Raw genomic sequence first — 70,157 nt, 5'->3', positions numbered from 1 at the left:
GGCTGGGAACTGGGGGGAAGGAAAATCCCTCCCAGCACCGGCAGCTGTGGGAAAGCCTGGCGAGAGGGTGCCTCATGTTTTCTTTTTCCCCCAAAATTTAGTTCCTGGGAGAAGGAAACAGTTTGGAGAGCTGGGCTGCAGAGAGCAAGGGGCTTTCTGCAGGGCGGGCTGGCCATGGGAGCCCCCTGCCCTCTCTTAATTACTCACCTTACATCACTCTATTTTGTCCTCTGGATGATTTATTTAACCCTGCACCCCAGTGCTAATTGCAGACGTGGCACAAGTGAACTGTCCTCGTTGAGCATTCACTCTTCATGGGGGGTCAGTGAATTGGGGGAGGTGTCCATTTGCCCCCCTGTGCCAAACCAACAGCTCTCAGCAACCCCCCAGCCCTGGAAAATCTCCATCTTTCTGGGCAAATTGTTTCAAGGGTAATTAATCTGACAATTAACCCAGCAGCTAATTACACCATACATCCTTTGGAAAGAATTTGGGGTTATGTTTTGATGCGTGTCCAAATCAGGGTGCAGAGAAGGGTCCCCTCTGTCTGTACCCCATCCCTGTGGGGACATGAGGTGCGGGACAGCCCGGGGGTGTAGGGACTCAGGAAGGTTCCTCTGGGCTGGTTTTCAGGCTCCAGTGAGGGGTTCATCCTGCCTCCCCGCATCCTGGCTGTATCTGCAATTTGCAGCTTTCCTTTGGGATGCTGCAGATGTGGATAAAAACTATGGCAAGATGCTCATACTCCACTGTGGTGGGGGCAACGTCCCCCCCAAGGAAGAAAAGCCACTGAGGAAGCAGTGGGACATTTCTGTTCCCTGGTTTTATGGGATGGGGCGATGGGGAAAGTGGGGCTGAGCTGCCTCTGGCAATGCAAGCACAGGGTGACAAAGAAATCCAGGCATATAGCAGCAACAACAGCAAAAGCTCCCCCTAAATAAACTCGGAATTAAGGGTAGCAGATGTTCAATCAAGCTAAATATTTTAACTCTTTCCAATGAAGTCAATGCCACAACAGCAATTTCTAAATTGTGATAATTAATGAGCCTCCACAACACTCCTGTGCATGGGAAAGGTGGCATCTGGGAGCACAAAAATAACACCTGGCCCTGCAAATGTCCCTTGGGTTGGGCTGTAGCTGCCATTGCTGCCAGTGAGAAGGTGGCAAAGGGACAGGGGACATCACAGGCACTGCCCTGCACATCAGCTGGGTCTGTCCTCCTGCACCTGCAGCCCTAGCGACCCAACACAGCACCTAACAGCCAAGCATCTCTGCTTCTCCATCCCATCCCCATCCCACCCCATCCCATTCCCATCCCATCCACACAGGAGCCCGCGGCTATGCCCGGCAATGCCGTGGATCATGCCAGGAGATGGACATGGGGACCCCAAAGTGGAGGCACAGCCAAGGCTCCCCCATAGAGACCAGACTCAGGTTTTGCTGGGCTTAAACACCGGCTTTACAGCTCCAGTGACTGAGCCCCCCCAGCCTACCTTTGCCCTTCCAGTGGGCATGGGCAGCGAAGCCGATGTGACCCCCGTATTTGCGGTTGAACTCGGCCATCAGAGCCTTGTAGGGGTTGCGGATGAGCAGGATGGCGGCATCAAAGGATTCAATCTCCTTCTGGCCACTCTCATGGGTTTTGATGCAAATCGTCCTCCCGCTGCGCCAGTGGTCCCTCTCGCCCTTGAACCCTGCCGGGACACAGCAAGCGGGTGTCTGAGAACTGGCTGGTGCTGACGTTAATAAAAATAATAAAAGCAAGCTACAGCTGGGGCTTGTGGTAGAATTTGCATCCATCTCCCAGATGGAAATCATTTATTTGCCTGAGTTATGAGTCAATGAGAGGGTAGGTTGTGGGCATGGGGACTGAACAGGGGGTCAATGTTCCTCAGCTGCCCTGAGATGTCACTATTTTTATCTGCAGTTACTCAGGATCCACGTGGGGACATTTGTCCTTCAGGATACTGGTGTCACCAGCACTGTGTGCTCCCAAATACTGCACAAGTCCTCCTCACCACGCAGCTGTGACTTAATTTGCTTCTCACTTTATGCATCCCAGCATGAGAGTGCCCACAAACACCAGCTCCTGGGGAAATCTGATCAAAAAAACCCATCATCCTTTTTTGAGGGGCATAAAAGGCTTGCCAGGGTCAGAGATGCTCCGGCCCCTCCTCTAGAACATTCTAACCGCCATGGTGGGTTAAAAACCACCAGCATAATGGTGAAACCCCAGTTCTACCTCAAACTGGTCCTTGCCAAGGCTGGTGTGTAGCACAGGGAGGTTCTAGACAGGGCATATGCGATGTCACGTCCCTTTGATATCCTTTGGACCAGGACACATCCAGCCCAAACCATCCCAGGGAGCAGGATTGGTGGTACCCAGCACTGCTGTCCCCTCCTGCAAACCCAAGGGGTGACACCAGGACCTTCTCCCAGCTCTGGTGGGACTGGTGCATCCCCAGCGATGAACTCCCCTCTCACCTTTGTTGTAGAGAGACCCATCGAAGTAGTAGCTGCCGGTGTAGAAGCCGGTGGCCAGCTCGATGAGGTGGCGTGCCCAGGTGTTGCCGGCACCGGGGAAGCTGGCCAGGGCCACCAACTGCTTGGCCCGGCTGGGGAGGAACCTCCTGTCCATGCAGCGGTTGTCTGCGGGGAGAGCAGTCCCAGCACGTCAGGGTAACAGGGTTTTCCTAGAAATATCCTGCTTCCTACAGAGATATCCCACTTCCAACAGAGATATCCCAGTTCTGACAAGGCGGAGAGCAAACTGCTCTCTCCTGCGCTGGGCCAGGCAGTAATGAAAGCTGTTTGTGCAGGGGAGGATTGACTTCCCGGGAATTTAAATAAATTATAATTTTTAAGGAGAGTCAAATAGACGGTCCATCTCATGCTCGCTTTCTGCTGGTGTGCCCAGGCAGGAGCTGGAGCAGTCCCTACCCATCCCCTGCCCACAGCAGGCAGGGCCAGCCCGGCGCTGCCTCACCTTGAACTTGGGTCTGGTAGACGAGGAGATACTCGGCGGTGCCGCAGCTCTCGAACTCCTCACCAGCACATTTCTGGGCGCAGAGCTGCTCATCCTCACGCTCGTGCAGGGTGAAGAGCGTGGTGGGGAAGCCGCAGCGGCAGGAGGTCCCGGCCAGCGCCGACAGTGGGTACTCCTGCAGGGGACAGGGGAAGGGAGGGGGGGGGGGGGGCTGGTGGCACCAGGTCCAGTCCCCACTGCAGACCCTTCTTCTGCTCCCCGTACCCATTCTCACCCTCACAGCCCTGCTGTGCAGCGCAGGGTGGTTTGCAGCATCCTTCAAGCTATTACAGCACCCTTCAAGCTGGTTGCAGCATCCTTTGAACTCGTCGTGGCATCCTTCAAGCCAGCCATCCAAGCAGCCCATTGCAGAAACCCAAAACCCCCTGCACCCCGACTTTCCCATGGCGTGGCCAAGCCGCCTGCGGGGTTGGGCAGCAAAGCAGCCAGGCACTGGTGCTCCCGGGAGAGCTGCGGCATGTCATTTGTGAGTTTGTCACCCACACCGAGGTCACTGAGAGCCATCAGACAGCCCCATGGAGGACTTGCCGGCGTTTCAAAGCGCAGAGTTATGAGGCCTGTTCAGCGATTTACTGCCAGGCTGTGGCAGCACCAGGTTAATCGAGGGGCTCCGGTTATTTACACACCGAGCAATGGGAAAGCGGAGCCAGTGATGGAGCAGCTGCTTTTATTTAAGTGATGTGATGGTTTATTCCCCACTGTCCTCTGCCAGGGAGGCCATGAAGGGAGGACAGGACTGTCCCCACCTGCAGCTCTTTATTTTCCTCCAATAATTTACCTAATTTTAATTAATAAATACTCCAGCAATGCCCACTGCCAGCCTTTCCCCTGACTGATGACACAATCAATTTGAGCCTTTATAGTTTGGATACACAGAATTATTACACTAAATCAGACTGAAATTTGCCCAGTGTGACCCTTTCTGGTGACAATTTACATGATTGAGCTTTCAACCTGCACCCTCCAGCCCTCCGGTACCTTCTCGGTGCAGAAGTCCACGCATTTGTCCACCGACATGTTCAGCATGAGCCGGCTGACGGGCAGGGCGATGGAGACATTGTCTGGCTGGCGGAAGCACCCCCGAAATATCGCGCTGCCATCTGCGAGGGACAGAGGGGTCACAGGGGTGCTGCGAGCGATGCTGACCTAGCCCCAAGGGGCTGCACCCCAAAAATGATGCTGCTACACCCCGCCTACCCCAGGCTCGGGAGCGAGAGTCTCTGCATGTCCTCGCCCCCATTGATTCCTCAAACCACCCATCAGCACAGCAGCCACTTTTCTCTGGCTCTCGTCACCCTCTGGCATCGCTGGAGGGGTTAAACAAGCACAGAGATGAGGTTCTTAAGGACGGGGGTTTGTGCCACTGTTAGCTTACGATTGGCCTCGATGATCTTGAGGGGATTCCCATGGTTTGTAGGAGAAAAACCACCCCAGACAGAGACCTGAACCCCCCAAAGCCACCACCTGGCTCACGCAGCACGGGGACATTGGGACTCCCTCCCATTGGCGCCACGAGGAGTCCCCCCATTTCAGGGCTGAGTCAGGACATCAATGCCACCAACTTACACCTTCTGGCTGACTCCTGGGCCAGCTCCAGGCGGTAGATGGACAGGCGGTTGACCCCCCCACAAGTGTTGCTCCGCTCCCCCTTGCACTCCATGTTGCACTCGGACTCGCTGGCGTTCGACGCCTGGATCTTGTGCCCGCAGTAACACTCGGCGCCAAACTCCAGCCCCGCGTAGAGGTAACCCCTGGGGAGAGGGAGATGGGGTGGTCAGCACATCCCCGGGCACCCCCTGGCTCCAGGTGGGGTTTGCAGGAGCATCCCCAGTGCTGGGAACAGCACAGCACCCAAGGGTGCATTGCTGGACTAGGGGATCACTGTAGGTCCCCTCCAACTGAAAACACTGGGCGTTTCAAAAAGACAGACCCACTTTGAAATCACAGTATCTCTGCAACCACAAACCGCCCGTGAATGAAACTCTTACAGCCCAAACAGCAGGAGGAGGGAACAAAGAGCATTTACAAAAAGGTTACTAAAACCTGGTATCTCATTAAAGCGTTTGGAAATTTTTGTGTTGTTGTAATATGTTTGGTCCATCTTTTCAAAACACCCTCTGGTCTACTTTATTCTTCCCATCCTATTCCTACTCTCCAGCACTGAATCAGAGCCCTCACATCGCCCCATATGAGGATGGAGTCCATCATTATCCTCCCCAACCTTTTTCAGGGGGAGGAAAATGGGGCCCTGGTAAACACCAGTGAATTAAAAACCAAACAAACAATAAAAAAATTCAAAATGGCATAAATGTAAAGATAAGAAAGGAAGGGGAGGGTAGCAGCCGGGGCAGGGAACTGTGACAGCAGAGGAATGCTGATGTTGAGAGGGAATTGATGGAGATGTGGTGCAGGAATTGATGGAGACGTGGGAACTGATGGAGACACGGTGCTTGTCTCCCGCCCTACCGTTCGGCACAGTTGTCCTGGCAACGGAAGACTGTCATCTTCTTGTAGTCGAAGAAGGACACGCCGCGCAGCGTGCGCCGGCGAGTGTTGTCCACGTAGCAGCCGATATATCTCGCTGTGGGGAAGAGGAGAGGGGGTGAGAACCAGTTGGGGTGAGCACACTGAGTTCTCACCCCCTCTTCTGACTTTTCCCTAAATAGGGATGTGCAGCAATGTTTGTTCATTTGATTTAGAAGCTCATGTCTGGGTATAACGTGTCCCTGCAAATGCCACGAGCAAAGGCAGGCAAAGCCCAGAAACACCCTCTCTGGAGAGCAAGGATGCTGCTGCTCTGTACTGAGGCTTCTCCTCTTTATCCTCTTCCTTCCCACTGGCCTCAAAACTGAGCAAACAGCTCCAAAAAGAGACAAGTTATGTCCCCTTTACTCTGCACCATCAGGAACACAGCGGTGGGCAGGATGGAGATATACATTTTAAAACAAATTTTCTTCAGCCAGCAGCTCATTTTCCCCATCCCAGCCATGGAGGTGGGGGATATTTGCCAAGCACTAACACTTGGCAAAGTAAAGGCCGATTCTTGTGCAAATGAAGATGCCGGTAGACAGGGCATAGAGCTGAATAAATAGTTAGGGTGAAATCATCTATTTGACAAATGGAGCCTTTCTCAATAATCTGAAAACAAGCAGCCACCTCCTTGCCTGTGCATCCGTTGCGATGCTCTGTGTCGGCTGGGGGTCTTGTTTTCACCCTGTGTCTCCTTTCATCTCCATGTCTTCACCACACACCAAATTACCCCTCTAATAGCAAAGCATCCCCACATGCGCTACCCCAATACCAAACCCTGCCACGGGATAACACTTCTCACCTCCTGCTTGGATTTTGCATCTGTTGGGGGTCCCTGAACCCAGTGTTCTGCAGACCCCCCAGCCTGGTGTGCCCCACACACACACTCCCACCTTCCCCACCAGCACTGCAAAGTGGCTTCTCCAGCCAACCTGGAGGAAGAGGAAGATTGAAAGAAATAAATACACCTGATAACTTTAACCCCCAGAGTCATAACTCCTCGCTCCCAATTACTCGCAGCACGACGTGGTATTTCCACAGCACTGAGCAGGTTTCAGCAGGTCAGCTCGTTTGGGCCAGGACAGATCTAAGCAGCGTGACATGACTCCAGTTGTTTGCACAGAGCTGGTGACGGATGTGTGTCACCTTCAATCCATCACTCTCATCATCTGCGTGCTGCAACTTATTAGGGAGGCCACCAGAATAATTAGGGAGAGACGAGGACAAGTGAAGGAGGAGCGAGAGCAGGTACAGGGACATCTTCGGCTGTGTCCCTCTTTTTTCATGGTATCACTTGCTCATGTGACACGGTGGGGCCCCAACTGGCAACAGCTGGAGATGTCCAGCAAAGGACCAGAGACGGACGTGGCACTCACTGCTCCCCAAAATGCCCCCACATTTAAGGCAAGAGATGCACCTTTGCACGGGGATGTGGAGGAGATGAAGCCATTTCCCTGGGAGATGGGGCTGCCCTCGAGCTGTGCCTTGTAAAGCTGCAGCACTGGCCTGAAACTGGGGTTATCAGAGGATCAGGAGAGAGAAGAGGAGGAAGGCACATTGCCCCAGCAAGCCAAAGCCACACATCCTGCTAGCTAAACCAGAGCTGATTTTAGGAGCAGGATTCCCTGTGGAGTGATTTCACATGGCAGAGCCTCCACAGCCACCTTGTTAAGCCATTCCGTGCTTAATTACCACTATCATTAAAACTTGCCTGCTCCCTCCAGCCGGCCCAGGAGGAGCAGGGGAGCAAGGGGGATGTCAGCACCTGTCTCCAAGGCTCTGCCAGCCCCATGGGCACGCCAGCTCAGGGAATTGATCAGGCTGGAGAATTTCTCTGCACCATCCTGCTCGGGAGATGCAGAGATGCTCTGCCATTAACCGCTGCCCATATCAAGCCTTCCTACATGAGATTAAGATTAAAAAGGGGAAAGACAATATTCGCAGAGCACCTAGGAACAGCTAAAAGCACTGATGGCCAAGACCAGCATCCTGTCCCTTGCAGCCCCCACCAGGGCCAGGCACGGTGGCACCGGCAGAGGTTAATGATGGGGGACACGGGGCATATGGCCAGTGACACAAGCGACTGCTTGGGGTTAGTACGGTGAGCGACAGCTTGGGCTCGTCAGCCATCTGGTGAGGATTCACTAAATGTCAGTTCACATTAATGGAGCAACTCAGCCACATGCACCTCTGAAATGTTCCCAGAGAGCCCTCTGTCAGGGGGCACAACGGGAAAACTCCCTTTTAATCTCATTTTAGTATGAGAACATCCCATAAGCACCACAAGCCATTTTTCCTCACCAGTCCAACCCTGGATTGTGTGTCTTGCCCAGAGTGGTAGGCTGAGGGGACCAAGGCCTGGGGGACCAAGCCTGGCTCAGCATCATGACCCCCCTGAAACCTCCAGTTTGCCATGGGGTGGGGGTTTCCTGCTTCTCTCCAAGCCATGCACCCCCTGTTCCACCCAGGAGGATGTTCAGGGAACCACAGGAGCCGAGCCCTGTGGGCAGCTCCTAGAAAAGCCCGGCTTTGGGGCACAGGCTCAAGATCAGAGTCCAAATGTTAACCCACCCCTGGCAATAACTCATGTCCCTGAGAACCTCATCTCCACATCTGTCCAACCCTCCAGGGATGGTGACTCCAGCACTGCCCTGGGCAGCCTGTTCCAATGCCCCACAGCCCTTTGGGGAAGAAATTGTTACCCAGATCCAACCTCAACCTCCTTCACTGAGGGGCAGCAGAGCCAGCACAGGTGGGACACGGGGTGTGTTTGGGGGAGATCTGCTGGCACAGGGTGCTTGTGGGTGCCAGAGAGGGAGGCGATGAGCTGAGTAATGACTGGGATGATGCAAAAGCCCTGATGGGCAGCTCGCTCCCACCCAAATTCAGAGTAAGCGTGTGAGTATGTCTGCACACAGCTGCCTTCAGGATAAATAGATGACATTTTAAAAATCAATGAGAACGACTACATTCAGTTATCCTTGTTCATTAATAACAGTCCCACCTGACAACACACCGCACACCTCAGGCTGGGATCTCCCGGCTTGAAAAGTCAAACCCCAGCCCTGCCTGCACAGCAAACTCTGCCAGCTCCTGCCTGAACGTACCAGTAAATTAGAAAACAGGCCACAAATCTGGTTTTAAAGTTCATTGGGGCCAAAAGAATTAACACCGAATTTGGCCCATGGCACAGCCAAAGGGTGGGATGGAGATGGGGTGCAGCCTCTCCCCAGCTGGCACCCCCAAAAATGCCTGTCCCAGCAAGGTGTAACCCAGAGCGTGATGGTGCACAAGTGGGAAAGAGGGAAAATGGAAAAATAAAAGTGGATTATTGACAGTTGGGGAGAAAGGAGTGGAAGGAGGGAGAAGATTTTTCTGGGAACATCCTCTGGACCAGTAGTCCCCGAAGCAGGGTGCTGCACCCCAGGGGATGCCCAGGGCAGCATGGAGCACAGGAAGAAAATCTTGGCACTGGAGTAGCATATGCACGTGGTTCATAAATAAATAAATTCACATCTAATGGGAGCACGTGCTCAGAAACTTGTTCCTGGAAGGGATGCACAACCAAACCAGCTCAGAGACCACTGCCCCGGCACATGAGGCTTCCCCAGGAGCGGCCAAGAGGATGGATCCCCCCGGCCCCGTGTGTCCCCAGCCCTTACCTCTGTCCTCTTCCTTCTCGCGGCCGCTCCTGCCCCTGAGCGCCCAGCTCCGGCTGCTGCTGTGGTCTCCAGCTTTGCCCCTCTCCACAGGTTCCTTGGAGGTGCTTTTGAACCAGGGACCGTGTCGCCGTCCCCCCTCGGGCATTGTCGCTGCCGCCTTGAACCCGCGGCTCAGCTGCATCACCCCCAGGTAGGGCAGCCCCGGTCCCTCCCTGGGGACACGCTGGGTCCCTGTCACCGTGGACTCCCCGGCAAAGCCCGAGTGCAGGAAAACCAAACTGCCAGCCGCCAGGTACAGAGCCAGCAGCGTGAAGAAACGCACGGGTTTGCGCCGAAAATACCGCTGGAGTTTTACCAATAATTTGGCCATAGCGTCTTCATCCCTTCCGCGGCAGCCGGCGCCGCGGGGGAGCTGCTCTCCGGCCCCAGGGATGTTCCCAGGGAGTTTGCCCCCCCAGGCTGGAGGTGGCTCCCAGGGGAGCAGATGGGTGCCCCAAAAATCACAGTGAGGGCTGCAGAGTGAGGCTGTGCAAAGCTGTTGTCTGACCCTATTGAAGTCCAGGAGGGCTGGATAAGGCAGTGGGGGCGGATTTTGGGGTACCTCCCACTGTGCACGGGAGGTTTCTCCAGCGCTGGCAGTTGCCGCCGTCCCCGGTTTATTCTCCTCCTGGCAAAGCCCCCCGGCTGTGCCCCGGAGCCCGGGCTGCTGGAGGGATCATGTTAAGGAATGGGAGGGTTTGAAGGTGATTTGAAAGCCGATGAGCTGACGCAGCTCCCCTCGCTCGCTCCACGGCCCTGGCTCTCGCAGGCATCTCTCTAATGGCAACGACACCGGCCGCCTTTCAGACAAAGAATGAAAAGTCCCTGGACGCGTCTTGGAGCCTGAAATGCTGCCTGGGAGCCTTTGTTTGATGAAACCCCATTCATCTCACTCCCAGGGCAAGAAATCTCCACCTGTAAGTCAAAGAGAGAGGCACACTCAGGAAAGCATCCCGGGCTGCGGGGAGATTGTGGTCCAGTCCCCCTGCGTGGCCAGGGGGATGCCCGGACTCCCCATCACCTCCCAGCCCTGCGGAGGGGCCATTCTGTCTCCCCCCAGCACAAGGATGCAGGACAGGAGGGAGATGTCAATGTGGTGCTCAGGACAAAGCCACACCGGGTTGCGTGGTGAGCTCCACCTTCACAGTGGGAAATGTCACTGCCACCACACCTTGCCAGCATGCCAGAGGTGACAGGGACGGCCCCGTGCCCAGGGTGTGCTGGCTGTCACAGACCTGTCTTATTTCAGGAAAGGAGATGAAAATAAATGGAAAGACAAAGTGCCATTAGTTTAATGGCCTCTATGTTCCTGCCATCTGTCTTCAGTTGATTAAATAAAAAATATTGGTGGAACATATGGCATGAATTATACATAAATATTTTAATTTGGGTTCCCAGAGTGGTTATTCAAATACCTTTGGCTCTGCCAGGTGAACCTTTGTGGAGCTCAGGGCTGAGCACGGTGCGGGGGGCAGATCACTGGGGGGTCACGAGCCCCTCGAGTTCCCTCAAACCGTCCCCTCCCCAGCCACGCTTGGTGCCCATACAGCCGGAGCAACGACTGAGTAAACTCTGAGGAGCAGCTGAGCAAGGAGACTGCTTGCTCTTCGGGCTTCTGCATCTGCAAACACCTCCATGGCAGGATGAAGGTGACACAGCTCAGGGAATGGTCCAACCCCTAGAGGCTGAATATGGGGCAGTTTGTGACACTGCTGGGATGCAAACAGGATGGCTCCAGGGCTGTCCCTGGTCCCCAGTGTCCTCACTGCCACCCATGCTCCTCCCTGCCAGGGCTTAGTCCTGCCAGGCTACGGCAAGGAAGCGCAGCATATAAAGAAGAGGCTTAAATTACTATCATTAAGCCATCTGGAGCTCATCCTTCTCTATCATGAACTGCGGAGTCGCAGGTCAATTACTGCACATTTGCATATATTCCATTAATGCTTCTGCTAATTGTCTGGAGAAGATAATGTGCTCGGCTTACGGCTCCCTTGCCGGCTATGGTTTACAAACAGCGGGTGCAGCAAATAGAGCCAGCACCGATGTTCACCGTGTCGACAGTGGATGGGGACATCAGGGCTGATTGGGAGGGTTGACCGGGGGGTCCCACCCTGTTGGTGGCCATGCGGGATGGGGGATGCTGGCAGCACCCCACCACACTGCTCTGTGCACCCCCAGCCCTCCCCACATTGTGTGGATGAAGCCAACATCAGGTGGATGGACCAGCCACCTCAGCAGGACCCTGTGGGTTCCTGTCCCCACCGCAGCCTGCAACAGTGAGTGTCCCCCAGGGGTCGCATCGCACCGCATCGCTGCCTGCACCTCCCAACACTTGCACCCCTGGTGCAGCTCCTGTCAAGGGTTCAGGAGCAGAGCGGTGCCAGCCCAGCCCATGGCGTGGCTGGAGGACAGCAGTGACACACTTTACCAGCCAAATTAATGATGCCAACAGGGGCATTAACCAGCCAGTGCCGTGCAACAGGCAGTGGCGCAAAATCAGGCTTCCATGGGCTGCTGTGGGCAGCCGGGTACAAAGGCTGTCAGGAAAACTGCTGCCAGGCACTCTGCACTGTTACAAGCAGGCAGCCAGGATGGGGGGGGAAAGGGGGACTGGTTCCTTGCCTACCTCCATTGCCACGCTCCTGCCAAGAGCTGAAATCCTCGTCCTGGCAGCGGGATGCCTGCTGACCATCCCTCCACGCCTGGACCACCTCCCTCTGAACATAGCAGCACTGTGTCCGGCAGAAAGCAGGGGAGCTCTGGCCCATGCATTTGGGGCTCTACAACTACGGGGCCAAGGAAATCTTCATTAATTTGCAAGATTTATCTTCCCCCCCGAGCAGAGCCGTTGCACCGGGAGGTGGGCACAGGTACCGTGGGGGCTCCACCGTGCAGCGTGAGCATCTCTGTGACCGGGATGAACGAAGTGCCAATAAATTATACATTTGGGTCTTGTCTCCAAATTGCTCTGCAATTATTGAGCACCAAGGTTCAGCTGCCTTCAAGCACCACCTCACATCCAGCCATGGCAAAACACACTAAGGGGCTCACGTGGTTCCCTCAGCACAGGGGAACAATCAACCCATTAAAAACAGCAAATTAATGAGCACAAGAGTTCCATTAGGAGGAGAAGGCGACCAAACTATCCAATTTCATCACATCATTAGCATTTCTTATCAGAGGGACAGGGAAAGAATAGGCCTTTAAAATACAGCGGCATGGGATGGAGTCTAATGACCACAGCAGGGCAACGTGCCGGGACTGCTGTCCTGTGGGACAGGCACCCACCTCGGTCCTGCACCCTGCTGAGCACCCCTGGGTGCTCACCCACTCTCCTGGAAGCACAGCACAGCTTTCCCCAAAAACACTTCTGCTGAGACCTAGAAAAGCAGAGGTGTACAGGACACAGCGCCTGGTGTGCTCCCTGGACCTACTGTCACCCAAAAGCCACCTGCTCCGATGAGGGGACCATGTGCCTTCTCAGAAAGCCTCACATCCCTCCATCCCCACCCTTGGCTCTGGAGGGTGCTGGCAATGGGTGACTTCTGTCACTGCAGAGCACCTCCTGTGGCTTCACACCCTCGTGCCTCCCCAGCACAAGCACCAACCAGTGACACCAGCATAAACACCCAGGGATGCCAATGTTGGCACCTCCCAAACCTTTCATCCTCCATCCCCAGGAGTTCACCGCAGCAGGAGCTTGGTTTTGCTGCCCAGGCAGAATTTGGGCAACTTGAGGTCCCAGATCAACCCACCATCATCTTCTTTGGCCCCATGAAAATGGATTTTTGCCCTTTCTCACTCTTTAAAACAGAAGCAGCAAATGAAATGCATCACATTGAACTTAAATACCGTAACTGCTGGGAATGAAACAGAGCTAAAAATCAAGGTTTCCATTGCAGCAGGACGACCTGATGCATCACGTCTCCCCTTGAGCACCCAGCACCCACCACATATTTCTCCCAGAGCCAGCCAAGCACTCACCTGCCTTTAAATCAAAGCAAAGTTTATTTATTCAGCTGCTCCCTGCCTTAATTCTGCTGAGAAACATGTCTGTGCATCCCCTGCGCTGGGAGAGGTGCACAGGAAAGGTTCACGTGTGCCTAAAAACAGCCAACTCAGGAGATTCGGGGTGTCACAACTCACCCCAGGGTCGGTACCTCTTCCTCGGTGGTGAGATGTTCCTCAGGCATGTGCTTCCCTGGGGAGCTTTTAAATCCCTTCTGTAGGCCAAACCACCAAGATATGCAAAGGAAAAACCTCTTATTCAGGATTTATTGGCCCGATTTGTAAATCCAGAGCAGGACCTGCCCATCTGCTGACAGATTTCTGTGCAGGATTTCCAAGAGTGTTGGAGGGTTTGTAAATCTTCTTCCCTTGCTGGGAATCCATGGAAGGGTTTAAACTCGCTTATGGGCAAAACCTGATTTTTAAATATTCTGGAGAAGATTTACCAATGGTCTCAGCACTTGACCAGGGCAAGGAGAAGTCAAAGCTACAAGCCCAGCTGGGTATGAAGCACCGAGCTTGGGAGGTATCACAGATCCTTCCCTCTGGAGGGAAGAGTCTGCCCCAGATTAATTGATTAACGCCTGTAAAAGGCGAGATCCACAGAAACGAGGCCATGCTAATTGGACAGCCTCCTATTAGCGCTCCCTATACTCTCCAGACGATGAAAACCCACCATGCACCAGCACCATTTCTGCAAGGCCTGAGTTAGTTATAAATAAACCCTGGGGTAATGGGCTGGATCCTGCCCTGGGTTATTTCAATGCACCAAGAACAACCAACCAGTGCTATCCAGAGAAGGGCTATTTTATTTAACTAAGTTGATTTAAGCAACTTTAAACCAATTTTTAACTATTACAATATTTGCTGTTCAGCTGCCCAGGTCTGTGAATTCCCACGAACACCCCAGGCCCCCACCCAGGGGATGCTCATCCCTACCCTGACCCTGCAGCCATTGGCAGGATATGCTGTGGGGCAGGCAAGGGGATCCCCAAAAGAAATCCAAGCTGGGGTGCAGAAATGCAGTTGCCTTCGGACTGCTGATTTCCAGGTATTCCCACCCCTCCAGCATGCAGAAGTTTGTAGGGCTCTGCTTGCTTCCCCATGTATTTTGCTTTACAATGGCCCAATCGGAGCCAAAACAGGGGGTTTGTGCCTTGTACTCTGTTCCTCCGCATGCAATTACATCAAAGCCCATTCCAGTCTCTTGTAGGATGAATTCCCCAAGCAAATGTGAAAATGCCTCAAAAAAGAAAAATGATTTAAGCCATGAATCATTTAAAAAGCACACGCCACGATGCCGATGGCAGGGGAGAAAATAGCCATGTATTCCAGAGATTTAGGCAGGCGGAGGATGCTGGGGAACTGGGGAGATGATTTAACTGAGCCAGCACAGCAAAGATGCTGCAGCCCTTGCACCCAGTACCCCCATCCCAGCTGCTGACAAGCACCCTGTGTTCCTGCATTATAATTATTATTTTAATTACCCCACAATCCCCAGAACATGTGTTATCTGGCTCTCCCCATCAGCTTTATCCCATCTGCTGGCACCTGGGTTTCCTTTGCTGGCCCCCAGCCTCCCTCCCCGAGCATCCCTGCTGCCAGCATCAGCCCCATCCCCACCTGCAACGCTGAGAAGCCTCTATTTCCCCATTATTTCCACTTTTTTCCTTGCAAGGCCAGAATGAGAGCTCCATTGGGAGGTGGAGTGTCAGATTTGTGTCGGTGGTGACACACAGCGGTATTTGGGATAGGTCTTGGTGACACTGAGGGATGCTCCCCGGACCACTGCATGGTCTGCACTCCCTCTCCCCCTTTGTGCTATCCTCACCCGTGACACCCTTTCCACACTTAAACCCTGTGAAAAAGGTGATTTAACTTCATTCAGACAGCACTGAATGGGCTTAACCTAATGAGTTGTAATACATATTATGCTCTAGGTATTTCATGCCCAGTCTGCAAAATCCAGTTACGGTTTTCAATAAGACTTAGCGAGCTGAGACGCACACCGGAGGGGATGCACGCTCACACGGGGCCGCTCTGAACTGGGCAAGGAGGAGGATGGGAGGAAGGCAGGGGTGTCCCTAAGGAGGCACAGCTGGATCCCATCCAGCTACTGGCTCAGCAAAGCCTCCCCCAGCCCAAGCACTGCCGGGACCCTGCACATCGGGGACCTCAAAGCCGGGGTGGCATTTGGGCAGGAGTGAGCCATACCTGACCCAAGCCCATTTTCAAGAATAACTCGGCACAAATCCCTGGAGAAGGGAAGGTTGCGGCACTTGCAGGGTGGGAAGAAGCAGATGGGCCAGGGCCAGGCTGGGGAGGACACCCCGGGGCTGGGGGCTTGGTCCCCACTGCCAGACTCTGCTTCCCAGCTCCAAATTGCTGAGAAACTTTATTTAATCCTGCCTTCACAGAAGAAATAGTTTATAATGTTCAGCTCAAGGTAACCTTCATGCAGCTCTCCAACTGTCTCTGCTTTTCCTGCACACATTTCTTTTAACTTCATATTAAAATATTCCAATAAGTTGTCAGCATAGGTATCGAAAGAAGAAAACAAGTAGGGGAGGTGTATTTGGAAGGCTTAGCATCGCTCCCCATTTCTCTTGCCGAGGATGTTACTGCACAAAGTCTCGGGAGGAGGAGGAGGAAGAAGAGGAGGAGGAGGACGAGCTCTCTCCCTGCTCGTCTCCCGCTCCGAAGCACAAAACCTTTTCGCAAGCAGCAGAATAGAGCGAAAAATCCCTGCCCAGGCGAGAATCCCCAACAACTCCCGCCGAGCATCCTTAACCTCGAGCCGAGCTCTCCCCGCTCCTCCCCACCGAACGGACCCCCACCCTCTCTCGGTGCCGCCGCCGGGGTCCCCCCACCCGGCCTGGGCGCTCCCGCCGCCTCCACATGCGCTGTGTTGCGCTTTTTTTTTTTAATTCATTTCCCCCGTTTTTAACCGTCCCCAGCGCGGAAGCCCCTTCCCCACAACCCAACTTGGCGGCGGATTCCCCCGATCCCCCCGCCGCCAGCTCCTTACCCGCCCCGGCCGCTCTCCCAGGCCGGCCCGGCCGCCGCCGCTCCATGCGCCGGCCGCCCCCGGGAGCGGCGGGGCCGGGGGGGCCGCTCCGCGCGGCTCAGCCCCCGCCGGGTCCCCGCGGTGCCGCCGGAGCTCCGCTCATACCGGCCGGGCTGCGGAGAGCCCAGCCCGCCGGCTGCCGCTCGGTTCTGCCTGGAACCGCTGCCGGGCGCCGGTACTTAACGGCTCCATCCAGCTCCGCTGCGGCTCCGCTCCCTCCGCCGGCTGCAGCGCTGCCTTTAACCCCTTCGCTCCCGCCTCCCACCCCTCTCCCGCCTCTCTGCTTTATTTGTCTGCTTTTTTGCCTTTTTTTTTTTTCCCCCCCCTTGTTTGGTAACGAGGTTGGGGATGGAAAACGGCTCCCGGTCAGCCCCGGTCCCCCAGTGCGCTCAAGGGCAAGGGATTCTGAGAGTGCGGAGGAGGATGCTAGACCCCCCACCCCGGGGAGCTGCCCCCAGCCCCGGCACTCGCATCCAGCCAGAGATTTATCGAATGGGCCTAGCAAGAAAAAAATAATAGTGTGTATATGTATATTTTTGTGTCAGATCAATTAAAAATGAAATTCAGAATTTCCCGACTTTGGGAGTAGGAAAAATTACGATTATAAAGTGATTAAGGTGAGAGAGGATTTCTCAACTATCCCTCCTCCTTTTATTGGCAGCTTTAAGGGCTGGGGGGGCATTTTTAGGGTGTGCTGGTGGCAGCTGAAAGCCCCATCACCCATGGTGGCAGCAGCATGTCCGTCTGCCTCCCACTCCCCACCACACCAGGCCACAGCGCAGCCTGAGTCCCTGCAGGTCAGGAGATAATTTGAAAAGAATCTAGAAAAAATATCCGTGCATGAACGTGATTAAAGGAGCAACCTTCAGTAGTCATGGACCCTTCTCTCATAAGCATCTTTGCTGCAAGCAGGGCAACGGGCTCAGAAGGCAGCCCTGGGGGAGTGGGGGCGACCCCGAGGAATGTCCCCACAATGGGGACCGCTTGTGGCTGCGATGTGCTGAGGTTTGTGCATCCCAGCATCCCACGGAGCCAGCAGTGGGGAGGCCGGGAGTCTCGGGAGAGTAGCGGCTGAGTGGAGGGTTGGATCCTGCTGCAGTCCCCACCGAGGGAAACTGCAGCCTCAGCCGGGTCCATGTGGGATGCGAGAGCATCCATGTGCAAGGGATCCATCCAGATCTGCCCCAGGCGGGCGCAGGCAGGCGCACAGACTGTGGCAGCTCGTTTCCATAGGAAACCAGGCTGGCAAGTAGAGCCTCAGCTCCAGGCTGGGGGCTGAAAAGCAATTTGTACTATTTTTATCCGCCCAGTACTAGATTTCTTGGGTTTGGCCATGCAAACGCCCCAGCAGTGCTCCCTCCCTCTGGCCAAGGCTGCAGGGACTGGGAGGGACTGGGGCGGACTGGGGGGGATGATGAGACCTGCTATCGACTGGGGACAGCCAGGCAGTCCCTTGCCCAGCAAACCCCACACTGGGCCCACCACCCGAGGGCTTTCCCTGCTTCCAAACAGTCCTAATTTTCCTACAAAACCAGCAATTCTGTCTTGCATTTTGTAAAACCAGGGATGCCTTCTCCGCAGCTCCCCAGTGGGATGTTTGCAATTCCGGGGCTCCTAACGGGATGCATGGTGCCTTCTCCCGGACCAGCAGCCATTAGAACAAAGTTTGCTTCCTGCAAATAGCTTGCCGGCTTCTCTTAAACCCTCTCCTGCACCACTGGGAGCTAAGGGCTGGAATACGCATAGAGGGCATATATATGCATGATGGGTATACATATGCATGGGGGGTGCTGCAGGCAGGTGTGGGGCAGCAGCGAGGGAAGCAGCTCAGTGATGCCAACACGTTTGTGAGGTTTTGCAGCATGCACAGGCCAGAGAAACAAGAATTTTGGATGTCTCTGGCAAATTAGCTGCTCTACAGCCATTTTGATGGATGTAGGGGAAAATTTAGAGTCATTGGTTTAAAACAGGGCTCACAAAAATAGCTTTTAAAGACGGTTTCATTTTGCTTCTTCTGGGCAAGACTTGACCAAAGAGCAATCAAGGATCTTCCTGAAACATCAAACAGATTTTTCTTGACCATGACATAAACGAAGCGACTCCAAATCACACTCAACAGCCTGAGCTGTTCCTGGCAATGCTGCCCCAGAAGAAGCCAATTCTGCAGGGCTTTGAGGGTGTTTTTCACCCCAAGAGCCTCAAGGTTATTGCCAGGGGACTTTTGACATTGGCTTTAGGTGTCCTCAGGTACTCATGTCACCAAATAAACGTCAAGAATGTTGGGTTTTGAGCCAAAAGTGATGGCTGAACTTTCTGCAGGTGCCTTATCCAGGGAGCGGAGCCCAAGGCGCATTGTGTCCTGGCGCTGGGGTGACTTTCATTGCATAAGGGTTTGGGACAAACGCTGGGTCCCCTCTGTGGTGGGAACACCAGGGCGGCCAAGGCAGCAAGCTGCAGCTCTTCTTTTTGGGTCTTTTCAGAAACTTCTAATTACCCAGGCTGTCTCAGGAGGGCTCCTCAGCAGGAAAAAAAGATGACGCGGTGCATTAGAATAGTAAAAAAGGCTGCATAAAAATCTCATTTTGAGGATTATGAAGTGCCAGCACAAAAAAGCTGTAAACAGGATGTCTGAAAACATCTTAAGCATAAAGGTCAGAATCTACAATTTAAATGGGTCGCTTGTTGCTTTCTTGCTCTGTGCCACTAACGAGCTGGGATGTGGAAAAACAAGTTTGGTTTTGAAGCCACATTTAGGTCCTTTTATCATTTGAAGTATCAACTTTTTAGCAGCACATGTTTTACTCAGGGGTGCAGCTGAAAGGGGTTTCTCTCCCCCTGATCCCCGGTGTCCCCAGGGCATCAGCGGGAGGGGACCAGCGGGGACAGGGGTGCCCAAGCCCAAGGCCTTCACAGGTGATGCTGTTGTGGCATTGCAGCCCTAGGGCCACGGCACCAAACTCTGCCTTCCTCCCGAGGATGAGGCTGGCGCTTGTAAATGTTGCCAGGCTCTGAGTTACTGAGATGATGGCATCCAGATAAGGAGCCTCATTTGAGTCATTTTCTTATTTCTATCCTTGCTGAGCCCCCAGTGCACTCCTCCAGGGACTCCCACCTCCTGGGGGGGTGGAAAATACGCCACAATCCTGCTTTTACCAGGGGTTTGAGTACCTGGGGGAGCTGGGCCAGCTTATCAGGGAGCAGCTGATTAAAAGTCAATATTCAGCAAATCTCATGCTCTCGGTGCTTGTCTCTGCTTTGGCCAACCTAAGCAATGTGAGGCAGAAAACAGAGAGAAAACACGCAGAATTAACCAGCACTGTGAACTAAGGAACTTCTGCTGGCAACGCGGATGCTTTTCCTCCTCTTCTTTTACATTTATGTTTTCCAATTATAGAGCTTGGGCAGGAACAAGATTCTTGAGGGTCCTCCCCAGTGCTTGCATCTCCCTGGTCCCCTGGGAAGCAGCTGCTTGGCCACGGTCCCCCGGGACACAAGTGAGCATCTCCTGGAGGCTGTATCTCCCAGTAACCATCCCTGGAGGGCTCGCACCTCTCTTGCCCTGATTTTTCTTAATTAACTCATTAGGATGCCAGCGACAGTGATGTGAGTCTCCCAGGAGGGACCTGCTCTCCCAGTGCTGCCTGCAAGCTCAATAAATGCCCGGTGCCTGCAACTTGAAGGGGTCATTTTAGGGTAAGAGAAGGGGGAAAAGAGGAAGAAGGATGTTGTAATGCTGAGACAGGCTTCTGCGGAAGCTCGCCGGAGCTGTGGGGCCAGAAAGATGGACATGGGCCTCTGGCATCTTGGCGCTGGTTTTGTGATTGTTTGGAGGGGGTGGGAATTAATTTTTAAAAAATAAATAAAAAGAGAGAAAAAAATGAAAGAAGCAACTGGGTAGATTAAAGCTGGAAGGAAGAGGATTAAGAGATTGAAGAGAAAAGAAGAGCACAGGATGCAGATGGAGGGAAAATTTCCTCTTTCAGCCATTCTGCCTTTGGAAAAAAAGGGGAAAAAAGCATTGATAAGCTCTTTAAAAAATTCATGAGGTTTCCATTTCTCTGCCTATTTATTTGTTCCGCAGGATAAACTCCTGAAATACAACTTCTCATTTGTCAGCAGGTCCTGGGAGAACAGGGCATAAATCAGATTGCCCTAGTAAAAAATTATCAAAAGCTGGCGCTCTGTGACTGTGGGGCCAGGCTGGCCAGGGACAGGGACACAGGTGATATTTGTACCTCCACCCCACAGCAGCCACCGGGCAGGGAGCAGCTCCGGATGGAGAGGGGACACGGCAGGGCTGGAATTTTGCTGGTGACCAGTTTGTTTCCCCCCTCCAGAAGAGCTGGGGCTCAGGTGGCCACATCCCTAGGGGTGGTTTTGGTTTGTCCCCAGGGTGGCCAGTGGGTCAGGGCATCCTCAACCCAAATGGGTCCTCAAATCCTCATGACGGCGGGTTCACCACTGGTGGGTGCTGGGGAGACCGCACCCGTGTTTTGCCAGGGGAGGAACGGAGGAACCTTTGTCTGTGCAGGTGGGTTTGTCCTGTTGCTCTGATGGAGGAGCAGATCCAGAGGCAAAGTTGTTTCGCATGGTTTTACCACAGGATTTCGGTGGCTTCATTTAGCACTGGTTGATAAATGAGGCGGCTGCTCCCCCGTGCTGTGCTGGGCAGTGCTGAGCAGCTAGAGCTGAGCTGGAGATGCTCTTTGCTCTCCCTGGCTCTGGTTTGCGTTTGAGATGCTGCTGGATGGGGAAAAGCTGGGGCACAGTGAGGCAAACGCAGCTGTATTCCTGCTTGGAACAGGGAAACTCATGAAAACCTTCCAAAATCCCCATTTTTACCCCGTGTCACCATTCTCCCCCAGCAGCTCCCGCGTGGCAATGGTCAGGGATTGCTGCCAGCAGAGTGATTTGTTCTGACCTCCTCTTCAGTGCTGAGAGGCATCTGAGGGCTGGGATGACAGGGGAGGGGATGGCTCCATCCCAAATTTGGGAATTAGGGCTGACACAGGGATGGAGCAGACCTCTCCTCTCCTTTCTTGCAAAAGCAACAGTCCTTCCCTGTGCTGTCCAGAGCATTCCCCTTCACTTGAAGGTGGCCATTGCATTATTTATTGTTGTCATTGTTATTATTATTATTATTACTATTCCTATGCACCTGGCTGGGAGCAGAGCTCGGCAAGGGCTGCTGCCTTCCTCCAAATGACACCCAGGAGACTCCTGCAGATAATTCCTGTCAATGTTAATGCATCGAAGGGAGAGTAAATCCTATAAAGTCCAGGTCTGCTTGTTCCTGTACGAAAGAAAAATGACTATTTCAGCTATTCCCCAGCGTGACGAAGCCCAACGCTACATTGCAGACTAACCACCGGAGAGCACGCAGCCTGCCCGGCCCCGACCGATGGCAGGAGATTACTGCAGCTCTGGAGCTGACACGTGTGGCGGCTGTGTCCTAGTTTTTGAGAGCAGAATCCAGCATTAAAAAAAACAACAAACCCACAGTTACGGTGAGAGCAAATATAGTAACTCACCCTCACAGCGGCTCTTTGGGAGTGTTACTGGCTGTGAAGCTGTCTGGGGGTCACATCCTCACAGGCTGGCGTCACCCGTAGGAAAATGGAAAATGGTGTGGTTTTCCCACACCGTCTCCTCCTCCCTAGTGAAAGTGTCTGCAGATGTTTCTGGCTGCATCTGATGCAATCACATGGTTGTCTCACCTCCTTTGGGGTCAGCAGCCAAGCCACCTCTTTGGCCATGTCCCCCTCACTGGCCCTGTGTCCCCTCTTGCCCTCATCCCTGTTCCCATTCTCGTCCCCAGCTCCAACCCCATTTGTTCCATCCTTGTCCCCATTCACATTTCCCATTCCTTATCCCCATTTCATCCCATCCCCATTCCACCCCCATCCCACAAGGCACATCTCATTGTCATTGAAAGGGAAGAGCTAATTTCGCCATTGTTACTAATTACTATTTGGGACCCCGAGCCCCCTGGGAGCAGAGGCGTTGGGAAGGTACAGGGGGGCTGTGCTCTCGTTTTGGCACATCTCACCCAGATCACTTGTCCTGGCTGGAAGCATCAACCAAACAGGTACCGTGGTGGCTAAATTTGACATCATCACCTGGGCAAACAAATTGAAAGAATCCATTAAGCCCACTTGATCACCCACTGATGGCAAAAGGGAGCCAGACCAGCAGGGAGCATCAGGTGCTGCTGGGGTGCAGCCGTCGTCCCCCCAGCATCACCCCCTGGGATGCTGTAACTCAGCCAAACGAACATGAATTTACTGCCTCTGCTCCATTATCACCAATCAATATAACAGTTATTACTTAATGGGGTAAGATTGTCACTCTAATGTCCCAGATCTGCATGTTACGGCGTGGCTAATTGGTACAGAACTGATTCAGGGGGCTTAATGAACATGTAAATTCAGGCACATTAATCAAACAATTATTTCATAACCACGAGACAGACAGTGCTAAACCTGATTAAGAAATAAACAAAGTTAATCAGTGAACAGAAAACATTTACTAATCATATAGATATGTTGCAAGAAAGAACTATTAAGCAATAATTTATTAAAGATTCCCAAACCTGCTCCTCTTCTTAATAACCCAGTGCTCTGGCTTCCAGGAAGCACCATCTCGATTTTATTAAAGCATTTGTTCTGCTTTAAGGTCTGCTGGGCACCAGAGAACAAAAAATGTATTACTCTGTAAGATGAATAATTGCATCAATTTAAAATAATAGGGCTGGGGACTGAATGGGGGAGTGTGGGTGACACCTAACGTTGAGACCGATGCATTTTGGGCTTCATTATTAGCGGTTAGCACTTTTCCAGCTCAAAAGTTAATTCCAATTCAGACATAAAAAATGCAAAAAGACATAAAAATTGCAAAAAGATATAAAGATGAGAGCCAGTGGCATTTCTCTTTACCTGTTCATAGCTTCTTGTTACAACTTGCTTGTCTGGCACAATTTCTGTACAGAACTGGGAATATTTCTCCCCAAACTTCCTTCTGCTCGGTGCTGATTCCCCATCTCAGGTGCATACGAGTGAAAACCTGCCTGAGAAAACCACTGAGCTCTGCCAAAAACACCTTTCTGTGTGCTTTCTTTGGCAGAAAACTTTCCCCAAGCTCCTATATTTGTGGTCCTGAAGCTGCTTTTTAGTTTCCCCTTTGGCCCCGGTGCAGCACTGGGACGCGTTCCTGGGTTTTTATTCATGAATCCCTCGTCTGGGCAGGATTCTGGTGTTCAAACCACATTCCTGCTCCTCTCCCATCTCCCAGATGGGGCAGAGGGGTGCGATGGGGCTGAGATACGCTGCCCCCCCAAACCCACCACAGCTCCTTCCACTTCCTCTTTTTGTGTCTCTTCCTGTGCCATTATTAAGCCCGTTTTTCCCCACAGGCAAGCGAAGCCGTTTATCAAAAGCCTCCAACATTAGGTTAATGATTCTCAGCAAATTATTTCGTCCACAGCCCTGTTCATCCAGAAAATGGAGCAGAATCCCTGGATGTCCTCCAGCATCAGGGGCAACTCTTGGACTGCAGTGACCAGGACCTGGGGACAAGGTCTACTTGCCCACTGGCTCCCAGGGTGCTCCTTGTCCTGAAACCACCTCGTGTCATCGCTCACGTCCCTGAGGCCATGACATCAATTGCATCTCACCATAGGCAGCCAGGAGCAGATTTCTGTGCCAGCACCTGGACTGTGCAGCTTGGCTTCAAAATGCAGTTTGGCTCTTCTGGGAAGGGGACATGCCCTGGGGGTCAGGATGGCATTGACTGGGAGCGGGGGGAAAGATCCAGTTTTTTGCTTTCTGGGCCAAAACGCCGCTGTTGTTGCTATTCTGCAGCACTGGCCTCACTGGCATTCTCCGGTGATGCTGCATGCCTGGCGGGACCAGCAGCCGCTGCAGAGCCTGAATTATTCAGCTCAAGCAAGGTCCATTTGCTGATGGAGCAAACAAGGACTCAGGAGCAGGACTGAGAGCTTGGCTGTGTCAGGAAGCTGTTCCCTGGGTGAGACCCCTCAGCAGAGCCCTGCCGCCCGCCCTCTCTGTGCCGTGCAGGGCTGGGACACATCCTGGTCCTCAATATACCTACCAGTCCCTGGGATGCATCCCGGTCCTCAGCCTCTGAGTTGGTCCATGGTACCAGAAAAACGCAGGAGAAACCCCAGCCTTGTTGGCTGGATGCTGCTGTCATGATCTCAGCAGGAAGAGATCCAGGGCACCACTCCTGCCTTGCCCTGAGAAGTATTTGTCTGAAAAATATAAATAAAAATATTGGGGGGAAAAAAGGCATAAATAAATTGCTGTGTTTAAGAGCGTCCCTTCCCACGCTGAGGAAAAAACACATAAGTTGCCATGTTTAAAAATGCCCCTTTCCACATTAATTCTTTAAAAAAAAGTGTAGATGGATGCCTTCCTCCCTTTCACGAACTCATCGGCCCTTAAGGAGGTGCAGTTTTAGGTCACCACATTCCCATCCAGGCAAGGACTGACCTGTCCATGAGCTAAAGCAGAGTGATGGGTTTTCCCCCCACCCCAGGGTCAAACCATCATCTCCCAACCGTGGCTCTCCCATACTCTTGGCTGCAGCTAGTTGGCACCGGGGCAGTAATTTTTAACTCTATTTCAGCATAATTCCTTATCTGAATTAAATGTCAGTGCACTCCACCTCGTTTTCCACACCGCCTTTCTCCTCAGCATCCTACGTAGGACGTTAACAAGTGTTTTGAGTTGATTAGGAAAAGCAGATTCGGGAGATAAACTGAGATGAATAAACATTGCACCAGACTTGTTCACCCCATGGCTGCTGCAGGACTGAGATGTGGGAACTGGGAAGGTGTGGGGTGACCAACAGTGTCCCCACAGCACACAGGCTGTGGGGTGACTGCAGTGTCCCCCCGGCACCGTGCAGGTCCCCTGCCTGTTGCTCAGCATCTCCCCGGCGGCACCATCCGACAGGTATGTGGATCGCCAGGGCACAAACGCCGCCCCCCTGCCGTTTTTCAAACGATTAAATATAAAAAGGCCCAAGTGCAGCTCATATTTCAATGTTAATGTTGCTGCCAAATATTATCACATTGACGTCGCTTGTAAAACAAAAGCGATCGATAATGTTATATCTGTGGGAGAGCTGCTCTGGCACAGCATTAGCTTCACGTGCACTGAGACGTGTTACCTGTGCCTGCCGGCTCAGCACCAGAGCTCTGCACCCTGGCACCAGGGACTTTCTGGGCTTTGTTTTCCCTTTTTCTGGGCTTTTAATTTGGCAGAAGGCGAACATACTTTGCTTCTGCTTTCTAATGAGAGCTTCACCCAGCATGGGTGCAGCCCAAACTGTCCATGGGTGCAGCCCAGAGAGTCCATGGGTCAAGATGATTAACGATGGGGAGAGCACTGGTTGTTCAGGAGTTAATGTGTGTTTCTCTGGCCAGGAGGAGGGTATTTCTCCAGGTGGGGAGGAAGAAACATCATTTGGGTGGTCCAGCCCACAGGACCCCTGCAAGCCCCTTTTGCATCCTCCTGCTGCTTTGAGCAAATGCAGCTATAAAAACCCAACTGTTTGCCCACCGCATGCAAAACCTTGAGCTCCTGTCTCTCTGAATTATTCATGCTTGGCTCTGTTTTCACTACTATTAAAAAGCTGCTGTTGTGTTGTTCCTTTTTGTCCCAGACATTGTTCCAGACAGTTCTGCTCAAGCCCTTCACCCAAGAGCAAAACTGGGGCTCCAGATTTCGGTTCCTCGTGTCCAGGCAGCAAAAAGGGAGAGGGCGAGGAAGAGGAAGGCTGAGGAAGGACACCCAGAGCATGGTGAGCTCTTTCTGCTGTGCATGCGGGTCACATGCACAGGTGCCTCATGTATAAATACTATATATTCAGTATCTGTAACATGTTTTGACCTGTTTTCCTCTGGCCTGGCAGAATAGCTTTCAGTAAGGCAGGCTTCCCTGCCTAGTTTTCCTCCCTAGTTGTCCCAAAAGGTTTGTTTCACTGGAAAACTTCCCAGCTACTTGATCAGAGCAAATTTGCAAGGCCAGGCCATTAAAAACACCCCCAGAGTAGCAAACAGTGAGGGATGAAAGCGATGCCTGTGCATGAGCTCCAGCAAGGTGAGGGCAAACCTGAGTGTTCATTAACACCGTTCATTAACACCCTGTCCTTGGGGACAGGCAGAGCTTTGGAGATAAGGCACATGGCTGGGACAGGCTGAATTTTGCCCCTGGAGATCCCAACCGCCTTTCCCAGCTGAGACAGAGTCATGCATATCTTAATAATTTGGATTTTAAAAGGAAAATGCTCTTTGTTGGCAGGCTGAATAAAACCCTGATTTACTGAGGCTCTTGAGATCTTGGCCCCGGGTTTCCATGGCAGGGCTCTTAGCAGGTAGATAACAATCGAATTCAGCTCTGCCTATCTGGCCTTGAATTAGTAAGGCTGACCCTCTGTCTGGGATCAAAGAGGAGTGTTAGAGACACCCGCGAATTTCTGAGGCTCCTTCTTACTCAAATTCAGCCCATTCTGTTTACAAATCCCTGAATGCTTCTCTTCAATGGTAATTCTCTCTGAGCCAACAGTATTTTTTAAAAAAAACCTTTTTGTGTGCCAGCACTTCTGTTTTCCAGTTTTGACCTGATCAAGATGAGTCTTTTTTGCTTTGACAGTTTTTGGAAGGAGCTAGTTTGTTGAGATTTTTTTTTCCCCACAGTGATTCCACAAAAGCTGAGAAATCAGTTATCTCTGCAACCCTAATGGATTCAGAGAACCTGCTCAGCTCTTTAAGAGCCCATGACTTCAGCTTCCAGCTTGGCTCCAGCTACTTAATTCAGCTCTGAAGGCAGGTGCTGGGCTCCTGCTGCTCCATCTGCCCAGGGCATCGCGATTAGGTGAGGGGCTTTGATTCATTGTCCAGCATCCCCAAAATGTACCCAACATGTGCCCTCTGCATGTCACCTACCTCATGGGGTGAGGATGCAAAAATGGGTTTGCATGACCCTCTGTAGCGGTGACACCCTGGTGAAGCTTCCATGACACCACACTGCTTCTCAGCTCCCATCCCCTTCCCCACCAGGCCCACTTCCTGCAATAAACTGTTCTCAGCTTATATTAGCTCCACCTGGATCACAGTAAAAGCCAATTTTCCAGTTCTGCCTCCGCGCAGCTCCATGACATGACGGGTTGTATCAGCACAACAGGGAGCCCCTGCCCACCCCCGCAGGGACCAGGGGCCAAAGCAGCAATTTGAGCCTTGCAAAAGCTTCACGGACAGAATTTTCCCTTTTTTTTGTTTTTTTTTTGTTTTCTTGCTTGCTTTCTGCCAAGCCGGGCCCACTTGCAACCATCCATTTTAATCCTAATTAATTAATGAATCTGCACTGATTGGATTAATGGAGGTGTCACCAAGGTAGAGACAAGCTCAGCTCAACCTTGGCAGGTGGATGCTTTTAGGAAAGATGAGTTAAAAGTGATGGCCTCATTTTGAGCATCACTACAGGGGCTAGTACCCAGCACCCCACCTCTAACACCTGGCTGTCCCCCTGGGCTGCATCCCACCATACATGTTCCTAATTAAATTCCACTTTCCCCTCCCAACTGGGTGATGTTGTCCAGCATGAGCAAGTGGGCTGGGTGTGCAATTAACAGTTACACAGTTTAATTGTGGTTGAGCCCGGCATCAATCCAGTTCCCATGTGCCAGAATACCCCTCCCAGACCAGCGGCACCAGTTAGTGCTGTTGCTATGCCAGCACTGTCAGCTGGAAGCACATCCACCTCTGCTTGTACAAGAAAATCAGAATTATGCCCAGTTAATATTCAGATTAATCAAAATACTCCACTCCCTGTCCCAATCATGCTTGCTGTTTGCCTGTACATCCTTTCCTTTGGTCAAAGCGCAAGCAGCATCTATCAGAATTGGGGATTTATGGCCGCTGCCAACCACATCCGCTCTCCAGAGGCAATAAGTTATATTCCTATTACTCAGCATGTGATAAAAAAAAGGCTGATACTTATTCTTTGGATTTTCCTTTCTCAAGAAAGTCACCGAAACTCACACAACCACTAAAACGTGGCTCTGTATTTCACAGAGATGTCACCGCAGCCACCGGCTCAGCGGGGATGTGGCAGCAGCCCTGTGAGGTGGTTGGGAGCAGGTGAGCATCACTCGGGCATCTTCACTGGCATCTCCTGCTAGGGACCCAATGTCATCCTGCAGAAACAAAACAAGCCAAAACCTCCATTTCCCACAGAAAAAGGCTTGGTGGCCCCCTCAGACCCCACCGCAGACTGACTCCAGCCCCATGGTGGCTTGCAAATGGTTCTGCATTGGGCTAGCAGCCCAGAGGAGATGCTCGCCCCAGCTCTGTGCATCTGAGGGAAAGAATGAGAGTTTATTTTTAGGCTGAGAACCGATGGGATGAAAGCCATTGATCCAAGCTCATAATTACATCGTTATCTGTGCCCTACGAGATAAAGAGATTTCTGGCTGCAGGCTTTTTGAAAAGCTGAGTTTGAAAGCTGATAGAAGAAGGATTTCTTTAGTTGAGTTTCTTTATTTTTTAAATGAAACGTTAAATAGCAAAAATTTGCTTTGTTTTTTTGTTTTTTCCGCTGAAGATGAAAAAGCTATGGAAGGCTTCTCTCCTGCTCAGTGCAGCAGGAAAGCTTCAGTGCCCTCCTGACACCTGGGATTGTGCAGGACATGTTGTGAGAGCTCCAAAACCACCCATTTTATGAATTACACCCCAAGGAGAGAGGTTAGAAGAGAACAGCATAGGGTGCTGGCATGGGTTGGGTCAATGGGTGCTGCCATGGCCTTTTGGAACAACGTGCATCTTGGAGAAGAAACATTTGGCCATATGCTGTATTTACATCTCCTCCTCAAGGACAGGAGCAGGAGCCCAAAACTTTGTCAATGTCTTCAGCCCAATGCTCATTCATCCAGAGAGGTCTGTGCCGGTCACTGGTCCTGTAGCTTTTCCTCTCTGATTGTCCTGTCCACTCTCCAAGCCCAGCAAGGGACCTGCTCCCATGTCAACTGCTCGGCGTGCCTGCTGTCACCATGTTGTACAGCCCTCTCAATGCACAGCAAATCTGTATTGATTTCAGAACAACTAGAGCTGTAAATTACTGGTCACGGCTGGCTTGGCCAGTCCCGAGATGAGAATCTATTGATTGCACCAAAAGTCTAAATCTAATGAGCACACAAGGAAACCGGTTGGAACAGCAGAACAATTCAGATGTTCTGAGATGTAATTAAAACTGTAAAGCTACCTACAAAAGCAGAACATGCAAATAACCGTCCTGATCAAGCATAATTTGCAATCCAAGAGCTTCCTTTTAAGAGAGACTGAGAAGAAAATGGAAGTAGAAATATCAATCAGGGGGAACAAAGGACCCTCACTTATCCCCATGGATTCCTCAAAATGCTTCTTTCTCTCTTTTGAAGCACTTTCCATTCAGGACTTCACAGCCTACCACAGCTGGCACTGCCTTGTCTGTGATTAATCAAGACAGCATCTTAATTGCAGGGGATATGGGGGATGCTCGCTGTCGTGCTCAGCCGAGCCGGGTGGCCAATACATGGGGACCTCTTGGCTGGGACCTCTCACCGCACCAACACTGGGCAGCAGTAGAGAGGAAAAATCAATGGGAAGCTCTCATGCTGAAAAACACTAATAAAAAGAAGTTAAAGCTCAATTTTAAGGCTGCTAGACATCTCTGGGAACTGTTTTTTCAGAACTACAGTTAGCACCATACAGCAATTTTAAATATCTTGGTGATTTTCTACACCAGTCATTGCTGCTGGCTCTTATATGTACAAGTCTAAGTGGTATCTGATTTGCTATTCTGACTTTTTTGCTCCACAATGAGGCCAGGTGACTGCTGGTGGCTCAGGGGAGGAAGGTGGACCCTGGTGTGCAAGTCTCTGCCAAGCCAACTGCGATTCACTGTGCTGGCATCTCCTCAGCATAGACATCTCAGGGGGTTTTAACTGCCCGCAGACCTCTCTTGAAGAACCACCACTGGCCTGGCCTTGGGGAAACCATGGGTTAAACCTGTGCTGTTGGTGCAGCTCCACCACCCCACAGAAAGCTGTCATCCACAGAGGCTCAGCAACACTTTGCATGAAGACTGTATTTGGGGGGCCACCACCACAATGGGTGCTACTGAAGGGCTGAGGGGTCCAACCAGCAAGATGGGCGATACTGAGGGGATCCCACCACCAGGATGGAAAGTGCTGAGGGGGAAACCAGCCCTGGTCACGGGCATCCTTCTGGCACCTCCTGCCTGTCCTTCCTGTGCTATACCTGGAGCATCAGTGACATGCATCGTGGTTTCTGGGCATCGGTGCCAGACCTGCCATGCAGCCTTCCTCCACGGCTCGGCTCCATCCCCACAGGTATGTGGAGGGTGTGGGTGTCATCAGAGAGATGAGGCCACCACCCACGTGTGTCCCCCTGCTCAGGACTGGGCCACAGCCTCTGTGGAACCACCATCTGCTGCCATCCCAGGAGCTCCACCATCCCAGCGTGCCCTTCCCTGGGGCCAGCACCTGATGATCTGCTAGAAATTGAGTCTAAAAAATGCCAACAATTTTTTCAAAAGGTGATGCAGTACCCAGAGAGGGGTGTTGTCCTCCAAAAGGAGCTACACACACACAGGGGGAAGAGCTTCTTCTCCCAAAACCTGGGGAGACAGGCTGGGGCATGAAGAAGGGCACCAGAAGGTTGGTTTTCCATTGGGTGAGTTTGCTTTTCAAGGGGACATGTAGAAGCACCAGAGCAAAGCAGCAACCCCCTCTGTGTGTGCCACAGTCTTCCCCAGCAGCACGTGTTTGCATTCAACAAGGCATGAAAGGGGAACCCATGGATGTCTCACCTGTACATGAAAGATTTTAACCCAGATTGTCCCCTAACACTCATGTCATCCCCATTACCCCCCATGGGTGCAGGACAGCCGAGCTGGGTCCTCCCCCTACAGAGAAGCAGCTGCACCCACCGCTCCAAACTCCTCCTCAACCTCCTGAAGCCAACACAACTTGCCAGCGCTCCCAAACCCACCGCAAATCCCCACCACCAGGACAACCACCCACCCCCACCAGCCCATGCAGGAATTCCCATAGGGAATTAAACAAGCCAAAAAAAGACCATGGCTTTTTTTTGTTCTTTTCCAACAGTCTCACTTTATTAGATACCACATCAAGAGAGGATGTTGTGCTGCATGCAGCGGAAGACTGGAGTATTTCTAGTTCCTGTGTAACATTTTCTTTTTCTCTTAATAGTTGTAAACTGATATTTTGCTGTAAAATCACTGCATGCAAGTTTGAATGCAAACAGCAGTAGAAGAGGCTTTGTTTTTTTGCACCATTCCCAATCCATATGTGCATGCTTTATTTACAACAAAGTCATTCAGGGCAGAAATTACCATCAGAAAAACTCAAAAGAGGGTGGCAAATGGAGATGAGAACTGTGGCTTGCACAATACCAAGAGGGGAATTGGCAAGTTGCACTTGATGGGTGCAAAGAGATGATTTGAGAATCGTTTGTCTGAAGAAAAAGCAGGCTGAGCAGAGAATGTCAATACAAGACATAGGTAAAGGCAACCTGAATTTAATTGTTCTGCACACACAAAGGAGGCTGGGTTGCTGCAGGTCTGGAATAAATTAAGGAATTGCTCAGATATTTTTTTTTTTACTGTTTCTTTTTTAAAGGTAATTTCATCCCCAGCCACACATTTCCCCAGCACAGCTCAGAAATGCGCTGTGCCCAACTGCTGCTCCAAGAGATACAGGTAAGGGCCATGCAGAGGGTTTTAGGCAGGTCCATCACTCTGGAAGGGATGAGCGCAGCATCCTAAAGCTGAACAACCTCTGCAGCACCAGACACAGAGGGAAAGGACCCTGAAGAACCAGGTTGGTCCAGTCTGGGTCCTTTGGATGGCCTGTGCTGAGGGCAGCATGGCTCGGGGGCTCTGGGATGTTGCACTTACTGGTGCAGAGTTGATAACTGCAGGAAAGGGAGGGGAAAGCTGGTTTTGGAGCATTCTCTCCCATTGCACTCTTCACGCATTGTGCGCCAAACAGCTCCTATCCCCATGGCAATGTCACAGGACTGAGCCTGGGGTGATGGACGAGGATGCCCAGGCTGGTTGAGGTTTGCTTTCCCCATCTGTGGCCCAAGGTGGCTACAAGGAATGCCCAGGAAAAAAACTGAGCTCCTCGGATGTGCCAGCCCTGAGCTGGGGCTGGGCTGCTCCATGGCAGCAGCATCACTGGGCATGCAGAGGTTCCCATCACACAGAGACATGGGCATCACTGCAGAAATCATAGCCCGACGGGGATGCTCACTCCAAGTCAGAGCGAATTCTCCAGGGGAAAGGGCGAGGGAAAAAAATAATTTAAAAAAAGAATAATAGCAAGAATAGGAAAATAACTCATCCAATTCAAAAGAAAGAGCTCTGCGGTACAGCTGAATTGAGAACACAGCACAGGACAGCACACCAGCAGACTACAGCAGTGGTTGCAAGGGATATCGTGGGACAAGAGTGTGACCCAAAGGGGCTGGGGTTCAGGTTTCGTACAACATGCGCAGCGTGTAACTGACCCACGATATATTCCAGTAGTGCTTATAGTGCTGCTATCAACATTACTATGCTTGAGCTTGTCCAGAGACAGCAAATGGTACCAAACCTGATCAGGATCAGTCTGAGAGCGTCGTGACTCTCCTGCTATCGGTAACAAATAAAACATTGCCAGACAATCATTAAAGCGCAAGTTGTTGAAGACAACAGTTCTTGTGGAAATTTAAAAAAAAAAAAAAAGAAAAGACAACCCAAAGTTGGAAGACCTCTAACTGTTCCAGCTAATTCCAGTATTTGCGGTATTTTAAAGCAACAGTCTTTGCACACACCAGCTAGTTGGTGGGAAATATCTTCTCCCTTGGCTTCCCTCCTGCATGGGGTATGGCAAAGGGCTGGCAGCAGAAAGGGTCGTCTGAGGGGGCCCAGGGACCATCCTCGGGGTTCAGCCCGTCACTCCTGCGTGGCCAGGCTGTGAAGAGGAGGTAGTCACAAGCGTGAAACACGGGCGTCCTCCTACAGCAACGGAGCCTGCGAGCACCTCGGGCAAGAGAAACCGCACGTGGCGGCTGGAAACGAACACAAACTTCAAATCTCTGTCTCCCCGCGAGCATGGAGCAGCTCTCTCTTTCTCGTTATCATTACTGTATCATTGATGGATCTCCTCAGCAAAGGACGTACCACAATATTGCTCAAATGTACCAAACTAAAGCTCAAGCAGGACTCACAGGATTACATCGGTGACGCAGTCTTTAGCCTAATCACGACAACACAGACACCAGGCTACGCTCACGACCCACACCAAAGCCAAACAGCTTTTTTTCATTATTGCAACTGAGGTATTGATATCACACAAGCAGAACGGGCCGATGCTCCGACACCAGCGCTGGATCCCCCCCACGCCAGAGCAGAGCACGGCCGCGCCAATGGCCACGCGTCCCACTGGGAGAGGAAGGAGCCACGAGCTGGTGGCAATGGGACGAGGCTGGAGGGACACGGAGCATCACGCACACAACAGGACGGCTATCACGGCGCGCGTGAGACTAGTGAGAAAGAGGAACAGTCGGAGGATAACTATTGCTTGGCAAAAATTACACACCAGGATAATTCAATGACACTCCCCCTTCAAAAAAAAAAATACCCCAAACCAAAGGAAGTGAATAGAAAAGATGCGGGTTAGTTTTCAGGTGGAGGTGAGGGCGCGGAGGATGCTCAGAGGAGGCAGAGGAGCGTTGCTGCCCCGGGACCAGCGGTGTGGAGCAGGGCATGGCTGTGCTGGAAGACAGACATCAGGGATCTACAGGGGCCTGGCAGAGGACGGGGCAGCGGCTCCCTTTAATCACTGGCAACGTGGTTCTCGTTCTGGAGGGTGTGCCAGCGTTCGATCTTCTTGTCCTTGTTCTTCAGACATTCATACCAGTGTTTCAAGCGCTCTCCCTTAGCCGTAATGCCAAGCTGGCAGCCCCCTGGAAGAGAGGGAGAAGAGACATCATATTTAGAGATGATGCTGATGTTCCAGAAAACCATTTCTACGGGGACAGATCCCACATTTGGGCCATTCCTCTCCACCTCCTGGATCTAAAATGTGGTGGAAACGACTTGAGCTGCACAGAAGACCCCATGAGATGTGGGAGATGGGCAGTATGCTGGGTATTTGATGACCTGACACAACCAACCAACCAACCTGTGTGGTCCCACCTGGGGTTCCCCACAGGGCAGGGGACCCACATGTCCCTCCTGTCCAGCCAGCAAAATATAGGGCATCAAAACCAAAGCACCAAGACTTGCAGCTCACCAATGTAATCATTCGATTTCCCGATGTCGTAATCCCAGACAGAAATGTCCAGTGACTTCTTGGCCAGGTCACTGTGTTTGATATCATAGAAGAACTCCTGCAGAAGGAGAACACCCACATCACCCCAGCATCCCAGGAAAATACTCCCGGCAGGTAAGGAATTGCAAATTATCTGTCTGTACAGCCTGAATTCAAAATCCAGTGAGAGGACATTTAAAATACACAAATGGAGAGTTTGTCTTCCACCCCCGCTCCTGCACAACACAGTAATTAGCTAAGTTGATTTAATAATACAGAAATATAGATTCAGCCTTACTTCATTAAACTCGGGATTCAATGTTTTCTTCTTGATCTGTGTCTTGTGCTTGGCCTTTTTTCCCATGTCAGGTTTCAGCCACCTGGGGGCAACAGAAAACAGCTCAAAACACAAGTGCAAGAACAGGGCGAGTTATAAGCTTAAAAAAGCGAGGTTTGGGGCTAGAAAAAAGCACCTGGACATATTTAAGGCAAATAAATAGGTTACCCAGGGTCCCCATCCTCTAAAATTATTTAAAACAAATGTAAAATTAGTAAAATCCTGAATACTCTTCCCCCCCCAGCACCCTACACCCAGCACCCACTTACAGCTTCACAAAAGGGTCCGAGTATCCGTTGGCGTCCATGGCTGCCAAATGCACACAGCGCACGATGCCGACGATCAAACCGCCCTGCTGGGTGCTGTACATGAGGGACACCAGGATCTTCCCACGCTCCTCTATGTCCCCACCACGATCTACCTGCAAGAGGAAGCCACCAGAGATCACAGAATCATTTTGTCTGGAAGAGACCCTCAAGACCATCGAGTTCAACCATTAATCTAACTCTGGCACTAACCCATGTCCCTGAGAATCTCATCTCCGCATCCGTTCAACCCCTTCAGGGATGGTGACTCCACCACTGCCCTGGGCAGCCTGTTCCAATGCCCGACAGCTCTTTCCAGGAAGAAATTGTTCCCAAGATCCAACCTCAACCTCCCCTGGCGCAACTTGAGGCCATTTCCTCTCGTTCAATCACTTGTTACGTGGGAGAAGAGACCAACATCCTCCATGCTACAACCTCCTTTCAGGGAGTTGTAGAGAGTGAGAAGGAGATGGGAACACAAGAGCTGAGCAAGGAAGATGGTCAACTGCAGAGCAGATGGGACAAGGTGGATACAAGGGAAGCTTCTATCCCCATGGAAGGGCATGGGAAAGGGGCTTGTTCATGAGAGATAATAGGTGAAGCATGCACAGAGCATATCATCCTCCAAGGACTCTTACCTCCTCTTCATACAGTGCCATCCCACGGGATGAGCCGGTCGTTCCGGCACGCTTCATCTTGGATGGGGAAGGGAAAAAGAGATTGCCATGAGTGACTTCTGGAGTCACTTTCCCTGGATTCCCACCATGCTTTTCTCTCCTGGCCTTGAAATGTCACATCATGGGTTGGAATCTAACTCCTAAAGATGCCAGTGAAGTCAGGCACCTGCAGTTCTTGGCTGGTTCCAGCTCCAAGCTTACCACTCGCCATTTGTTGGCAACCACAACATTAACGGTAGAAAGAAACGTCACATAAACTCACCGGTATCACTCTCTCCAAGCAGATGTTGAAATTCTTTTTCTGATTTGCTTTGAGTTTTTTCAAGGAAACTCTAGTTTCTCCAATAAACTCATTGTGGCCAAATTTGTCTTCATCACACACTGAGATCCTGAAGGAAATAAGAAAGGTGAACATCAACCAGGCTGGAGCAGGACCTGGCTCCATAGCACAAATCCACTCCTGCAAGGTGGACACAGCAAAGCACCATCAAAGCTCCCATCCACCTGGCTCTCCTCTGATCAAAAGCGGTTAGAAAACAGAACTTCTCTTTTGCCAGAAAAACAACAACATTTTTAATATGTGCTCTGTGATGGGGCAAGAAATCAAAACATGGACGTTTCTTGTAGGAATGAAATGCCAAAAATTTGAGAGACATCTAAATGTTTTGCTGCAATACTGTCAAATATCATGCACAGATATGCAACACACAAGTCTCCATGCTGATAACAGTAATGCCAATCATTTAATATTAAATTATAGGGTTAAAATGCCTTTTTTTCCCTCATTTCTAAAAAGGACCATCAAAATCAGCATGCTTGTTGGAGGATGTTGATTTTGACCAGAAACTCTGCATTTCCAGATGCTCCATCACCACCTGCACTTTGCTGCCCTCCCAAGGCTGCAATGCTCTGTGTGAGGACACCCCCAGCCCCCATCTCACCAGGGGACACCCCAGCTCCTCTACTCGCCTGAGGGTTTTCCGTTGCATGTCCTCGTCCGTGATGCCGTGGTACACCAGGGTCTCGTTCCACACCGGGTTACGGGTGTTGCGCAGAGTCTTCGTTCTCAGCTTATTTGACTGTGGCATCAGAGCAAAACACAGCGCAATTACACCCCTGGACTCCTCCCCACCTAAATTTAGGCTCCTGGCAGAGCCTAAATGAGATGCTCCATCATCTGTGGCTCACAAGAGGTGGTTTGACCAGGGCATGGAGGACTCTGCAGGATGTCACCGCTGCCTGCTGATGCCGTCGCACCAGTGAGCCATCAACCCAGGTGAGCATCACCAACCCAACAACATGGACCTTTATGCCAGCACTGGGGACCCTGTCACCTGCTGTGGCCAGGACAGCTGTCACCACCCAGCTGTTTTCACTGTCTGGGGTCTAATCACTCAAGGACACTTGTACAAGAAGAAGTTGCACAGGTGAGGCTGTGCAGGGCTTGGGTAACAGGTCTCATGGTTCTAAAGGAGGTGACAGCTTGGGAAATGAGGAGCTCTGTCACTTGTTCATGTGTCTTTGACAAACACATGTGCACAACAACAAAAAAAAAAATTAAAAGATCAGCAAACAAGAGAGCAATAGAAATCAAAGCACTTCCCAAGATCACGACACTTTGATTTACTCTGCACAAGACCAGAAAGCCCCTGCACATAAAATAAACCTATAAATAGAAATCTCTGTTCCATCTCCAGCCCTAAATGCACCCAAACCAGGCAAAGCCTCACCTTGCTGGCTCCAGGCAAGAGGTGCAGCTTGACATACGGATCTGCCAGGCCATTTGAGTCCATTGGTTTTAAGCCCTAAAAGAGAATAAGTAAAACATGGGCATGAATGCTCCTCAAGCAGAGGCAGGGAAGAGGGACAAGCCACCCACAAAGCAACTCAGTCAAGAGAAAATGTCTCCATCAAGCCAAGAGCATGCTTGTTCTCTGCCCCCAGCAGGCGTAGATTACCACAATGTGCTGAAAAATCAGGTTCACTCGAGGAAGAATCCCACAGATCTTCCTAGCTGGGAGCCAGCCAGACTTAAATCAGTGAAAAAAAGGGGAAAAGGGGACAGACCACTTACTTTGGCCTTGATGAGGGTGCAGTGCAGGGAGCTGTTCTCCTGGTCGTAGAGCAGGCTGAACTCCAGCGCTCCCAGCGTTGCTGCCAGCCAGGTAGAGGAGGAACAGTTGGAAACAAGACCTCATTAAAACCCCAGCTAATAACTGTGTTTAACCAACCCTGATTAGTAATAATTAGAAAGATTTGCAGTTCAAATATAAAAGCAGTGTTCGCTGTGGGCTCTCCTTGCCAGAGACCCCCAACCTTATGGTGTGGCTGACAGTTCCGCAGCAACCACGTCCCCAAAATCCCACCTTAGCCAAACAAAAACGCTCCGTCTGGGCACCCCGGATACATACTGCCTTCATCAGAGTCGTAGCTGTTGGCATCCTCCTCCTCTTCCTCCTGGGGTGGCTGCCGCGGTGGGGCAGCCGGTGCCGGGGGGACAGCAGGGGGCTGTGGGACGGTGGGGGGCTGCCGAGCTGGCCGCTCCTCTCTGGTGGGGGGCACAGCGTAGCCCCCTCCTCGCTCCTCCCTGGCGGTGGCGCGGGCCGGCTCTGGGGGTCCCAGCGGTGGGCTCGCTGCGGGAGGGACCCCATTAGCCCCCGCCAGCCGCTGCCCCCCAGCCCCTTGGAGGCAGGAGGATTTTACCTTGTCTCTCTGGGAACCGGCTGGCTGCCCCAGGACCTGGTCTTCCCGCTGCTGGTGGCACTGGGGACAGATGGAGCTTTACTGGGGTATTCACCCGACTGATGCTCTCCGTCCCTTTCACACCCCAGCACTGGCCTGAGCAGGGGGGTCTCTCTTTGGGATGTTCCCCCCCAGGGATGGAGCATCCTGGCCACATCCCCATCGCATCCTACCTGCGGGTGCTGCTGGACCAGGAGCTGGACTGGCAGCGGCTGGTGGAGGTGGCCGCGAGGCTTGGAGGGAGTTGGTCCTCTTCACGCCTGCAAGGAGAGAGGAGAATCAGCAATATTCACAAAAAAATAAAAGAAAACAGAAATTTACAATGGCTCAGAGCACATCAGATTCTCATGAAATACAAACAACATCCCCAGCTGGGCCCCTGCCAGCGAAACGCGGCTCCCACAGGCAGGGTTGGCCCACGCCTGCTTCTTTGGCAGCACCTCGTGCGGCACAGCAGCATGAAACATGCTTATATTTGGGGTCCCAACGTGGTTGCACTTCATCTCTGCTTCAAATTGGCCTGGCACGCACTGAGCCTGCTCCTTTTTTCACCTGCAGCTCTCACATTGCACATGAAGCTTTTCAAATTCACATCCCTCCATAGGTCATAGGATGCACCTTTGCTGGGAAAAGTACAGCAGGGTCCTGCCTCTCCTTCCCACAAGCAGGGAAGGGATCAGAGATCCCCCTCCACAACTCTCCGCAGTCCCACCAACACCCCAGAGTCCCCCAGCACCAAACCCCACAGAGCAGCATAAACCAGCAGGCGCTGGCGCTCTGCAATGTGAAATCCCTCAGCACCAACGAGTGCTGCACGTTGAGTGGAGACCACCCCGGTACAGCTGCCAGCTTTGTGCACCCCCAGCCCTCTCCTCCCAAACACACAGAAGCATTCACAAGTGTGCACAAGCATGCAGAAGTGCAGGTCTCACCAGGGCTCCTGCTGACCCCGCTCTCGGTGGTGTAGTCGTGGCTGTCTGTGTCCCCACTGGTATTTTCGCTGCCGCAGGGACCTGCTCTGCCTTCGGCCGGCTTGCGGCCAGGCACCGTGGAGCTCCCCCGGGCAGCTGCCACTGCGCTGCTGCCTGCGGGGAGAGCGACACAGGCAGCAGTGAGGACCCATCTGTCCCCAAAGGTGGACCCTAGAAGAGCTGCTTGGGTGATGGCCAGTCTGGGTGTCAGTGGGAGGAAGATGAGAATGGGTACGGCCACTGCAGCATCATGCCCAGATGCTTCTCTGCGCCATCCAACCTGCACAGGCTGGTTGGGAAAGCCCAAAGGACACGGCAAACCATGGGGACACCAGGAGATAGGAGAGCCCCACAGGAAAACAAGGACAGAGGCGTCCATCAGTGCCCGTCAAACCCTAACGGCATCGCAGCTCCACGGAGCCTGGGGAAGAGGGATCATATTTTCTTTTTGCTGATCATCTTCCATTTATTAGCAAGACAAGGGCGACAGCTGCCTGTGTCTCTCCATCCATCCGTCCCAGCAGATAAATCCCAGCCGCACACGCCAGGGTGCCGGGGTTGCTTCATAGTGATGAATTGCAACCCACAGATGCGATGGAAAAAGGTCTCAGTGCTCACCTGGCTTGTGCCGAAGACGCCAGGGATAAATCTTTGCTGTGACATAAATGGGATGTTTATCCTTGGCTGCGCTCTCAGGGTCACTGGGCACAAGGATAAAGCAAAACGCAACAGATTGCAGGTGGGGATGAGGAGAGGGGGCGAAAAAGCCATGATGCTGAAGAGGAGGGAGGGAGGAAGGGAAACGAGCATCCACAACCAGGAGCCTCGTGGTGCAGAAACAGCAACGCAAGAAATGTTTTTCCAAAGGAACTTTAGGAAAATCACAGGTATGTCACAAGCATGCCCATGGTCAGGAGGGACCTGCAGAGCCTGGCAAAGCCTCCCTGGTGTGCAGGCGAGCTGCTGGCTTTATAAAACCAGTCTGGGTTTGGGCCAGGAAGTGTAACAGCACCAGTGACCACCACGATTAAATAGTCTTAATTAAGTAGTTTCCCCAACTGCGGCTCTATGGGAAGATCAAGATCATTACTTGGCACGATCAGGCACAGCGATTTGTGTCCTCAGCCCCTCACTGCCTTTGCCACACAGCGAGGAAGAGGAGAGCAAGAGGAGAGTTTGCAGGCACTGAGCTGCTCCCAGCCTCATCATTGCCCAGGCGGGAGCAGCTGGTGCTGGAGGAGGATCAGGTAATCTCATTGCCTTGGCACACCGATGCTGAACTGTGAAAATGAGGGTTATTTGTAAAAATTAACTCAAGGCTGAGCACAGGGCACCGGCACCAGGAGCTTCGGTGGGGAAAACCCACCACGAACAGAGCAGCTCGGCTGCTCCACCCCTCGCCGACATGCACAAATCCCCCATGAGCCTCCTAAAAAGTTTCCACAGGAGGTTTTCTAAGGACTGCCATTAAATAACTAGAAAAACACCCATCAATCAGCATCAGGAAATGTCACCTATGGCGGTAATTCTACTCAGCACTCAGCACTCTGCTCAGCTGCTCGAAATTGCAGCATTTCAGCCCAGGCGTGTGCAGGAGGTGAGGAAGCCCCAGAATAACTCGGTCCCCATGTGGTGGGTGGCAGCAGCAAGAAGAGGTCTTGCCGCTGCCAGCTCCCGCAGGAACAACCCATGGCGACAGGAGGAGGGAGAGAGGGAGCTCAGCACCCAGGCAGTAGCACAGGGGAGGGCATAATGCCAGTGCTTACCATCAAAGTCCTGCTCGGCCGGGGGCCCAGCATCCGCCTGGCCTTGGAGGGCACAAACAGAGCGAGAAGGGGTGAAGCTGCAGCCCACCCATCCCACCAACACCAGCCTGGGGCTGTGCCAACACTCCTTCCCCACATTTCCTTATTTATTCTTATTTTTTTCTAGGCTTCTGCATCACAGTGTTCATTCCCAGGCATTGCCCAAACTCCCAGCTGGGCACCCCAGATCCCCATCCAGGGCTGGGGATGCTCAGGGATGTCCCTGCAAACCCCATCCTGACCTGGAGAGCCCTGAGGAAGCCTCCACAGGGAAATTTCTGCACCATTTAGAACAAAGGCAGCAGCTACATGAGTCCTTTTGCTAAGGGTCGCCCTTGCAGACAGTGGGGAGGTGACCCAGCACCTCGCTGGTGGAACCCCTGCCCCTTGAACAGAGGGACAGGGTCAGCACCTGCTGTCACCTACCTCGGGTGGGTGCACGGGAGGGGAGTTTCGGGTCCTGGGTGGGTGGCTCCGATGGGCTGGGCTCGCTCAGGGCTTGGGGTCCCTTGTTCTTGCCGACGGGCATCGGCTGGGGCAGGACTTGCTTGGGCAAACCCTTGAAGAACCAGGCACCGGAGCGTTTCCACACCTGGGCGTGCAAGAAATGGGGTGGCACCCACGTCAGGGGGGGATGCTGGGTGCAGACCAGGCAGCCTTCATCCCCGTGTCACTGGAGTCTGCCTCCAGCAGACAACACTGAGGATGTGAAACCCCCAGCACCCCACTGCCCACCCTGTCCATTAATTAACTCTTTGACTTTCGCACACTGTAGGTGGCAGGGAGCCAACATCTGCCCACAACGGCCTCTTCAACCCCAAGACTTTGCTTTTGAGGAAAAAAAAAAAGTGACACTTTATCTAAAAACCAAGATCATCCTATAAGAACCAGACGCAAGCAACTGGGTGAGGTTCAGCGGGGACGGGTTGGAAGTCCCTGGGAGCATCACCCAGCCTGGAGCTGGTCCCATCTCAGAGGTCTGGGGTGGGGACAGGGACCATGTCCCCGCTCCAACAGGAGAAGCAGCCGGTGCCGCGCTCACCTCCCGCTGCTCGCTGCAGATCTTGCAGAGCCAGATGGCATGGGGCCGGCTGTTGGTGGTCTCCACCCCGCACTTGGTGCAGACGTTCTGCGGGGAAAACAAAAAAAGCAAAGCATCAGGTGGCAGCAGGAAGTGAAAGGTCCCACTGCACCAGCATCACTCCTCAGGAGTGTGAGATTAATGAGAGACGGTTAATGAGAGCTCTCCCAGTACAAGCATCAGAGACTGTAGGATGTGCCATGTGCAGAGGGATGCTGGGTAATCATAGAATAGAATAATTTTGTTTGGAAAAGAGTCTCAAGATCATCAAGTCCAATTGTTAACCCACCCCTAGCACTGACCCATGTCCCTGAAAACCTCATTTCTGCATCTGCCCAACCCTCCAGGGATGGTGACTCCAGCACTGCCCTGGGCAGCCTGTTCCAATGCCCCACAGCCCTTTGGGGAAGAAATTGTTCCCCAGATCCAACCTCAGCCTCCCCTGGCGCAACTTGAGGCCATTTCCTCTCGTCTTGGTGCTTGTTCCTGGGGAGCAGAGCCCAACCCCCCCTGGCTCCAAGCTCCTTCCAGGCAGTTCAGAGATCAGAAGGTCTCCCCCCAGCTCCCTCAGCCGCTCCCATCACACTTGTGCTCCTGCCCCTCACCAGCTCCATTCCCTTCTCTCAACTCGCTCCAGCACCTCAAGGGCTTTTTCTCAGCATAAGGAGCCCAAAACTGACCCCAGGATTTGAGGTTTGGCCTCTCCCTGCCCAGTTCAAGGGATGGTCACTGCCCTGGTCCTGGTGGCCACACCAGTGCTGGCACAAGTCAGGATGCCGGTGGCCTCTTGGTCACCTGGGCACAAACATTGCCACATACACCCAAATATCAAGGTGCTTGTTCTGGCACTGGGGAGGGTTTGTGGGCGCGGGGGGCTGCAGCGGGGCGCTGCCTCACCTTCTTGCAGTCCTCGCAGACAACGCAGGCAGATCCCCGCGGCCCCAGCTGCTCCCCGCAGAGGATGCACCGGTTCACCCCGTCCCCCAGCACGCTGCGGCGCATGTCCTCCAGCCGGGTCATCAGCCGCCTGGCAGAGAGGGGACAGGGATGTCACAGCCGGGACGCAGGGTCCCACTCCCCGGGGCAGCTGCTGCCTTTGGTCCAGCCACCGGTGTAGTTTCCAGCAATCCCTCCTCTTCCAGTGATCAGGGGAAAAGACACATCCCAGGGGACATGTCAGAGTATTATATTCCCTTATAGCTTTATATTGCATGACTCTTAACTTCCACCGACATCACCACAGCTCCTGCATACACACACATTTGTAAAATCCATCCAAGTTAACACCTTTGCACAAAGCGGTTTGGCATCAGTGAAGCGGCTTTTTGCCCCCCCCGAAATGGAAACTTTTCCACCCAGTCCCAGTGACTGCCCATGGAGGAGCTGTGAAAGGAGATCTTGGAAGGGCTCTGGCGGGAGGACTGGATAAATTAATTAGTTTTCTCATTTTCTAAGAAAAAGAAGTTGCATATAATTTACTTTATGGAAATTCTTAGCCCTTTGAGTAAGATGCAAAAAGCTCCCTGGAGAACAGGTTGTAAAAATACATCTGCTTACTGCAAAGGTGAAAAAAACCCACAGTTAAGCAACTTCTGAAAAGAAAAATAGCAGAGGCAAAAGCAGTTTGCAAAGCAGGAGCAAGTTGCCTGCCGAGCACCCTAGAGCGAGTTGTACGCTCAGTTAACCCAGAATCCTGGCCCTAAAAATAGCAGTAGAAGGGAAAAAAAGGATGCAGTATTTATGCCATTCAGGGAGGAAGGAGAAGGAATGAAGAAAAGGAGGAGGAGAACCAAGCCCACCAGAGAGAACCGCAGCCCCTTGCCTGCGGGGCTGCATCCGCTCCCTGACCCAAATCTGACAAAGCCTGCCATAAAAAACACCCAACGTTTAAAAGACATTTTCCCACATGGCTGATGACAGCTTCAGATTTACGCCAGCTTGGCTGCCGGCACCTCGGAATCGCTCACAAGCAATATCTGAGCTCCCCTCGGCGCAGTGGCCGCTGTGGTTGGTCTGCGGGGCAGCCGGCACCCCGTGGAAATGCAATGGTGTTGACGTGGGTGCTTGGTACAGGGATAGCAGCAAGAAGGGAAAATAATAAAGCATCGTGGAACGTGCAACCTATTTGTCGGAGACTCACTGCAGTCAATGGAAGCATGTCGAAGCGTTTAATCCAGCCCAAAGCGGGGACACGGCTCCACAATCCAGTGTGTGTTATCCGATCAAAGCCACATTATCACAACTACTCATTGAGGTGGAAGACGCTGGCCCTGCTAAAACCCACCAGAGAATTTCCTACCCCAACCTAGGCAGGGGCTGATCTCCCTCAGCGCTCAGGGCTGGGGATGTAGAGGTGCCTCCAGAGGGTTATTCATGAACCTGCAGCCCATTCCCAGCAAGGAGATGGGAAAGCTGGACTAGGCTGGACTGGGAAATCTGGGCTGGGGAGCCAGACAGAGCCAGCAGATGGGAGAAATCGCCGTGTTCACAGCTCTGGTGTCACCAGACGGGCCAGCCTGAAAGTTCCTCTGGTGTCATCGCCTGAAGTTTCAGCAGTGACACAACCACCAGCTCTCTAAACACAGCAATTCTGGTTCTCAGCCTGAGCCGGTTTGTTTCCCGAACAGAACAGTTTTCGTTGAAAAATAACATTCTCAGGCCATAGCGAGGTGCTTTAATGCCTTTCCACTTTGCTCTTAACAGGGATGCTCTGTGAGCCCAGCTCCCCGCTCCGACTTTATTCTCAGCTCTCTATCCCTGCCCCCGAGCATCTGCTCCGTGCTGTGCAGACGATCCACGGGTGATTTCTTCCTACAGAATAAATCAGCTGCTAAAGCATCGTCTGCCCGTGGTGCCTTCCCAAGCTCCACAGCCGACAGACCCTGCTGCAAACACGTGATTTCAGGAGTCGCATCATCCTGCTAATGATCGGTCGGCAATGAGCATTATTCCACTTAGAAACTGGAAAGCAGCTGTTCCTAAAAGACTTATTTAAAAAATAATAATAATCATACCATAGTTGTTTCCAGCCCACGTCCCACCATGTGCAACATGGGGTCCCCACAAAAAAGCCCCCAACAGCAAATAACCAATAACATCCAGCTTCTGTCGCAGCACATCGCTCCCACCTGGGCAGGGAAAACGTTTCTGTGGCAGAACCTCTATTTTCCTGGCAGTGAAGCACACGTACAAGCCCAGATCTTCCGCAATTCCCCCACCCTGTGCTGCAAGAGCTCTGCTCCAAGAGAAGCAGCTTCCAGTTGGAAATCTGCAAGCCCAAACAAACTTATTATAGAAACTAGAACAAATGGCACAATCAAAGCAAAAGGAAAAAAAATAAAAGCCTTTGCATTTTAAAAGATTCATTATTTAGCTGCTGCAAAATCTTTCCCAGTCTCTCATTTACCAGAAGTGGCTCCTTAAGAGGTTTTTTTTTAACCAGTGGAAAAGCTCCAGCAGTCAGTACACACACCTGTGGCACCAGTTTCAAGCAAAGCATATTTGCTTAATTAAAACACCCGTTCGAGCCAGAGAAATGGGGCTTTTTTACCCTCTGATTCAAACTCTGCTTTGAGAAGACTGTCTAAAAATTGAAATCTTTAAGTTCTGGCGTGAACCTGGCAGAAAGAGGAGCTGGGCAAGGGGTACTGCACTGAGACCCAAAGGCTGGGAAGCTCCTGAGCAAGGTGAGCAAAAAGCCCAAATTTCTCTTTAATTTCACCCAACACCACCCTCCACGCATGGGCTGGTCACTACCCAGTAACCAGAGGGATGGTCTGCGCTTGCCCAGGAACCAGTTCAATGCCTTCTTGAAAGCTTTGCTCTCCCTCTTCCCCAAGATATCATTTGCTTCTTATTTTTATTGCCCACAAACCAGCCATCCAATCCATCCCTCTCCCCTGCACATCTCTAGGACCACAGCAACATCTTCCTCATCATTATGGGCGCTTCAAAGTGCCCATTCCTCTGTAAGACTGACTTCAAAGAGCAGGAAATCTGCTTCACATCGTTAAAATATGGGGGAAAAAAATATAGAGGAGTAATGCCCCACGGAGCAGGAGAGCATCCGTCATCTGCCGGAGAAATCGGGATTAGTCACCGATGGGAGCGCGATATAAGAACCGGTTGATGCGCTATATCTGAAATGCTTAACGTGCACCTGAGATAACAGTAATAAAACAGTCCCCCGATAATATAATGTCTGCCTGGCCCCAGAAACATGGTTTGGAAGAGAAAGATGAGCAGCCCCAGGGCAGCAAGGGCTGGAGGAGACGTCCCTGCCTGCTCCTGCCCATGGCCAGGTGGGGAAGGGCTGGTGTTGTGAGGAGGAGCTGCAAATATCACAGGAACAGAGATGAGTTGGGGCTGGAAGGGACCTCTGGAGATCACCCAGTCCAACCCCTGCTAAAGCAGGGTCACCAGAGCAGATTGCACAGCATTGTCTCCAGAGAAGGAGACTCCACACCCGCTCTGGGCAGCCTGTTCCAGGCTCTGGCACCTCAAAGGAAAGAAGTTTCTCTTCATATTCAGAGGGAACCTCCTGTGTTTCAGTCTGTGCCTGTTGCCCCTCATCCCATCATTGGGCACCTCTGAAAAGAGTCTGGTCCATCCTCTTGAGACCCACCCTGAGATATTTATCACATTGATAAGAACCCTCTCAGCTTCTCCGGCTGAACGGCCCCAGCTCTCTCAGCCTTTCCTTGTCAGAAAGATGCTCCAGACCCCTCAGCATCTTTGTAGCCCACTGCTGGACTCTCTCCAGTAATTCCTTGTCTGTCTTAAACTTGGGAGCCCAGAACTGGACCCAGTACTGCAGATGAGGCCTCACCAGGGCAGAGCAGAGGGGGAGGATGGAGAGCCAACCTCAACCTGCTGGCCACACTCTTCCTCACACACCCCAGGTACCACTGGCCTTCTTGGGGATTTCAGGCAGGTGGAGAGTCCCACAGGGACACAGCAAAGGCTGCTCAATGGGCTGTGGGACCACGTTAGATAGGATAGAAACCCGCACTGCTACAGCATTTTCTCTTGCACAATCCAGGGTGGGACAGAGTCACCGGCGTTAAGTGCTGATGATCTCGGGAAACAAGATTTAACAGCAGGGCAGGCACCAAAGAGTTTGTTGTGTTTAAATATTCATCGCCACTCTGCAGAAATGAATGGCTAAAGATGTGCCTAATGGGTTTTAAACGGCGTTGGGGAGGACATTTAGTGCAGCAAATGTAGAACTGCTGCACGGGGAGGGAGAAGGACCTGATCCGTGAGGAAGGACCTGACCCAGAGCACCCCCAGCCCAGTGGGGATGGACTCAGCCACCACTTATGTGGCAAAAAAATGCAAGTAAAACACAAAGGAGGTCAACAACCGCCTCCAGAATTAAGCACTGACTCGGCTCTTTGGGGAAATCATGTGCCTTAAAGGGCTGAATATTAAATTAAGTCTAATTTTAATGGTATAAAAGAGACAAGAAGCCAAGCTACAGATTAAAGAACACATAATTAAAATCAGGATGGAAAATTAGAAGCAATTTTCTTGCCTTACAAGCGCACAGGTAACTAAAGGTAAAGCATCTTCTGAGCTTTCACAGGTAGACTTTTGAAGCTCATCCTGCACCGAGAGCCTTTGCTACGGAGGGAAGATGCCTGAGGAGGCTGAGGGATTTGCGCATTTCCGCGTGTCCTGTTCCATGCTAGTGCATCCCTCCAGGTGCTCGCTGCCTCCTGTGATGTGTCACAGGGGAGTTGTTATTGTGCAGGCTCATCCCAGCCTCAGAAAGAGGAGAGTAGATTTTTTGAGGAGGAAATAAAGATAAAATAAATCTTTCAGAAGCCCATGAGTGGTCTTCTGGCCATGAATTAACTTGATCTCTTCTAGAAGCTGGCAGCTCAGGAGACATTTCCGTCTGCCTCCAGCAACCACCCTGCCCTTCCTGGCCCTTATTTTGGTGTTGTTTGAACACGAGGAGGAAAATATGAGCCCGTGGTCCCCACAGAGCATCTCTGCTGCCCGCCACTGAGGTTAATGACTTAATCCCCTGTGACTCCAGCCATCTGCTCCAGCACTGTGCATGTGTCATCCCAGCAATCAGCAGCCAAATTAAAAAGTAATCCTGCTCGATAGCTGGTCCACTTGGAGGAAAGGTGAGGGACTAACCCAGGGAGAGACAGTCAAACCATTGCACTTTTAGAGGGGCCTAAAAGTCAAACCATCACACTTTTAGAGGGAAGGGGATAGCTGCACCCAGGCAGGGGCATGGCCAGATCTGGGAGCGATGTGTCACATCAGCCCCAGGAGAACCAGCTCTGTGCCACAAGGTGCTCTCCAGAAACAGAAATTTCTACCTTTGGGCAGTTTAAGATCTTTTCTTCAATGCCAAGAGCACAACAGATCTCATTAGGCAGCAGAGCAGACTCGGTGGGTGATTGATGGCACCTAATTACAGGTACATAACAGAGCCAATTAGTGCCTGCAGGTGCTCTGGTGTCAGCTGGGAGGAATGGGCTCCTCATGGGCCACAGCTGGAGCATCACCAGAGCCCCACAGGGACCCCCGAGCACGCCCAGGCCAAACAGAGAGGGAGAAGGGATGAGAACGGCTCCATCCCTGCCGTCCTCCAAGTCCTTTGCCCCTGAACTGCCTCAAAAGGATTATCCTAATCCCCTGGCAGCTGTAAAGTCCTTCATCAAGTCACACCCAACACACTCTCGCTGTGTAAGATGATTTCAGCTCTTATTATCCTTCTCTGTGCTATGAGACAATGACCCAGCAAAAAAAGGCGACACACACCAAAGTGTCCCTTGTCCTACAATCCTCATCAGCATCCAGAGCACGTATCCCGCGGGCTGCCATCCACCCCTGGTGCTAAAAATACTCTTCGGCTAAATTAATTTGAGCTGGATTCGACACGAAGCCCGATTTCACAAACACCTTCTTGACAAGTAGCATCGATTTGTTCCCCCCCTTGTCCCGGCTGAGGGGCTCATGGGATGGAGGGATGCAGCAGAGGGGACACGAGAGGGCAGGAGAAAGGAGGAGATGGATGGACACTAAATCAGGAGGAAATTCAAGGCTCTAGGGTGACCAGCAGCCAGCACTTCATGATCGCTCAGGTATTATCTGTGAAGCTCAATCCCTCCAACCCAACCACTTATGAAGACAACTCCAAGTATTTACTGCATGTTCCCCCTTGGGAAGGCACATTCACTTCAAGAAAGCTATTCTTTATATTAACCAAAATCCAGGTTTGTAATGGATCTTCCTTCTTTTCCTCTTACAGGAATAGAAAATCCCAGAAAACCACAGAAAACCCAGCTTTCCAGGGGCACCTCCCTAAAGCAGCCTGTCCAACTGAGGGACACAGTCACAACCGCTGTGTCTCCGCGAGGTGCCAGCCTGGCAAACCCGGATTATTTTGTAATATAAGGAGCTATTCTGGATAATGTCCGAGCAGCTCCCGCACGGGTGGCTCTGTACAAGACTGATATAGCTGCTGTCCCGTATTTCTGCAGCTGCACATCCTACAGCTCTTGTTCTGCCAGCCAACAAACACAAAGGAGCTGGCACAGCTCCTGCGACGCCTCCGCGCAGGAGGAAAATCAGCTGCGCCTGCACATCCGCCAGCTCCGCTCCGAGTACGGCACGGAGTCCTCTGCCCAGCTTTTTCATGAATGGGGACGAGAAAACCTCCTCCTCCTCCTCAGCTAACAAAGGTAAAAGGGAGAGTTTCTGCAGGTTTGCAAACAGCTGCAGGGATGCACAACGCAAACTAAAATCTCTCCCCCACTGCTGAAGTTCATTTAAGCATGATCCAAAGAGCATCACGTTTGAGAGTAATTCTTATGAGGCTGCACGTGTGCAAAAAGCTGGGGAAAACGCTGTTTGTAAGCACTTTTCAGGAATGAATCACCACCATTCATAGCTGCTTTCACCTGGTTCCTGCCAGAAAGGCGGCAGAGGCAAGCGTTGCATGTTGTACCAATGCCAATTGGGAGCAGCACACCCGTGGGGCACCCACCGAGCCCGGGCAGTGCAAACAGCCTCGGCTCTTCACAAACCTGCTCCTAACTAAGCATTTCTAAAAACAAGCAAACAAACCCAGCACTTAGGAGGCAACAGGTTGCAGCCACCGAGGAAGAGCACATGCTGCAGCTGGAGCACCCTGCGCTGCATCGCGAACGCACACAGGGTATTTTGGTGGTATTAAACAGCCGGGGTGATGGATTAAACCTCCGGTTGTGGTGCTACGCTTTGCATGTCCCTGTTTGCCAAGCAAAGCTGACCCCAAAGTATGAGAGGGGCTTTGACACTCTCTGAGGCAGCAGAATCACAGCATGTAAGGGACTGGAAGGGACCTCAAAAGAAAGTGCAGTTCCTGCCTGGGCCTGAGTATTTTCCCTGCAAGGGGCAAAAAAAAAGGCAGTCGGTGCTTAAGCTCAGCAAGAAGAAAATGCTCCTCTGTAATGAAAAAAAGGCAGGATGCCTGACAAACGGGATTATGGAGATCCCCTCCGGAAAACCACTCCCAGCTGTACAGCAAGTCAATACCTAATTATGAGCATTACTTCACCTGGCACCTTTGCCCAGGCAGGATAGAGATGCAGTAAAAGCAAACGCGGGCACTTGGAGCCCGCTGCTCCACGCTGGGAATGCCGCAGCACCCATCAGCAACCGTGGGTGCCCACCATGATGTGGCTGGGCAGCACCAGCATCCCCAGATACCCCGGGAGCTGGTCCCAGCACAGAGCCAGCCCTGAGGCTGATCATTGCTCTGACCTATTCATCTCATTTCTGGGTGGCAGGAGGGATTAAACACCAGGACACATGGCTGGAGGGGCTGATGGATCCATCTGTGTTCCTAAAACAAGACAAAACACCTTTTGGTGAGCCACAGCTTTGCCTGCGTTCAGGACTGGGCAAACAGCAGCAGCTTCACTGTCTGGAATGAGATCATGGAATGGTTTGGGTTGAAGGGACCTTCAGAGCTCCAACCCCTGCCATGAGCAGGGACATCTTCACCAGCTCAGGTTGCTCAGAGCCCCGTCCAGCCTGGCCTGGGATGTCTCCAGGGATGGTTCATCCACCACCTCTCTGCTCAAGCTGGGCCAGGCTCTCACCACCCTCAGGGGCAACAATTTCTTCCTCATGTCCAGCCTGAATCTCCCTCCTTTAGTTTAAAACCATCACCCCTTGTCCTATCACAACAGGCCTTGCTGAAAAGTCTGTTCCCATCTTTCTTATGGTCCCCTTTAAGTACGGAAAGGTCACAAAGTCTCCCTGGAGCCTTATCTTCTCCAGGTTGAACCACCCCAGCTCTCTCATCACTGCTACCCCGTGTCTGTCCTTCCACTTCTCTCCGAAAGCCAGGGATGGGCTGCTTGCTGCTGGACAAAGTGACAGAACAGCAACCACTTGTCATTTAAAAAAAAATAAAAAAATAAAAAAAATAATAAAAAAAAAATCAATGAGACTATAAATTCTTGGTCCAGAACATGCAGCTCCCTCCCCTGCTCACAGGTTCCTCCTGGCCGAGGACCAACGCCAGCTCTAAAAGATCCCCCGCAGCTCGGTTCAGAAGCACTGCAGTGCAGCGCAGGAGAGCGGCCAGAGCCCATGCTCCCCCGGTACCGCCAGGCCCAGGGTCCCCCCGTTCCCATGTCACCGGTGCCACCCCCATCATACCCAATGCGCTCCTGCTCCATCTCCTCCATCTTCTCGGCCCGGGCGATGACCCGGTTGATGATCTCCTTCTCCTCGTCCGTCAGCTCCTCGCCCTTGCGCTGCCGGTCGGGTTGGCCGCCCCGCGTTGTCCAGCCAGCGGGGACTCTGCGGGGACAGGGGGAACGGGGTTTGGCCACAGATCACGTATGTGCACACACAAGTGGGCGCAACAGCCAGGCAGCAGTTCCCAAGCTTTGGGAAGATGGGGTGCAATACCCCCCATTCTCTGCGGAGTCCTGCAAACGCCCCCCACCCAGCAAGTTAAAGCTCTTACTTCCCTTTTAGGAGGGTTTCATATAGAAACACTCGTTTCATACAGAGAAAACCAATTTCCTTCTCAAAAATATTCTCATTATTTCCATGTTAAGCATCAACTGATGTAGTTGCTTTTGCACCATGTTTTTGCCAGGGAGCTGCTATACTGGGGTGATGGCTGCGGGAGAAGGTATTTTTGGGGGTACATTTCATCAAACATGAAAGTTTTTCCCTCTCTTAACACCAATTCCAAAGATCGTCTTGCACAGTGAGCACAGCCTGGGTGTCAGGCAGCTTTAACCTGGTGGCACAGGAACGTGGTGACACAATAACATTTGCCACTCAGCCCTGCAAATTAGCAGGTGGCCAAGGGGCAATGCTAACGAAGGATGCAAAAGGCAAAAATGTCCCTCCTCCCCCCGCTTCTTCTGCTCATCTAAAGACCTTTCCTGTGTCTTTTCCCCCTGGACTGGGCAGACTCCCATGGTCTTAAGCCTTAAAATTCATTAAAACCCCATGCAAAACTTCCTCAAACTAATTGCTTTTTTCTTGCATCTAGGGCAAGGTTTTTCCTGCTCTCTCAAGACAGCGAGAGTGGCAAGTAAAGAGCAATAGGCCAAATAAACCCAAACAAGTGAGATACTTACTGCTCCTTCTCGCTGCTGGGAGGCAAAAGAAAGAGAGGGGACAAGGATTAGGGGACAGAGGGGACAGGGCCAGCTCAGCCTGCACTCTCCCCACCTCGGGGATGATGGTGCCCAACAGTGCGTCCCCCTCATGGATCCTGCTGTTCCCCCAAAGCATTGCAGAGCAGCCAGTTCCCAGCACCTGCATTGTCCCAGCACACAAAACCAGCCCCATCCATGGGTGCTGCCACCACCCATCCCACCGGGACAGAGCCCTGCAGCATCGCCCAGCATGGCGGATGTGTTGGAGGGCGTCAGGACAGACAGATAAGGCTCCTCATCAGCACAGGGGTGCGTGACACCCATGGGTCCATCTCTGCCAACCCTTCTCAGGGGGTTTAGGAGGCAAAATGTCCCCATCCAACGGGTGTAAACCCAATTCCCAGCGTCCTCAGAAGAGGAACTGGGGTGGTTGCACCCGCATCACCTCCTACCCCCAAGGACTCTCGTCCTCCCCAGCTCCATCCCTGTGTCCCTGGTCCCCTCCTCTCACCTGGCCCGGAGAGACATGGTCCTGTCACTGGGGCACATCCACCGGTCAGAGCTGCCGCCCACCACCGCGTCGGTCATCGCCGGGTGCCGAGGGGATGCGGGGACTCGCGGAGCGAGTTCAGGCACAACGATGGCTCCACCGACAAACGCCAAAAATCACTTTGCTCCTCTGCCTGTGCTCTCAGCTGGCAGCGATGCTGACGGAGGGGACCTGGTGCTTTCCACCAGGCTGCAGAGAAAAAAAAATAACCAAAACCCAAAATCATACTGGGCAGGGCTTTATTTTTGGCATGAAGAGGAGTGAGAGCAGGGAGAGGAAGGGGAACGTCACTTGAGCCACTGTCTTGATGTTGTGCATGAGATGCAGGAGGCGACAACCATCACCCTCCAGGGAGGGCAACGCAGCCGCGCTCGGCACAGATGTGATTAATGAGATACCTGACCTCATATTAATTATGAGGCTTCAGAGTTGGAAGGGAAGAGGATCTTCCTGTTTCGGAGAAAAAGCTAAAAACAAGGGAACTTTCCCCCCAAAACCCAGCACATCTTGTTGTCCTCCCCAAAAAGCACAGGCGCTCTGGATCAGAACTCCTCCTTTTTCATTTTGCTTTGCTAAAGTTTTTGCAAAATAAAACCTGGAGATGCACCAAAGGAGGATGTGGCAGCAGGACCCAAAGGCGATGTTCTGTCTACTTATCTTGACACAGGAATCACCACAAAGGGACCTGTCCAAACCCTTCCCCTTTCAGCAAAACTGATGGTTTTTATTGATAAACAAATCAATGTAAAATTCAGAACGTGAGTGTGTGTTTATCCCACTACTCATTTAACCCCCTACTCACTGCACAGGGACGGGGACTGGACAGCAAAGCCCAAGCTGATGCCAAGCAGCATCACCCACAACACCAGGATGGATGCATCTGTCCCATCGTCTCTTTTGGGGAAAAAACAGTGCAGGCAGCGCAGTGTCCCCCAGTGTCCCCCAGCCAAGGGCAGGATCCTTCACCCCTGCCCAGCCTGGGGATGCTGCAATCACACCCTGAGCCACTGTCACCACCTGGGGATGGTCCCCAAGGGCAGCAGGTGCAGCTCGTGGGTCTGTGGACGGCGTCACCCATGAGATACCACGGGCACAGGGAGAAACTCAGGTCGAGTCTCTCATTACAGTCTGTAAGATGGAAATAAAAGAGCAAAGGCAATCCATCCTCAAAGGGCTCAGCTTTGCTGCAGCACTAACGAGAGCACCAGGCAACGCGAAGGATACAAATCACCCCTTCGTTAGGATCCCCTGCCCACGGGTGAAGTTTTTGTGAGCTCAACCATCTCCCATCTGTGGGTTGTTCCCCCGCACAGAGCAAGCATGGGGTACCCACCGGGACTCCCCCGCCGCAGCAGCCTGCATCGCTGCAGCACCTGCATTTGAATTGCTTCCTCCTGCCTGCAGCAGAGCTGAAAAAAACAAAAAAGCCTGTAAAACCCCAAAACCCTCTGCAGAGCCTGTCCTGCGAGCACCAGCGCTGCACCCAGCCTGTGGACCATTCACCCTCCCACATCTGCTGCGCCAGGAAGATGCTGCCCCAGATCCCTGCCCAGCTGGAGGGATCAGCCACCCATGTCCTGCTGAGTCCCAGCACCAAAGCCATTAATGTTCCAGTGCATCCCGGCAAGACCAGAGCTCAGCCCAAATCCGGCAAATGCACCTTTGCAGGGCACAAAGCAACTCCAGCCCCCAGCAAAACTCCAGTTGGGGAGGTTGTCCCGAGGAGAAGATGCAAAACAGGAGTCTGCAAAACTGGCTCGCTAAAATCACAGGCTCCGAGCCATGAAAAACATGCAACATTCCCAGAAAAGGGAAAAATTATAAATCACATCCTCCACTTTCTGCTCTGCAACATTGCAGGTGTTTCTCCATCACCCCCTGAAGTGTCAGCAGAGATTTGAGGCTCACCTTTGCTTCACTGATAACTTGCAAAAATACAGATATATAGATATATATACACACACCAAAAAACAAACCAAACAGTGAAGCACATGGTGTAATTAATGCTCCACTTGTTTCATACAGCAACTATTCCCATGCCAAAGCAGAAGGCTCTAATTGACAAGGTCAGTTAAATAAGCAAATTGTTCATTTACATCCCCACAATCTGCACTGCAGCAGCAAACTCCTGCCAGGGATTCGGGGCCCCACCAGGAGCAGGGGGTCTCGTGAGGTTCCCTGCAGATTTAAGGGGGTGCCCTGGGAGGGCAGTTCCTCTTGCCAGCACCCAGTTTTGGGGAGATGCAGGTGGATAGGGGACTTGCCCAAGGTCACGCAGAGCAGGAGCAGCCACCCCAAATGTACAAAGAATAGGGGAAAATCCCTGATTTTTCCTAGCAAAGAGGGCAGAGCGATCACCGGCACTTCAGCTGGTGGGAAGGAAAACTCCTTCCCCCAACTAGAACTTTCTGCTAATAATAGCGAGGCCACAGGCGTTCTGCTTTGTTGCGGATGGAGAAGAGCCCAGGGACGGCTCCTGGAGGAATACACCAGCCTTTCCCTGCGCCTATAAATAATAGATTCTGAACATCTACTTTGCATTACTTCCAGCAACTACTCTTGCTTGTCCTAATGCTCGGTTCTGCATTTTTAGTGCGCAGCAAAGAACAAAATAACAGCTTTCGGTGGCTTTTTGCCCCCACCCAATCCTTGTTCACAAGCAAAAGGACGTGGCAATCCAAGTCATGATCGATGGGGTGCAGCAGCGTTTAAGTTAATGAAATGGAAATATTCCACCTCAAGAGGATGTCAAGACCTCCCAGGATTTGCTGTCCCCAAAGGGTCCCAGGACCTGCTCCCCCAGGTCCCTGCACAGCTCTGGATGCTCGAGGTTCCCCGATGGCAAGCGGAGGTCGGGAGGATGGAGGAGGCAGCTCCCGCTGGTGTGAACACGGCGTGTCCCGGGCAGAGCCAGGAATAGAAGCGAAGTCTTAATTTCTGGCCTTAAGGAAGAGCCACATGACTCTAATCACACCGCTCCATTACTTCAGCACGACAGAGCCCCTGAATTTGATCACGCCTTAATAAAAAGGGGTTGAAAGTCTTCTATGAATCACTTTGCCTCTCCCCGAACCGCTGGCGCTGCCGTCCTGCCCGCAGACGCCGCTCGCTCTGAGCCAAGAGGTGCTGATTCACCGGCCCACCGCCAGCGCCCAAAATTTGGCAGATGCAGCATCAGAAGACAGTGGGTGCCCCTTGCCCCCCGGTGGGACCCCCATCCTGCCCCGTGGACACAGGGAGCGACACGGGGTGGTGGGTGCCCTGGGCAGGACCCGAAGCCACCAGAGCCACCCACATCACCACCACCACCCCAGCATCTGCAAAGCGAGACCATCACAGGGCTGCCCAAACACATGGCTTTAACATACCAGGGTAGAAAAGAGAAAATTCAGCATTTTAAGACTCTCCGTGCAATAATCAGGTTTTTTACTGTGAGCTCAACACTTTGCACTCAGTGGTGCCTGCAGGGATCGTCTCCACCAAAGACACTGACACAGGCAACCTATTTCTCCAGCCTTCTCAGCTCTGCAATGCAGCTTTCTTAAATATTGAATAAGTCTGCTGCTCTACACCACCTGCCAGTGCCAATGATGAGGTAATTTTTGCATTGACAAAGCCTAATGCGATTAATCTGGTTCAAAAGAACAGGTTTTAGAGCCCGTCCATTCACTCGGTGAAATACACTTGCAGACAGAGCATCGGTAGCAGCTTATTATTCACAGCCAGCAGCCAGACCCCAAACAAATAACCCAAACTGCTGCTCGGATGCCAAGTGAGAGATTATTTCTGTGTGTCATCGCCAAACAGGAGGTTTTGAACTCCAACAGATCCAAACACCATCCTCTGTCAGGCTGACGGGGCTTTCGCACTGTCTCGGGAGCTGATTTATCCTCCCCAGTTGGATGGCAGAGCTGGGGATATGGAGGGAAAAATAGGGTATGAGTGTGGGATTGCCTGATGGGGCTCCCCATGGCCAGAGAGAAGGGATGAGCATTTGGGGGTGACAAGGACCCACTAGGACACCACCAGTCAAGGAATGCAGAAGCCGGGATGCACCAGCAGCCCTGAGATGGGAACCTCCTTGTGTGTCCCCAAACACCATTTTTGGCTGGAATTCTCTCCCAGCTCACAGTGACATTTGCCACAATCTCATGAATCCATCAGGACATCCCACATCCCAGCACTGGTGCCTGGCACCCCGAGAGCTGTGCAAACCACAGTGGCCTCGGGTCCCAACCAGAGACCTGGCACAGACACCGCACATCCGCACCCAGCTCTGCCCGAGCATCCTGCAACACCCCAGCTCCTCTTTTCCCAGGAAAATAAAAGAGCCTGCCCAGCATAGGAGCCACACACACCACACAGCATCCCCTATAGCATATCTGCATGGCTATAGGGGCCACGGAGACCTGAGCCAACAGCAGGGTGCTTGCCCCCCTCCAGAATCAGGCAGGATTTGGTACTAATGGATTTACCTGCAGAGGGAGCAGAAATGGTGTAAAGAGCCCCAAAACAGCTGCTGAAGCTGAAAAATAATCAGCAGAGCAGAGGGAGAGGCAGGACCCATAGGGTCCCACGCACCAAAAAATCCCTCGAGTCCTGATGTCCCTGTGCAGCCAGTGCCCACGTTTGGTCTCCTCTCAGGTGCAAATCAGTTTAGAAAGTTCAGGTAAATTTGGGAAAGCTGCTTTACGGATGGTGCTTCAAGAAACAGCCCATGTTTGGGACTCTAGTTCAAAAAGAGAAAGAAGAGAGGCAGACGCTGGCTGGCAGGAACACATGGAAGTGGCAAACTGAAGCTGTGTGGTCTGGAGCCACCCGTGGACACATGGACAGGTCTGACATCGGGGCAGGGGACAGCAGGACAGTCACTCTGTGAATTCAGGTGAAGAACCAGGTGGCACCAATGGGGACCCGTGTGCCACAATCGCCCAGCAAGGCTGCTCCAGTGCGAGGGTGCGAGTGGGATGAGACCCCGAGGGCCAGGGATCCTGGAAATTTAACTTTTAGGAAAGACCCAGAACCGGTGAGTCCCAAACTCAGGTCATTTCATCCTTTGGCCCTAATGCCAGCCCCTTGCAGCGAACCGAGGCCCCACAGCTTTCCTGGCCAGCTTAGCCTTAGTTGGTTAATTAAGGCTGAATGTGGTCCCACGGGTAACTGATGGTGACGCCCACAGGTAACAGCGATCCATGGATTAGAGGAGCAGAAGAAATGCAAAGCAGTTAAAGTCCTGGCCATCCTCCAGTGCCCCGATCCCAGGGAAGCTCCTGCCCACAGCACCCATGGGCTGTAGCTGTCCCGAATGCCGGTGTCTTCGGTTTGGCCAGTGCCACTGCTGCCTTTACATTCACTTCAGGTGCTCAGAGATGCCTTTTTTCCTCCCTCCCCTTAATTCCCAGCTCCCTGTCATACTCCAGACAAAGATCCATCCCAAGGCAGCTAAGCAGCAGTGCATAGTCAATTTTATTTAAGCAGCACGTTGACATTTCCTCCAGCAGCTCCTTCACAAACCACTGTTATGATGCTGTCACGAGGCTTTGCTCCTATTGATTAATTGCAGGACAGACCACGATGCAAAAGAAAAAAAAACAACTTCTGGGTTTACAGGACTTACCCATGGCTGCCAGAGCCGGGGGTCTCTGGCCAGGTGATGCCCAAGCACATCCCAAGCCTACCCAGTGCTACTGAACACAGCAGTGGCATTGCCATCACTCATCTCACCGCGGCAGAGCTGCTCTGAAGGCTGCTTAGCAACAGATCGCTGCACCGCTCCGGCACGTCGCCCTCCATTCGGGCACCGCTGAGGACAGGGCATGTGGCCAGAGCCACCAGGATGAACCGGCCCCATCAGAGACAATGGCAGGAAGACGGCAAAGGGACCCCCACACGACAATGATGGCTGAAGGAAGTTTAGCAATGTGAAGTACCTGTGGCCCTGGTGATGAGAAGTGTGCTCGGAGGTGGCAGGCCCTGCTCACTGCTGGGTCCCCAAAGGCAGCGACAGTCTCAGCAGTGGCTGAGGACCATGGCATCGTGCTGTGCCGCAGCAATGACAGCCGGGGGCAGGCATGTGCCCAGTTCTCGGACCACAACCCCAGGTGAAGGATGCTCAGGGCTGCAAACTCATCCTCCTCAGGGGCAACAGGGATGCCCGGCCAGGCTGGGACAGAGAACCCACATAGAGCCAGGTACCCCATGACATGCTTATGAGGAGAGGGGATCCCCCAGCACCTGAGAGCCCCAGGGAGCCCAGCCACCGGCACACAGGAGCAGACAGCTGCCCAGCTCAGTGTCTGCTTACAGCTTCTCCAGACACTAAATCCAGCTCCTTTCTCTCCCCACAGACCCTCGTTAAAGATCTGGTTTCACGCAGCCAGATGTGTCCCCCATCAATGAGTTATTGGGCCCAAACATGCAAGTTGGCCCCCACCTCCCAGAGCTGGAGGAGAGTGATGCTGCTCAGACCCACACAGGTACCAACAGGGACAGAGCCAGAGCATCTTCTAGTACATGAACCTTATAAACCATCACGGTCGTCATTAACCATCATGGCTGTTAGCTCCAGTCACTCACCAGTCTCCAGCTTAATGAGGATAGGGGAATTAACCAGGCTGCCCTTGGAGGCACTGCTTTGGCACTGCCTCTCCACCCAGACCTTGAGTGGTCAGCTGGGAGCACCTGGAGCAATTCATTACTTATTAGCACTAATGAGCAATGACTACAGTGACACCATCACCTGTCCATGGGCAGGAGGACGGCACCAGGCCAGTACCACCACAGCTCTGGTGAGCAGGCAGAGGGTCTCCCCTGCCAGCACAGCCTCAGAGACCTGCAGCAGGCATGGAAGATCATCGTTTCCAGGTCTCAGAGAAAAGTCCCTCAAGATTTACGCACAAAAAGAGATTCCAGAGCTGTGAGTCCCCTCACCCTTCCTCAGCAGTTTTCCCTTTCCAATACCAGAGAATATTGATCACCAGCACACATGTACCCATGCAGCCACAGCAGGGTCCCACAATGGGCTCCCAGGTTTCCCTCTTGCTGCAAAGGGCACTTCTGCAAATAAAATGTGCTTTTCCCGCATCCAACGTGCTTCTCGGTGCTCCTTGGAAGCCGGGGCAGTGCAGAAGAGAGACTGTGAATGAGCAGAAAACAGAAGAGCAGGCTGGAGCCAGGGCCAAGCAGGCGATGGTATTTTACACCCAGGGGGGTTGGTGGGGGTGATGCGGGGGGACTTTGCTGGAAGCCCACTCCGCAGACAGGAGACCGCAAACAGCTCCCACCGCATCGCCCGGGCACAGCACAGCTCTGCCAGGGACACCCGGCTGCAGATGAACATCACCCACCCAACGCTGCTCTCCTGGGGGACGCCCAGCAAAGTGCCCCCCAGTTGCTCCAGGAAACCCCAAATTCCCCGTGTGGGGCTCAGCTCCACGGCTCCACGCACCCCAGGCTGATCCTCGCATCAGGGCTGACCGCAGATCTTCTGAGTCAGTCCATACAGCAAAAGCGAGCAGCTCGCTAAATCCCTACCAGATGAATGATGCATCATCAAATAAAACCCAGTATCACAACATTAACAATATTTATTTTCAGGCTAAGTTGCAGCCTGGGCTTTTGATACCAGTAATTAAAGCAAATGGTTCATCTGTTATCATCTCTGCATCCCTAGAGCCAACTGTCCGTGTTTTGAAGCCCTGTATTATCTTTTTTTTATTGCAGCCTGCTGAGAAACAGGGGGATCAAGCTGATCCATGCACACTTTTCAGCTCCCAGGAGTGGCACAGCACAGACCAAACCCAAAGCAAAACCACGTCCGGGGCAGCCACCTTGCTCAAAGCTTTTTTAGCAGTGAAATGAAGAAGTGTTAATTGCTCAAAGACTAATTGCTGCTCCACTTTATACCTGAAACCAGAATTAACAGGAAGACACCAGCAAGAAAGACAACCAGGTCCCTTCTCTGAAACAAGCCATCCCTGGGAACAGCAGCATCGAGCAGCCTCAGCCGCTTTTCCGAAGTGGCTGGGTTTGCCTCCAGGTTTCATACCATGATTCCAAATGGCTTTTAATGCCCTTTGCAACACTTTTCTCTATCCTGAGAAAGGAGAGAAGGAACCTGCTAAAGCCCTTCAGCCAGGCAGCAATGCCCTTTCAGTCCCTAATGGGGAGCAGAAACCCCAAAACTCCTTGGCAGCACATTCTCCACTCCGAGGCCAGGACAGTCTCTGCATCCCACTGCTGCCCGACCCCCAGGAAGGGGGTCAGCACCCCCTCCCATCACACAAATCCCTGATCACACTCCAGGAGAGGTACAAGAGACAATTTCGGGGGCTTGAAACCCCCAAACACCCAACATGCTCCAAAGTTGCCTGCAGCAGACAAAGTCCAAAAGCATCAACCAGAGCGACCCCCACTCGCAGCAGCGGAACCAGGCGCCGAAGTGGCGATGCCACCGATCGTTGGGGGGTCACCCATTGCCCCACCGCCCCGGGACACAGCACTTTCCCCCGGCTCCCAACGAGCAGGGTGGGGGCGAACTGCCTTTGGCCGAACACTCCCCGTACCGGCACTCGGACCGCTGCCCCTCCGGAGCGGGGACCCCCAGGATGCTCCCGGCTCGCCCTTGCCCGCCCCTCCCGGTTCCAGCGCCGCGGGGCTCCCGACCGCCCCTTACCTGGGCCAGGGTCCCGGCGGGCCGGGGTCCTCCGCCCTCTGCCCCCCGCGCTGGGCTGGGCTCAGCTGGGCCAGACTCGGCGGGGCTCGGCGCGGCTCCGGCGGCAGCACTGCGGAGCGGGGCGGGGGCGGCGCGGGGAGGGGACACGGCCGGGGAGGGGACACGGCCGGGGAGGGGACACGGCCGGGCCCGGCCCCACTGCCCGCCCCCGGGAGCCACCCCCGCCCCGGGGCGCAGCCCCTTGGCAAAGCTGGGGGTTAGAGACAGCGACACCTCCACCCTGCCCATCCCCTCCCTCATCCCACCCCCTTTCCATCCCTCCCCTTCTCGCGTTCTTCCTCCTCCCCAGCCCTCTCCCATCCTCAACACCCATTCCCATCTCCATCTCCCATCCCATCCCTCCCCATCCTTGGAGGACACAGCAGTTTTTTGCACCCCCCGCACACACACATTACCTGGGAGAGACGGGGCTTTGGGCATCTCCCCCAGCCCTACCCACAACCTCCCAGTTGCCTGAGCCAGCATCTCCCCACCCACGAGTGGGGACCCGAAGTGGAGCAGGTGCTTCCGCCATCGAAGTTGTGGGAGCTGCCTGCCCCTCCCCTCCCAGCTCTCCATTACTGGGGTTTTGGCCCCACGCACTCAGGTTTAAGCAGCACAGGGGATCCCACAACCTGGTAGTCCTTGTCTGGACTAACTCTAAAGACCAGACTAAACGCCATACACAAGTGGGGAACACGCTGCCTCTGGCCTCGCTCTACCTCAGCACTGCTGGCACCTTCAGAGGGACCCCATTCTTGAGCTGAAGCGCCTGTGGCTTCATAAACTGAAAGGGACAGCAGCCTGAACTGACCCCCAAAATCCACCTCACAGCCCCTGGCCAGAGATCTCCAACCTCTGTCCCACTGCAGCAGGGACCACATGGAGGGTGGGGGATGCAGCTCACAGATGGGAGTGAGCCAGAGCCAGGCTGGGATGGAGCCCAGCTCCCCAGCATGTTTTCCTGCCACCTTCATCAGCTCCAGCAGCCCCATTTTATCCACTCCCAAACCATAACACCCTCGAGCTTTCATGACCTCCTGCCTGTTCCCAGGTGAAGCGAAGTGGATGGATCATCTGCCGGCATGAGGGGACAGAAATCAGAGCTGGCCTGACACCTTGGTACGAGTGACCGAGGAGGGAAAGGTTATTAAAAAGTTCAGTGAAAGGATGCTGTGAGATAAAGCTGAGAGGGTGAGACATGGCAAGCGAGGATGTGACGCCTGAGTTGGGGGGGAAGGAAAGTTTCCCATTCCTATACCTGGATTTCATCCTTTCTACGTAAAAAATCCATAACTGGTTGCAAGTAAGCCTTTCATGAAAATCTTACCTTTTTTGTACCTAGAAAGAAATCCGTGAGGGATGGAGCATGTTCCTGCCTTCAGCAAGGAAAGTATCCCACCACCCAAGGTTGAGTGTTGATTGGCATTCGTCTAGATGCTTGATGGACATCATCTTCTCTACCAGGCTCAACTATGTATTTTTATTTACTGACAGAATGTCTTGCTTATGCAAAGTAGTTGGAGAGACGAGCACAAGACTTTCAAGCTGATGTGTCTTGACACCTTCCTTGGAGATTCACAAAAAGCAGCAGCATGTGCAGGAATTTGAAAATCAGATCTAAAACCCGCTATTCAGAAAGGAAAAAAGCAACACCTGCAATCCTCTGTTCTGAATACCTGACACTTTCACTCCTCACTTTTTAGCCCACCTTCTAAAAATAACATAGCCGGTTTGATTTTTGTCGAATTATAAATACATTTTGGCAGTCTGGCATCTCCTGCAGCAGATCAAAGCACGGCAGTTTTATTTATTTATTTCCTCTCCGGTTTATTTTTATGGCCACAAGCCCTCTAATTCTCCAGGATTTGTTATATTTCCCCTTGTGATCCCACTCACTGCGCAGCAAAACGCTCTGTTCAAGCCCAGAGGATCCTGCCCAGAGGCTGGGATGGGGCCCGGCTGTGGCGCTCGGCTGCTGTTCACCGGCAGCGCCTGCCCACAGGCTCAAGTTCAAGTGCAGAGGTGATGAGGGCAGCGCAGCCTTTCCCTGCTCGTGGTGGCAGCTCAGGCTGGACGCACCCTGGCATCGCTGCATCGAGCAAGTCTCCATCCTGTGGTACCTGTGGGTCTGGGGTGTGTTACCATCGGCAACCCCACTGGTTTTAATGGGGATAATTGAGAAATAAAACCAAGTTCATGGCTACAGATGGCCCCAGGCATCAAATCAGCACCAGAACCAGACCCAGAGGTGACAGGGCCAAGCTCTGCATCATCTCCAGCTGTCTCCTGTCCTGGCGATAGAGCTGGGGATGGAGGCAGGAATGGAGCAGGGGGTGGATCTCTGGAAAGAAACCTCTCCCCTTGTTTTACAGCCTAATTAGTTGTACCTAACTGAAGTGCTGGACAGGAGACTGGGAGCAAAGAGTCAGCCCCAGGCTGACTGCAGTGTCTGCAGAGTCGGGCAGTCCCATGGAAAAGGAACATGAGCTTTATTAAGCATTTTTATTCAGTGTTTTTAATTAGAATTAAAAGTGCTCCGGTGGAAATCTGTACATTCAGAGCTGTAGCACACAAAAGCTCAGGGCTGAATAACCGGCACTGCCGCTAACTCCAATACTGGGAAAAATAAACCAGGAGCACATCAAGCCCTTCCCTTGCAGACGCAGCTCCAAGCACAGTTACATGAGTTAAATTAAAATGATTGATGGCAGCTCGGGCACCCTAGAGAGCATTTTCTGCTTCTGTAAATCACTGAAAACCAAGCTGCTCCCCCCCAAGCCTGCCTGGCCACAGATCCCGACGGATGCTACCAGAGCTCCCCAGGATGTGAGAACAAGAAACACAGACCAGCCACATCGTAACTCACCACCAACCACCTTAACACAGGCTCTACGCTCAGCCCAGTGCTTTAGTGCTGACTTAAATATTTGACATGCAAGAAAGATGGGAAAGGAACCATCTCCCAGCACCCCAATTCCATACCCAGCTGCCCAGCACGGCTCCACTCCATTAAATTGTGCTTTGGAAAAAGAGGTGGAGGAGGATGGAGAAAGGGGTGATGGGCAGCAGCCAGAGCTCTCCAAGCAGCTGAATCCAGAGAGGTTGTGTCCTATGCCCCAGGGACCAGAGAGTTTGCAGCTACTTTATCAGAAGGACAAAACACCAAAGCCAAGATTTAAGCCAGAGCAGGAGAAAACTATCCCTGGGGCTTTCCTCTGGGACTTGCACAGGATGCAGCCGCTATTTCATTAGCACCTTGTCACCCTCCAGCCCGAGGTCCTACCAGCTCAGAAAACAACCAGCAAGGCACGAGCCAAAGGAGACACGCTTGAGTAATTCCGTCAATTAAAGTGTTGGAATAAAAAAAGAAGAAAAAAGAAAAGAGAAAAAGGAAAAAGGAAGAAGGAAAAAGGAAAAAGAAAAAAGAAAAAAGGAAAAAGGAAAAAGTTTTCCCCTTGTCACTTGGTTCAGATGCTGGGGTGTCACAGGGACACCCAGCTGCTCCAAGAACTGGTGATGGGATTTGCTCTTCTGCAGAAGCATTGGCTGGAGAAATAGAGGAGGAAAAGCACCTTGCGAGGACGCCGGGATGTTTTTATCCCCCCTGTGCCTCTCCGCAGCGTGCCAGCCCTCACCAGCCCCATCCTGGCACTGTCCCTGCCAGACTCAGTCTGCAGCAAGGGGACTGCAGCATCTCACCCACTCCCACCCATCCCCAGTGCCAGCATACCCAATCCCCTCCCCAACCCACTGACCACCTCACCCCAAGGCCACCAAGTCCCAAGGACATCCTCGGGGACCCCAAATCCCTCATCAGCACCCCCAAGCAGGATCCAGCTCCTCAGCCCCATGTGGGGCTCAGCCACAGCCCCTGCAGTGACGCACAGCCCCCAGCTCAGCAGGCCCAGCTCAATCATGTAGGCAGCTCATTACACTCTTTTAATAAGATATGTGCTAGTTTTACATTCATTTTTCATTTCTGATAACATTCTGTCCTATATAACTGCACTATTATCCTTGGCGAGGTGAGGGGAAGAATATATTTCCTAAAAGACTGCCTGCATTAATTTTTCAGTAAGTGCCATAAAAGATTTAATCTCCAGCTCTTCTTTTGTTAATGGGATTAGTATAACTTATTTACTGATTTAATTAATTGGCATGTCTTCCACTCAGCTGAACACAGCATTTCAGCAACTTACTGGTTTTGGCTGAGAATAAACCGGACTTGATTTCATTTTCGAGACTGCAAAGAGCACATGCCTGTAAGCCTTAAATTATTTAAATTATTTCCGATAGGGCGCATTAAAAGGAAGGGAGGAAGGAGATTTATCTCTGTTTCAAGCCATGAACACGGAGCATCGGCTGTACTACAGCATTGCCAATATATTAATATATTTGATAACAACAGTTGTCACTGCTGGTGACACCCTCCAGCGCCAGGACAGACCTGCAGCAGTCAGAGGGACCTGTCTGCATCCACCCCGGTGCACCCCTGCCACAGCCTCACCAAATGAGGGGGTTTATTCATTTATCCATCTCCTATCCCCTCTGCAGCCCAGGGGACAGTGCTTGGGGACAAGAGATGCCCACAGAGGGGTCCTGAGCTGCAGCCCCAGGGCTGGGGTACTGGCACCCACCGACACCTCTTCCATGGCTTTATATAGGTCACCCTGTGCTCGGCGGCAGCGGAGGAGGTTGGACTTCACACTCTTGCTCTCTCCGAGCTGCTTTTCTAGGTCACCAACCCACAGCGGTGTATTAAAATAGAGTCTCTCTGTTTCCCGTTTCCCACGGCCGTAGGATGAGGAGCCCGGGCTGGCACAGCCACCAGCCAAAGGGGACGGGGTGCGAGAGGGCGGCTGTGAACCGGGGGGGCTGTGCAAAGCTCCAGGCACCCCCAAAATCAGCAGCTCCGAGGGCATCAGGGTGGGTGCAGCAAGACATGCCCATTCACGGGGACACCATCAAAGGTCGGGGAGCCTGAACAGGGACCAACAGGGACCTGATGCCCATTGCCGTGGCGCTGGGTGTCACCTCTGTGTCCCAGCTGCTGACTAATGACAGCTGCCCCGTGCCAGGCTTTATATAAAGACATAATGGACAGCAGCCCCCGGCTCAGCCTGGGCGGCGCAGCCTCCCGCAGCGGTTTCTGTTCCATCTGCAATCATTAGCGCACATCCCCAGCCAGGCACAGAAACCTGGAGACGCTCTCCTGCGGAGAGGTGGGCTGCTCCGCTTTGAAGCAGAAAAAGCATCACCACACTCTTATGTCGCTCCCCAGCAGCTTCCAGATGGAAATTTTACATTGTGAAAGAAAAGCCCAGCCCACAGGTGTTCGCTCGCTCCCCAGCCTGACTCCGAGAATATTCATCCCCTTCTGCCAAGGAATGCAGTGGAGTTCAGCTGGCAGCTCCCCCGTCCCTCCCCAGCCTGGGAATCACGCACAGACCTGCATTGGAAAAGCAGAAAGGTGACAGGGACAGCAGACCCGGGTCACCACGACACTTCCCACCAGGACACCATGGTTGTCCCCAACCCACACCAACAGTGTAAATAATGACTTGGTCTTTTCAAGTGGTGGTGACCACAATCACTGGTTGTTTCCCCTTCAAGGATTCCCTGGCAGGGCACCCTCATGGGATCAGTTGTTATTATTTCTCTTCCCTTTGATTTTTAGAACGTTCCTTTTCCCACACCCTGGGTATGCTGCCCAGCCCTTGGTTTCAAGATGTCAAGTCATGTAGAAGTTTCCTCTTTCAAGAAAGGAAAACAATAATATTTCAAACCCCCACACAAATATTTCAACCACTCAGGGAGCCCTGTGGAGGCATTTCTATAGTGCTCCAGGATGGAGCATCGTCCCCTGCCCTGACAGACTCTCCAAGCCCAGGGAATGAGGTCTCTTCTCAGTGCTGGCACTGGGGACGCAGCTATAGGACACCAAGTTTTGTGAAGATCCATCTCCATCCTATACATACTCCCTCTTCCATATGAATCCACAGCAAAAGCCCTGACAAGTCTAAACAACCCCAAAATCTCTATTATTTCCATGGTGACTAAGCGGTTAAAGCAGCACACGTTATACTCACAGGGGGATGGAGCACGAGGGGACCTTTTCCAGCAAGCGCAGTTTGTTTAACAAGCTCAGAAATCGATCCTGTCGTCAAGCCCCATCCAAACGCCAGCAGGAGATGCCGCCACAGAGGGATTTTTGCTGTCAAGTCTTCTCAGCATGGAACGATTTGCCGGGGCGGATCCCAGGGACAAATCCCAGCCTGGGTGAAGGTCCAGGGGCTGTGATTTGGGTCCCTGGGGAGCAGCAGCTCAGTGTCCCCTTGTGTCCACGGGACACCCTCAGCCCAATGCCACCCTCTCACACCAAGGGCTGCTTTCTGGTCTGTTTGATTTCCCAGCAAAGCCTGCAGGGTATCGATTGCTGCTCAGGCCTCTGCCTTGAGGGTAACGATTTGCTTTGAAAAATTAAAGCAGCAGCAGCTGAGTTTCTCATGCGACAGGGAGAGGGGGCTGCAAGCTGACGGGTTGCTCAGCCGGTCACACGAGGCTTTAACTCAGGAGCTGAAAACTGGCTGGTTGGAGCTCCCGGGATGTGTGGATTGTGCATTTACAGCTGCCCTTGCTACCAGTGTGTCTGGCTTTGGGAAGAATCACAGCAGACGCCCCTTATCCCGCGCACCAAACTGTGCTAAGAGGAACCTGCTGAGATGCTCCATTCACCCGGGGAGGACAAGCAGCTCCTCAGAGCGAGATGGAACTACTGCAAACCTCCCAGCACCTGGGAAGGGTTAAACCTGGAGTATTGTTGTACAAATATTCTTGCCAACACCTGCACCTTATCCACGGGGAAGGGAGAGAAGAGTTTTTGAGATATGCCAGAACTAGTTGCTTTGATCTTCAGGGCTATGAAGCCTCATTGCTGCTGCTTAAAGGAAAAACAACCTCCGAGGGCTTTGATATTCTTGAATACACAAACACTCAGAGAAAACAGCAGGTTGAGAAACATCTTTAGTAGTTAACATGTATTCACGGTTGATTCTGTTAACTTGGAAAAACATGGCCCTGGTGAAAAGCTCTGGGTCCAAGCTGAGCATCCTCACAGGAGGGTACTTGTATGATTCCTCTTCCAGGAGAAATGTGCAGAAGGTCAGAGAAAGTCACCCAGATCAGACCAATAAATACAAGTTACCCATCGCTGGGCAAACTGCTGTCATTTCCTTGAGATCTATAGCTCTGAGGTTTACTCCTGAAGATAAAATGATGTTACCAGACTCGTGACCCAAGAAAGGGGCACAGTGTGGAAGCCACATCCTAACATTTATTGCTGGACAGACAGATGCACACGGCCAATGTCCCTCCTGGACACAACAGTAAGTGGTTTATTTTTGTGTTGCTGCCAAAGAAGCACCTTCCACGTGGGGATTTCCAGCCTTTGCCCTGATCCCGGGCAGCAAATTAATTATTCCTTGCGCTCCTCGTCCACATGGCCATGGTCCACACGGCTGCTGGCCATGTCCCTCTTTCCTGCAGCCCCCTCCTCCCCTCCGCTGGTCCCACAGCAGCT

General features: G+C 52.5%; 2 protein-coding genes across 3 annotated transcripts in view; both read right to left on the bottom strand.

Annotated features, from left to right (window-relative positions):
* The window catches only part of WSCD2 (WSC domain containing 2), an 18,952-nt gene extending 2,393 nt beyond the window's left edge, over window positions 1–16,559 (bottom strand). The window contains exons 1-8 of the mRNA XM_065851570.2: window positions 16,314–16,559; window positions 9,239–10,192; window positions 5,514–5,628; window positions 4,614–4,798; window positions 4,026–4,147; window positions 2,988–3,162; window positions 2,486–2,650; window positions 1,495–1,695 (exon numbers count right to left, since the gene is read on the bottom strand). Coding sequence (XP_065707642.1) covers window positions 1,495–1,695; window positions 2,486–2,650; window positions 2,988–3,162; window positions 4,026–4,147; window positions 4,614–4,798; window positions 5,514–5,628; window positions 9,239–9,608 — 1,333 coding nt within the window. The 5' untranslated portion in view covers window positions 9,609–10,192; window positions 16,314–16,559. The remainder of the gene's footprint in view (window positions 1–1,494; window positions 1,696–2,485; window positions 2,651–2,987; window positions 3,163–4,025; window positions 4,148–4,613; window positions 4,799–5,513; window positions 5,629–9,238; window positions 10,193–16,313) is intronic.
* A 14,965-nt stretch (window positions 16,560–31,524) lies between these two features.
* RPH3A (rabphilin 3A) lies at window positions 31,525–62,654 on the bottom strand. 2 transcript variants are annotated; one of them, XM_065851905.2, is made up of 20 exons: window positions 62,537–62,654; window positions 53,824–54,051; window positions 53,292–53,306; window positions 52,351–52,494; window positions 43,570–43,699; window positions 42,634–42,720; window positions 42,018–42,183; window positions 39,748–39,900; window positions 38,989–39,075; window positions 38,777–38,836; window positions 38,485–38,706; window positions 38,148–38,227; window positions 37,804–37,878; window positions 37,043–37,152; window positions 36,336–36,462; window positions 36,035–36,091; window positions 35,361–35,512; window positions 35,053–35,134; window positions 34,737–34,833; window positions 31,525–34,407 (listed from the first exon to the last, which is right to left on the bottom strand). In XM_065851905.2, the coding sequence occupies exons 2-20, from the start codon at window positions 53,898–53,900 to the stop codon at window positions 34,277–34,279; spliced, it is 2,052 nt and encodes a 683-aa protein (XP_065707977.1). In that variant the 5' UTR covers window positions 53,901–54,051; window positions 62,537–62,654; the 3' UTR covers window positions 31,525–34,276. The 2 variants fall into 2 exon arrangements, with proteins under 2 accessions (XP_065707977.1, XP_065707978.1); XM_065851906.2 differs by lacking the exon at window positions 53,292–53,306.
* Window positions 62,655–70,157: the final 7,503 nt, after the last annotated feature.

This window comes from Patagioenas fasciata, chromosome 17 (genome assembly GCF_037038585.1).
Source record: "Patagioenas fasciata isolate bPatFas1 chromosome 17, bPatFas1.hap1, whole genome shotgun sequence".
NCBI lineage: Eukaryota > Metazoa > Chordata > Aves > Columbiformes > Columbidae > Patagioenas > Patagioenas fasciata.
The sequence above is the reverse complement of the archived record's forward strand: the minus strand, read 5'-3'. Positions and strand labels throughout refer to the sequence as shown.

Coding starts and splice junctions, on each gene's coding strand:
- RPH3A (XM_065851905.2), bottom strand. CDS start 53,900: ATGACCGACGCGGTGGTGGGCGGCAGCTCTGACCGGTGGATGTGCCCC. Junction 36,463..37,042: donor ATGCAACGGAAAACCCTCAG/GCGAGTAGAGGA, acceptor TATTTCCTTCAG/GATCTCAGTGTGTGATGAAG. Junction 35,513..36,034: donor TGGCACTGTATGAAGAGGAG/GTAAGAGTCCTT, acceptor TTCCTCTTGCAG/GTAGATCGTGGTGGGGACAT.